The sequence below is a fragment of the Lolium perenne genome, chromosome 4 (genome assembly GCF_019359855.2).
Source record: "Lolium perenne isolate Kyuss_39 chromosome 4, Kyuss_2.0, whole genome shotgun sequence".
NCBI lineage: Eukaryota > Viridiplantae > Streptophyta > Magnoliopsida > Poales > Poaceae > Lolium > Lolium perenne.
Genome location: NC_067247.2, coordinates 283502696 through 283573976, shown reverse-complemented (window position 1 = coordinate 283573976; position 71281 = coordinate 283502696). Strand labels below are relative to the sequence as shown.

The 71281-nt window shown below is 43.1% G+C and overlaps 5 protein-coding genes, 1 long non-coding RNA gene and 1 other non-coding gene across 8 annotated transcripts; 3 read left to right on the top strand and 4 right to left on the bottom strand.

Annotated features, from left to right (window-relative positions):
* Window positions 1-12557: 12557 nt before the first annotated feature.
* LOC127295590 (uncharacterized) lies at window positions 12558-14318 on the top strand. The gene is made up of 2 exons (XM_051325554.1): window positions 12558-13074; window positions 13170-14318. The coding sequence occupies exons 1-2, from the start codon at window positions 12958-12960 to the stop codon at window positions 14190-14192; spliced, it is 1140 nt and encodes a 379-aa protein (XP_051181514.1). The 5' UTR covers window positions 12558-12957; the 3' UTR covers window positions 14193-14318.
* Window positions 14319-25766: 11448 nt separating this feature from the next.
* On the top strand, window positions 25767-25837 carry TRNAC-GCA (transfer RNA cysteine (anticodon GCA)). The gene has a single exon. It is a non-coding gene; the product is annotated as a tRNA-Cys (tRNA).
* Window positions 25838-32429: 6592 nt separating this feature from the next.
* LOC127348947 (uncharacterized) lies at window positions 32430-33146 on the top strand. Its single transcript, XM_051374795.2, has one exon. The coding sequence runs from the start codon at window positions 32481-32483 to the stop codon at window positions 32934-32936; it is 456 nt and encodes a 151-aa protein (XP_051230755.1). The 5' UTR covers window positions 32430-32480; the 3' UTR covers window positions 32937-33146.
* A 3413-nt stretch (window positions 33147-36559) lies between these two features.
* On the bottom strand, window positions 36560-41194 carry LOC127295589 (protein high chlorophyll fluorescent 107). The gene is made up of 8 exons (XM_051325553.2): window positions 40763-41194; window positions 40406-40549; window positions 39562-39867; window positions 39400-39459; window positions 38761-39006; window positions 38042-38152; window positions 37515-37691; window positions 36560-37382 (listed from the first exon to the last, which is right to left on the bottom strand). The coding sequence occupies exons 1-8, from the start codon at window positions 41099-41101 to the stop codon at window positions 36906-36908; spliced, it is 1860 nt and encodes a 619-aa protein (XP_051181513.1). The 5' UTR covers window positions 41102-41194; the 3' UTR covers window positions 36560-36905.
* A 1940-nt stretch (window positions 41195-43134) lies between these two features.
* Window positions 43135-47372, bottom strand: LOC127295588 (uncharacterized). 2 transcript variants are annotated; one of them, XR_007847949.2, is made up of 4 exons: window positions 46812-47372; window positions 45456-46385; window positions 43838-43955; window positions 43135-43762 (listed from the first exon to the last, which is right to left on the bottom strand). It is a non-coding gene; the product is annotated as an uncharacterized lncRNA (long non-coding RNA). The 2 variants fall into 2 exon arrangements; XR_007847948.2 differs by having other exon boundaries at window positions 45456-47372.
* Window positions 47373-48638: 1266 nt separating this feature from the next.
* LOC127295586 (uncharacterized) lies at window positions 48639-58283 on the bottom strand. The gene is made up of 9 exons (XM_051325550.1): window positions 57852-58283; window positions 57285-57406; window positions 56891-57017; window positions 56744-56800; window positions 56589-56675; window positions 56401-56502; window positions 56238-56320; window positions 54509-56132; window positions 48639-49590 (listed from the first exon to the last, which is right to left on the bottom strand). Exons 1-9 carry the CDS (start codon window positions 58215-58217, stop codon window positions 49042-49044), a joined length of 3117 nt encoding a protein of 1038 aa, XP_051181510.1. The 5' UTR covers window positions 58218-58283; the 3' UTR covers window positions 48639-49041.
* A 3761-nt stretch (window positions 58284-62044) lies between these two features.
* Window positions 62045-65825, bottom strand: LOC127295587 (uncharacterized). Its single transcript, XM_051325551.2, has 8 exons — window positions 65296-65825; window positions 64932-64999; window positions 64399-64465; window positions 64007-64161; window positions 63853-63923; window positions 63653-63721; window positions 63305-63405; window positions 62045-62751 (listed from the first exon to the last, which is right to left on the bottom strand). Exons 1-8 carry the CDS (start codon window positions 65797-65799, stop codon window positions 62452-62454), a joined length of 1335 nt encoding a protein of 444 aa, XP_051181511.1. The 5' UTR covers window positions 65800-65825; the 3' UTR covers window positions 62045-62451.
* Between the last annotated feature and the right edge of the window lie 5456 nt (window positions 65826-71281).

Here is a 71281-nt window from a genome sequence, read left to right as displayed (position 1 = left end):
ACCCGAAACCAAAACCTTCCATAGGAGGGGGCAAACCTAGCCCAACTAGGACTCCCACCCAAAGGTGGGATTCCCACCTCCCATGTGGGGGGTGGCCGGCCCCCTATGGTGGAGTCCACTTGGGACTCCACCCCCACTAGGGCTGGCCGGCCATGGAGGTGGAGTCCCTTGTGGACTCCACCTTCCTTGGTGGTTTCTTCCGGACTTTTCTAGAACCTTCTAGAACCTTCCATAGAACCTTCCGCGACATTTTATTTCACATAAAATGACATCCTATATATGAATCTTATTATCCGGACCATTCCTGAACTCCTCGTGATGTCCGGGATCTCATCCGGGACTCCGAACAAATATTCCAACTCCATTCCATATTCAAGAACTACCATTTCAACATCCAACTTTAAGTGTGTCACCCTACGGTTCGAGAACTATGCGGACATGGTTGAGTACTTACTCCGACCAATAACCAATAGCGGGATCTGGAGATCCATAATGGCTCCCACATATTCAACGATGACTTTAGTGATCGAATGAACCATTCACATACATTACCAATTCCCTTTGTCTCACGATATTTTACTTGTCCGAGGTTTGATCTTCGGTATCACTCTATACCTTGTTCAACCTCGTCTCCTGACAAGTACTCTTTACTCGTACCGTGGTATGTGGTCTCTTATGAACTCTTTCATATGCTTGCAAGACATTAGACGACATTCCACCGAGAGGGCCCAGAGTATATCTATCCGTCATCGGGATGGACAAATCCCACTGTTGATCCATATGCCTCAACTCATACTTTCCGGATACTTAATCCCACCTTTATAGCCACCCATTTACGCAGTGGTGTTTGGTGTAATCAAAGTACCTTTCCGGTATAAGTGATTTACATGATCTCATGGTCATAAGGACTAGGTAACTATGTATCGAAAGCTTATAGCAAATAACTTAATGACGAGATCTTATGCTACGCTTAATTGGGTGTGTCCATTATATCATTCACACAATGACATAACCTTGTTATTAATAACATCCAATGTTCATGATTATGAAACTAATCATCCATTAATCAACAAGCTAGTTTAAGAGGCATACTAGGGACTTCTTGTTTGTCTACATATCACACATGTACTAATGTTTCGGTTAATACAATTCTAGCATGATATATAAACATTTATCATAAACATAAAGATATAAATAATAACCACTTTATTATTGCCTCTAGGGCATATCTCCTTCAGTCTCCCACTTGCACTAGAGTCAATAATCTAGTTTACATTTGTAAAGATATAACATCTTGGCCTTCTGGTGCTTTATCATGTATTGCTCACGGGAGAGGTTTTTAGTCATCGGATCTGACATGCTCAGAAACGTATGTATTTTGTAATTCATTTGCGTCTCAACGCATCACTCATTTCCAAATGAGCTGGCATTAAATATGTTTGATCTTCTGGTGGAACCTTAATTCCGCTGTCTGAAATATGTCACTAATATTGTCACACACAATATAGCTTCAAAGTTCTGACTCTGTCGGAACTACACCAAGTTCTCAAAGAACCTCTTGACTTAACATCCTTTGTCATTGTCAAAACAATGACATACTCTACCTTCTTTTGTAGAATCCGTCACCATATTTAGAACCCTTCTAAATCTAGCATAGACAACTTCTAGCTCATTGTGCTACCTTTTAAACAACACTTCGTCTAATTTGAGATTGAATTTATATTTTATATGTGATAAAACCAATATCGGTGTAACACCTTACATCGATTTGTTTGTCATTTCTTCATACAAAAAAATATATATATATCCTTAGTTCTTCTAAAGTACTCAAGGATATTCTTACTGTCGTCCAATGATCATCATATGAATCATTCTGGTATATGCTCATAACACTTTATAGCACATGATATCTGATTGTGTACATATTATTCGTGATCTATAATCACTCATGTGTTTTTAATCATTGAGTGTCAGATACACTCAAGTCTTGTTAAACCTTCACATGACAAGAACATTTTCTTAATATTTCTATATTGAACTACTTCAATATCCATCATATGCACTTTGACTTAAACTTATTTATGTGTTTCAATCTATCTTCATAGATCTTGACACTAAATTTGTTTCAGTCCATATCCTTTCATTGAAGTTAATTCTCAATGAAACCTTTTAATCAAGTATATAATTACATCATTTATAACCAACTATATGTCACCTACATAAAGTATTATAAATGTGTCTTAGCGCTCCCACTTAATTTCTTGCAAATGCAAGCCTCTTCATTGTTTACGATGAAATCAAAAACTCTTTGACTATTTCATCTAGTGAAGATTCAAACTCCGCTATACTTACTTCATCAAATTGAAGTTTGTATACCTATCTAGTATTCCACGGATCAGCAAAACTCTTGGTTGTATCTTGTATACACCTTTAATACACACTTCGATAAGTAATGTATTTTGCCATCCTACTAACATATCTCATAAAGGAAATATGTAGTGATTACTAGAATAATCCATATAGACTTTAAGCATTGCTACGGAAGATCTAATCTTGTCGTAGTCAACTCTTTGAACTTTGTCGTAAACAACTTTTCGACAAGTTAAGCTTCTTCAAGGATATTTCATCCAAGTCCATCAATTTTATAGATCTATTTTCTTTCAAAAAGTATTCATCTATCTTGGATTTCATGGCGTATGGCCATTTTAACGGAGTCGTGGCCCATCATAACTTCTTTGTTTTGTAGTTGGTTTATCATTGTTCAAAATCAATCCTTTGTCCACAAATCATTTATTTGATCACAAAGTAAACCATACCTACAAGGTTCAATATGTACTTCGATCTCCATGGCTAAAACACTTTGTAGTCATGGGAGCCATGATCGTTGTGGCCGCTTTCGAAACCAATTCCGATGCGCGCTACTCGATTATTATGCTCAGGTTCATAAACCTTATCAAAATATATTGTCCTCCCACTCAAATACTTCACTAGAAACAATTTCTCGGAAATAAGAAACATTGACAAACACTTTTTTCTTTGTCTCGTGGGAAGAATTCCCAATCAAATCTCTGGGATAACCAACAAAGACATTCATCCGATTTTGGTTGACTATTAGGGTTTATACCCATGCCATAACTTGTATGGTGTCATTTCAACGGATCATGATGATGCTCTATTCAAAGTGTAAAAGCGGTAGTCACTAAAGCATAATCCACAAAAATATAATGGCATCAATATTTTATCTCATCATTGATCCAACAAAGTTTGGATATATCTCTTGGATACTTCATCATCACTATGATACTCCAAGAAACGTAAGTTGTAGAACAATTTCATAACTCTCTTAGATGTTCGCTAAAACTCGTAATTCAAATATTTCCACCATGATCCAATCATAGATATTTGATTTCTATTACGATGATTTCCACTTCATGCTGAAATTTATTTGAATCCTATTCAAATGTTTCAAACTTTTCCTTATTGAATATATCCACATATATACTCAATTCATTGTTTGAAAGTTTTCATGAAGTAGAAGAATCTTCCTCACACAACTATGACAAGTGAACCACATATATCATTATGTATGTTTTCACTAAGTTAGTTGCCCGTTCAACTCTTCGGCCTATGAACGGTATTTCAGTCATTACCTTTTAGAAAAGATTTTGCAAGTGCCAAACGATTCAACAAATCGAATGACTCCAAAAATCCATTTGCATGGAGTTCCTTCATGCGATCCTTTCTAACATGACCTAAATTGCGGTTCCACAAATAAGTGGAATTCAAATCATTTGCCTTATGGCATTTTTAGCGTCGATGTTATGTATGTGTGTTTCACCATTTAAGATTTATAATAACTTATCCATCATACATGGAGTAATGTCATAATTTGAACAACTCATTGTTTTCATTTGACCAGAGCAAAATAACAATTTATTAAGCTCTTTATTATAAATTCTAAGGGCTAGATAGAATGCCAACGACGAACATAATAACACTTTATTTTTGTTCCAGTAACATTCTTATCATATTCCTTGTCGAGTCACTTAGGCCATTGTATTCTTGAATTGCGTTGTTTTGTATGACACTTCATACCAACCAATATGGTATTAATACCCAAGAATTTCATTGTGTGACTTAACTAGGAATACAACCATAACATGTATATCATTTATATACACCTGAGCTAGACTTTCTAGTCTTTTCTTTTCTGTTGCCAAAATATCTTTTGCAGCTTTCTCTTTTAGCTTTCCTCATTATTCAGAAAAACATTTCAACATCAATAACTTCTAGGTTTGTTGGTCAAATACCAATAACCTTGAGGTTCTTACTTTGAAGTTGATCATCATATGACAAGTGTTCTAGATTTCACATATTAGTAACTATGATGAACAATTTCACTCATAATTTTATCCATCAATTCATGACAACTTTTTGAGACCATGTCTGTACATGCTAGGCTCATAAAGTTTAACCTTAGTATTCGCATGTGCAAATCAGGCTTGCACCCATTGTAAGCACACGTAGAATCTATAACACCCGATCATCACGTGATGCTTCGAAACGACGAGTCTTAGCAACGGTGCATACTAAGGATGATAACTTCATGGATATGCGAATATCATTAGTGCCCCAATAGCTGGAGGATTGTGACGTCTTGCGTCTTCAACCTTCATACATTCCCATAAAACTTATGAGTTTATGTAGTCTCACCAAATTATATTCTATCATCTTGCAATAAGGTCTTAGATATCACATATATCTCATACCTTGATTATTTCTGAAAACTAAATTTTCAGCTCCTTATTTTTCAAACATATTTGAACTTTCAAGTTTCATGGAGACAAGATAACTTTAGGTACTAATTGAAACCATAGCTCTTTGAATCAACAATGTGAGGTTTACTAAAAGTTTGCAATAGGACTTAATCAATTCTTGATTCTTTAACAATACGGTACCAATCCGTAAAGTTTCTTGTCGATTTTAACAAGATTTCTATCTCAATAACAAGACTAGCGCATAGTAGTAAACGGATGCCAATACTACAAAATTAATTCAAAATACTACTCAGACTATGTTTATGATAATTAGTTCATGTTTTAATCTAATTACTAATGAACTCCCACTTAATACAACATCCCTCATAGTTGTTAAGTGGTACACGATCCAAATCCACTACACCAAAACCGATCATCACGTGAGATGATGTAGCTTCAATGGTGAACATCAACATGTTGATCATATCATCCATATGACTCGTGGTCAACCTTTCGGTTTCCGTTGTCCCGAGGCCATGTCTGTACATGCTAGTCTCGACAAGCACACCCAAGTATTCAGCGTGTGCAACATGGCTTACACCCGTTGTATGTCAAGTTTATCACACCCGATCATCACGAGATGCTTCAAAACGTCGAACAATGCAACGGTGCATACGAGGGAAGAACACTTTATTATCTTGATATTAATGTGAGGGATCATCTTATAATGCTACCGTCGCGATCTAAGCAAAATAAGATGCATAAAAGGATTAACATCACATGCAGTTCATATGTGATATGATATGGCCCTTTTGTCTTTGCGCCTTTGATCTTCATCTCCAAAGCACGGATATGATCTCCATCATCTTCGGGCATGATCTCCATCATCGTCGGTGTAGCGTCAAGGTTCATGGCGCCGTCTTCATGGTTGTTCACCTCATGTAGCAACTATAACAACTACTTTGAAATACTACTCAACATGAAAATTAAAGACAACCATAAGGCTCCCGCCGGTTGCCACAATACAATAATGATCATCTCATACATATTCATCATCATATCATGGCCATATCACATCACCAAACCCTGCAAAAACAAGTTAGACGTCTCTAATTTGGTTTGCATATTTTACGTGGTTTAGGGTTTTCGAGAGAGATCTAATCTACCTACGAACATGAACCACAACGTTGATACTAATGTTTTCAATAGAAGAGTAAATTGAATCTTCACTATAGTAGGAGAGACAGACACCCGCAAAGCCTCTTATGCAATACAAGTTGCATGTCAAACGAGGAACAAGTCTCATGAACGCGGTCATGTAAAGTTAGTCCGAGCCGCTTCATCCCACTATGCCACAAAGATGCAAAGTACTCAAACTAAAGATAACAAGAGCATCAACGCCCACAAACCATTGTGTTCTACTCGTGCAACCATCTATGCATAGATACGGCTCTGATACCACTGTAGGATAACGTTGCATAGAAAACAAAAATTTTCCTACCGCGAACACGCAATCCAAGCCAAGATGCAATCTAGAAGACGGTAGCAACGAGGGGGTATCGAGTCTCACCCTTGAAGAGATTCCAAAGCCTACAAGATGAGGCTCTTGTTGCTGCGGTAGACGTTCACTTGCCGCTTGCAAAAGCGCGTAGAAGATCTTGATCACGATCGCTTCCGGCGCCACGAACGGGCAGCACCTCCGTACTCGGTCACACGTTCGGTTGTTGATGAAGACGACGTCCACCTCCCCGTTCCAGCGGGCAGCGGAAGTAGTAGCTCCTCTTGAATCCGACAGCACGACGGCGTGGTGTCGGTGGCGGTGTAGAAGTCCGGCGGAGCTTCGCTAAGCTATGCGGGCAATATGGAGGAGAGGAGCTTGGCTAGGGTTTGGGAGGGGTGGCCGGCCACTCTATGGGGGGCGGCCAGCTTATGGTCTTGGGGTGGCCGGCCCCCTCCCTTGGCCCCTCATTATATAGGTGGATCCCAAGTATTGGTGTCCAAGTCTTCGAATAAGACCCGAAACCAAAACCTTCCATAGGAGGGGGCAAACCTAGCCCAACTAGGACTCCCACCCAAAGGTGGGATTCCCACCTCCCATGTGGGGGGTGGCCGGCCCCCTATGGTGGAGTCCACTTGGGACTCCACCCCCACTAGGGCTGGCCGGCCATGGAGGTGGAGTCCCTTGTGGACTCCACCTTCCTTGGTGGTTTCTTCCGGACTTTTCTAGAACCTTCTAGAACCTTCCATAGAACCTTCCGCGACATTTTATTTCACATAAAATGACATCCTATATATGAATCTTATTCTCCGGACCATTCCGGAACTCCTCGTGATGTCCGGGATCTCATCCGGGACTCCGAACAAATATTCCAACTCCATTCCATATTCAAGAACTACCATTTCAACATCCAACTTTAAGTGTGTCACCCTACGGTTCGAGAACTATGCGGACATGGTTGAGTACTTACTCCGACCAATAACCAATAGCGGGATCTGGAGATCCATAATGGCTCCCACATATTCAACGATGACTTTAGTGATCGAATGAACCATTCACATACATTACCAATTCCCTTTGTCTCACGATATTTTACTTGTCCGAGGTTTGATCTTCGGTATCACTCTATACCTTGTTCAACCTCGTCTCCTGACAAGTACTCTTTACTCGTACCGTGGTATGTGGTCTCTTATGAACTCTTTCATATGCTTGCAAGACATTAGACGACATTCCACCGAGAGGGCCCAGAGTATATCTATCCGTCATCGGGATGGACAAATCCCACTGTTGATCCATATGCCTCAACTCATACTTTCCGGATACTTAATCCCACCTTTATAGCCACCCATTTACGCAGTGGTGTTTGGTGTAATCAAAGTACCTTTCCGGTATAAGTGATTTACATGATCTCATGGTCATAAGGACTAGGTAACTATGTATCGAAAGCTTATAGCAAATAACTTAATGACGAGATCTTATGCTACGCTTAATTGGGTGTGTCCATTATATCATTCACACAATGACATAACCTTGTTATTAATAACATCCAATGTTCATGATTATGAAACTAATCATCCATTAATCAACAAGCTAGTTTAAGAGGCATACTAGGGACTTCTTGTTTGTCTACATATCACACATGTACTAATGTTTCGGTTAATACAATTCTAGCATGATATATAAACATTTATCATAAACATAAAGATATAAATAATAACCACTTTATTATTGCCTCTAGGGCATATCTCCTTCAAATAATATATCCAGATCGAGCACAACAGCATCCAGAGCACAACAGCATGCAGCACAATAGCATCCAGATCGAGCACAACAACATCCAGAGCACAACAGCAACACATCCAGAGCAGGGCCGAGTAGAGGAAGAGGGAGGGGAGGGGAGAGGTGGAGCTCACCGACGATAGGGGTGGAGGAGGAGGTTGACGATGACGGCAGGGGTGGAGGAGGAGGAAGACGCGGTGGCTCCTCCTCCTTGACGCGGAGCCGGCCCCTCCTCCTCCATGCGGTGGCCCCTCCTCCTCCACGCCGCAGCGGCTTGTGCTGCTGGTGGCGGGGATGGGTGGAGCGTGGCGGCATGCGGCCCTCGCGGAGGAAGGAGGCGGCAGCGGCAACGACGACGGCGATGCTCACCATGGAAGGCGGCGGCGCGCGGCGGTAGGGAGAGGAAGAGGGGTGGAGGAGGAAGAAGAAGTACGGGCGGGGGAGGGGGTACGGTTTGATATTAAAGGCGCTATTTCTGTGGCGCAACACCACAAGTGCGCTACAGAATCAACTACTTCTGTGGCGCACCAGAATGAGTGCGCCACAGGAACACTTATTTCTGTGGCGCACCACGCCCTGTGCGCCACAAAAATACCTACACAAATAATTGGTGGTGGCAGGATGTGGGCCCCACATAATTTCTGTGGCGCACTGTTCAGTAGTGCGCCACAAAAATAAGCTATTTTTGTGGCGCACTCTCTCTGGTGCGCCACAAAAAAACTTTCTGTGGCGCATTTTTGCTAGTGCGCCACAGAACTAAGCTCCACCTAAAAGCGTTTTCCTACTAGTGGCAGCCTCCGATGCTCCCAGCGGCGGGGGGAGTTGCTACAAGCGGCGGCCGGCGTTGCTCCGAAGGGCCGCCGCCTCTGCTACACCGGCTGCTGGCTCTGCTGCCATCGGGCCGCCGGCCTTGCTACAACCGTCCGCCGCCTTTGCTACAAACGACCGCCGGCCTTGCTACAAGCAACCGCTGCCGCTACAGAAGGCAGCCTCCTCTTCTACAATCACCTGCCGTCGCTGCTACAAATGGCCGCCGCCGCTGCTACAAACGGTGGTTGGCTATGCTGCAGGCCGTCCACCTCCATCGCTCATGGTGTGGACCGGAGACGACGGTGCTACGACCGATGAAGATGCTGCTGCAAATGGCGACGAGGTGGTGCTGCTGTGAAGAGCGGCGCCGACGACAGGAGCTTCGCTCATGCGAACGGGGGCGGCGATTCTGCCGGCGGGGTGGAGGTGCTGCAATCTCCGGCGGGGCGGAGGTGCTGCAATCTCCGGCGGGGGTGGAGGTGCTACCGGCGGGGACAGCGATTCTGCCGGCGAAGGCGAGGCGGGCGCTGCCCAGATACCATCTGTACGGAAGGGTTGGGGAGGAGGACGATGTCCTGTTTTTTTTTCTCTGCGTAAAGAGACCAACTGACGGTCAGATTGTTTTCCATCGAACGGCTGCGGACCCGGGGTATCGGGGATTTGATCCCCGGGGGACGCTCAGCGCTGCCCACGAATTATTAATCAGAGAGCATCATACGGCATGCTCCATGAACATCACCACGTTACACATTTAAATATAAGTGGCACGCCTATTGCTGAAAACATGGCATGTATGCAACACATGGTCATATAGCGGTATGAGGGGGTTGCCCCTATTTGGAAGAAAAATATCATGGCATGAAAGGTGAACCTTGTTATTTACACATATCCATGCAAAATACCCAAAGGACGACATGGTACTTCACTCCTACCTACATGTAACACATGGTCATGTCTATTGGGCCATGCCCTTTACATGGAGGTGTGCTGGCAGCCAAACATTAGCCCATAATTTCAACACTTATCAATTATTGATTGACATTCGTATCCAATGGTTGAGCTGCCTCATTGAGAGGTAGAAAGGAGAAAAACCCTAGCCACCTTTGATGGTGTGTGTGAGAGCAAGCAAGAAGCATGCCTGAGCTGCCGTGAGAGGGTGAGGGAACACACTAGAACAATACAACCAAGTGAGAAGAGAGGAAGAAAAAGGAGGGGTGATTTATGTTCAGATTGTCTAGCAGGCAAGCAACACAAAGTTGCATTCAATAGTTAGCCTTCTAACAAGAAGCCCGAGATGTTGAACTTGGTACATTCCAATATTTGTAAAATGTCGGTGATGTCATCGGTGGGTGATACAAAGAACTTTGTCACATTTATTGATGACTTTTCCAGTAAGATTCGGGTCTATGTTTTGAAGATCAAATATCAAGTACTAAGTGTATTCGAGCAATTCCAAATCTCGATTGAGAGTGAAACTGCGAAGAAGATCAAGTGCCTTCGCACTGATAATGGGGGAGAGTAGATTGGCCCATTTGATGCATATTGCAAGGAGCAGGAAATTAGGCACCACCGAAGACACCATAGTTGAATGGTCTTGCTAAGTGGATGAACGGAACAATTGTTGAGAGAGTTAGATGACTGATGTCAAGTGCAAAGCTACCTAAATATTATTTGGGTGAAGCTTTGTCGAGTGCAGTTTATCTTATCACTCTTATTGTTATGTTGTTGTTGTTTACGATTTAGGGCCAATGGACAACGAGCTGAAGTGTGTTGTAATCTCTAGATGTTCTAGAGAAGACACGGTACCGAGGTTGCTCATAGTGAATCTTGTGAGGACAGGTTGGTCAACATCGTAGTTTTTCCCTCCTCGCGTTGATGATGTTTTCTACGTAAATCCTTGTGTCACTTGTGCGTGTGCTTGTGTTTGTTTTTTCGTTCCATAACTATTGGTTGAAGCTATCAATAAAAGTTTATTTTACACGTAGATTGGTGTGTTGTGAGGTCATGTATCTCCTCTCCGTGCCCCCAACATTATCAACATATGAAATGTGAATCTAGTCCTTTAAACATCAATGTAATACTCTCGGGGATGGCATGACTTTATACCTACATTTACTGTTGAGTAAAATACATCTACGGTTATCGTACATTTCATATATATTCAGAAAGGTCACTAGAGTTAGGAAAGTTGAATTTGTCGTCACTAAATACTTTTTTTTAACATGCGGCACTAAATATTTCTGTTTTGCCATCTACGTATGGTCACCGAAGCTAGTATCCTACATTTTCTGTAAATGTGGTTGTGTCAATGAATTCTTTCTCGGAGAACATATATGAAGGGAGCCACGTAAACCACAGTGTTACACTTCCGAAAAAATGAGTGGCATGTTTACGTACTACTACCTCTTTCATAAAATGATGTTGCAAGTTTGTCTAAATTTGGATGTATTTATACACTTTTTCGACATCATTTTATGGAAGGAGGGAGTATATGAAAAGGTGAATATTGTCCTTTACTTCTTGTCCATTTAATCTCTCGAGGATGGCATGATACTTCACACTCCTACCTTTAACATTCATGTTAACATGACATATCGCATGTATGTGACCATCTAAACCTCATTGCTAAGTATGACAAGATCAGTGAATTCAAGCGCACCCCAATTCCCCCTTCCACATATATTGGTACAATGACAAGCGCCGAAGCTAAATCACCACAACATGAGGTGCATCTATGCCTTAGGTCTTGTCCACTTTATTAGACCACAGATAGTATGCTGCACAAGATAGTATGCTGCACAGTGGGACCATGTATGCGCTTAAGTATGAAGAAGTGGAGAAATGAGAAGGAACAAGATATTGATTCACTCCAAAGACAGAAGCATGTAGGTGGAGTAAGAACAAGTTCTTTTAACTCTACCTCCACCTCAAACCTCCGGATGAGACCCACTTCGTATCGCTAAACAAAGGGCATCCATTACTTTCCAGAGCACTCACCCTAGCAATGCATGCGGGAGCGCATGCAGCCCACCCGGGTTCGAGCCTTGTGCTCAGAAAGGGTGCATAGGAGTTTTCTTCTATAAAAATGCCAACGAATGCTAGTGTCTGGATTGGTCTCGTTTTTTTAAGGTTGATCTCTATGATGATGAACATTCGTTTATGAATCAGTTAGCTCCTTTGATGATAAATGGACCAAAGGTATACTAGGAGAAGATAAAAGTGATGCCAACGGTATTGTGGCTCCTAATAAGATTTATCTTTTCAGATTGCTAGTATTTGATAATGGTTTAAATGATGGCCTAGTTTAGCTTCATGGTCCTTCATTTATAACAATGGTGACTAGTTTATTGGGGAAGAAAAAATATATTTATTGGAATATTGGTTGTGACGATTTAAGAGAGTTCACTTTATTCTTGACCTCTCCTACCTTTACAATGGAGGATAAATATAGTTGTGTTCAGAATTATTTGCGTAGATTGTAAATATTTTATGCTAATAATGAATCTTGTTGCAAGCATAATGTTGAGGTTTATTAATTTTTGCAATTATTTTGAGAGATGAAATAATGGGTTTGATGTTTTAACACCTCTCTAGCACTTTTACCTGCTGCAACATCGTGCCCCTGGTTTTGTCTTGTTGCTCAGGCTAGGGGAAAGACTGCAGCTGGGTCCCACGACCGGAGCAGGTAACGTACCCGCCACCACCGCGCGTACGTATTGTTTGCGCTCCAACTTCATCCCTCATGTTTGTTCCCGTATCATGGATCACGCTCTCCAATCGAATCGAATCGAAACTCTGAGGTCGCAGTTCGTTTCCTGTTTTTTACTTCACTGAATCTGTTCGTCTTTCATTTTTCGTACAGTAGTTAAATCTGTCCCTCTTTCAGTCCTTTTCTTACTAAATCTGTCCATTCTTCTTTCAGTCTTAACCAAATCTGTTCTCGGATTTCGTATATGGAATATGATGTGTTTGTTGTGCTCGTTCGATTCTGCTATTTACGGCCGCTGTTCGTTCCTGTTTTTACATTGCTGACTTTGTTCGTCCTCTTTTTGCTGACTAAATCTGTTCTACCACCATTTTTACTAAATCTGTTGCTTCTGCTTGCACTTTGATATGAATATAAATCTGTTTCGGGATTTCATGTATGCTGCGCGTTTGATTCTGCTATGTACGGCCCGCTCGCAGATCATCTCCGTGCATGGCTTCACCAAGCTCCACCGCTTCACCAAGGTTTTCTTCCATTTACCTTCAGTTTCTTCACCGTCTGGCTTCCGCCGCTGTTTGCGTGACGGGATGGAGTTCGCGTTGTTGTTGCGAGGGAGCAGAGGCGAATCATGGAGCACCTGGTGGGGCAGGTGGACCTGCAGCCGCCGCGCCGCTCCACGCTGCACACCGCGGCCCGGCTCTCCGCCGCGAGCGTCGTCGCCGCGCAGGCCGTGGCCGACGTCGCCGCGATCGGCTGGACGGAGTGCCCCATCGGCTCCGTGGCAGGCTTCGCCGGCTTCGGGGAGGACCCGCCGGAGCCGCTGGAGCCCATGCCCCGGCCCGCCGACCACGTGCTCTCGCTGGCGGTGCGCCGCGCGCGGTCCAAGCGGACGCGCGGCTCTGCCTACCCGCGCCGTGCCGCGTCCGAGAAGGGGAAGGTGAAGGACGAGGAGGAGGAGGAGAAGGGGGAGATTTGGCGGCCGCCACCGTCAACTCCACCGCTGCGTGTGCGCTCCCCGACTCCGCCGCCTTCGGCCCCATCGTCCCCGCGGCCACAGACCATGGTGCCTGCTCCGCCTTCGTCGCCGTGCCGTCGCCAGCCTAAGTTGGAGCCGATCCTCTCGTCGCCACCACCACCAGGCATCGACTCGCCCCCGCCACCAGGCTCCGGCTCGCCACCACCACCAGACTCCAGCTCGTCTCTGCCACCGCGCTGGAGCCGGCCTACATTGGCGCCGCTCTCTGCGCCACCGGCACGCTTCGTCTCGCCGCTGCTCCCTACCCCACCAGTAGGCTTCGGTTCGTCCCAGGTGCCACCGCCGCCAGGCCCTGGAGCGCCGCCTACGTTCAAGCATCATCTTCAGCCTGCAGGACCGCGACCACTCTGGCGACCGACGGTGCCGCTGTCCAATCCTGCACCGTGCCCGGGCGCGCCCTCAGTGCTGCCGCGACAGCAAGCGCCATGGCGCTGGCCGCTTGCACCGCCGCGACGGGCACCGCCACATATGCAGCACTACCAGCGGCCGCCGCCACCCTGGGGCTGGATGAGGCGGTCGGCACCTCCCCCTGTGCCGCCACAACACCCGCCGCGTTTTGAGGAGCAACAGCATACGCCGCAGCCCAGGCAGGTGATTTACTTTTAGCCCAACAGTAAAAAGTTTTAGGGACTGTGTTGTCTGCATTGTCTTTGCCAGCTTGAGAGTTTACTACACGATGACAGTAAAGTAGAGAATTGAGAACTGTAATTTACTAGCTTCTGTTTTCCTGCATCTCCATCGTCTAGTATTTGCCATTCTGTGCCCGCGAAAAAAAAAAGTATTTGCCATTCTTGTGTTCAGAAACATGATCCGGGAATATTGGAATGAATTATGCCCCATCACGATCTTATGCACACCACTTCCTTTTTCTTGCTGGCAAAATGTCAACATTTTGTTGCATAATGTCAACATTTTGTTGCATAATGTCAACACTTTCTTTTTATCCGCCCAAACTGTATACTGTCAAGTATGCATCAAATCTGTTGCAAATTACTGGATCAGTAGGCAAACATCGACCTTGTTCAGTATGCAAATGCTTGAATCTTCTACTCGGTCGAGTGTACAGATCCTAAGCGTATCCAGATCATCAATTTGGCCAACGTACTCTTTCCCGTACCATAATGCTTGTCGTGGATTGGTATGTATCTATAAAACAAATGTGTCTAGATATATCCAAATCCAGACAAAAAATTATGGAACGGAGGAGTACAAGTTATATATTTCAAACAACAAAAACGAAATAAAAACTTTAAATGCTATACTTTCTATTACTATAATTTCTATCTTATACAATTTATATTACATTTATCAAATTGATGACTTATGGATACGCGTGGAACACTGGGATAGAGGTTGTACTTTGGATCCTGGATTTCATTTTCCGAAGTTCAGTTAAACATTTGACTACACTAACGTTAATTCCCTCTTCAACATTGGAAACAAGGGTGACACACCACAAACACCAAGCCATCAAAAGAAAGACGATCACAATGGTTGCAGCGGATGAATTGCTTCTTGGGACGCGAAAGAAAACCGCGCTCGCGTTTCTCCTCGGGGCTGCTCCAGCGAACCCTAACGTCACCGCCCCTAACCCCCCTCCCCCCTTGCCGCCCCCGGAGGACGCCGTCGGGTGAAGCCCAATCGTGCGGTACAACCTCTTCCTCACGTGGTGCTACTCTCGGTGTGGAAGGCTTGGCCTCCTGGCGCGGCGCAACAGCCCCGGGGTCGTTCCTCATGGTAGAAGGCGACGCCCTAAGGCTTGGCCTCCGAGAAGGGGGGCTTTGACTTTTGGCGCTTGGGGCTACGGTGGCTCCCTTCCAAGTTGACGTAGCAGCGGTTGTTCTAGATGAAACAAGGTCTCAACGGCAAATGTGTGATGATGGATGCGTACAACATGGTGACGCTATCTGGCGGTATCAATAGCTGGCCTGACAAAGTCAATGTAATGATCTCGTTCCTGAAGATGGGCCGATGGAAGATGGTGGCGGTAGCTTCTGTAGCGTGTGCATGCAGTGCGCGTTGAGAGCTGATGTCTACGCACTCTTCTATTCTTGTAGACAGTGTTGGGCCTCCAAGTGCCAGAGGTTTGTAGAACAGCAGCAAGTTTCCCTTAAGTGGATCACCCAAGGTTTATCGAACTCAGGGAGGTAGAGGTCAAAGATATCCCTCTCAAGCAACCCTGCAATTACGATACAAGAAGTCTCTTGTGTCCCCAACACACCCAATACACTTGTCAGGTGTATAGATGCACTAGTTCGGCGAAGAGATAGTGCAATACAAGTAATATGAATGATTATGAGTAGTAATTGCAATCTGAAATAAAAATAGCAGCAAGCAAACATGTAGCAGAATTGATTGTAAATTGTGTTTTCATGCTTGAAAACAAGGCCTAGGGATCATACTTTCACTAGTGGACACTCTCAACAATGATGTCATAATTGAATACATAGAAATTATCTCTTCACTATGTTACCTGAACCACTCACCGGTTTGATAATAAACACAAATTCACTGTGTAGGACTGCATAAGCATTCCTTAAAGTTCGCATTCCCAATCTATGGACGCCCTACGTTGTCACGTTGAGCATACAAAGATGGTACTAACTAGACACCACAATTCATAAGTATTTCTATAAATTAAGCTTAAAAAACAAACACGGTGTGCACACTGTCACCTTCACACCGTTGGACAAGGTGACCCCGGAGATCACATAATAAAACCACTTGAGTAGCACAATAGTTGAAGAATAACATCTACTTATTCAACTAGATTACAAAGCTCATGATCACATAAAGATCATACATGGAGAGATAGATAGACCACATAGCTACCGGTAAAGCCCTCAACCTTGGGGGAGAACTACTCACTCCTCATCGTGGGAGTCAGCAACAACGATGGAGATGGCGGTGGAGTCGATGGAGATGGCTCCAGAGGCAATTCTCGTCCCGGCAGGGTGTCGGAACAGAGACTTCTGTCCCCCGAATCTTGTCTGCGATGGCGGCGGAGCTACGGAACTTTTCGTGGACGGAGTCTCCATTTTGATGCTCCATGCTTGTTTTACACCAATTCATATATGTTTTGCTCACACTTCGTTGCACTTTTATACATTTTCCGGCACTAACCTATTGACAAGATGCCACAATGCCAGTTCTCTATTTTCAGTTGTTTTGTATTTTAGAAAAGTTGTATAGGAAATATTATTGGAATCGGACGAAACAAAAGCCGAAGATCTTATTTTACCGTAACGAAGACGAAGTCCAGAGGAGAGACGAGGAGGCGCCACAGGGTGGCCAGACCAGGCCTAGGCGCGGCCCTGGCCGCGCCTAGGGGTGGTCTGGGCCCCCCTGGCCTCCACCGACCTCTTCCTTCCGCCTATAAGAAGCCTCCCGACGCGTGAACCCTAATTAAATTAGGCCTCCATCCACGAAAAGTTCCGTAGCTTCGCCGCCATCGTAGACAAAATTCGGGGGACAAAACTCTCTGTTCCGGCACCCTGCCGGGACAGGGAATTGCCCCCGGAGCCATCTCCATCAAATCCACCGCCATCTCCATCGCCGTTGCTGACTCCCATGATGAGGAGTGAGTAGTTCTCCCCTGAGGTTGAGGGCTTTACCCTTAACTATGTGGTCTATCTATCTCTCCATGTATGATCTTTATGTGATCGTGAGATTTGTAATCTAGTTGAATAAGTAGATGTTACTCTTCAACTATTGTGCTACTCAAGTGGTTTTATTATGTGACCTCCGGGGACACCTTGTCCAACGGTGTTAAGGTAATAGTGTGCACACCGTGTTTGTTTCTTATGCTTAATTTATAGAAATACTTATGAATTGTCATGACTAGTTAGTACCATATTTGTATGCTCAAAATGACAACGTGGGGTATCCATAGATTGGGAATGCGAACTTCAAGAAATGCTTATGCAGACCTATGCAATGAATTTGTGTTTATTATCAAACATGGGAGTGGTTCAGAGTAGCATAGTGAAGTGATAATATCTATGTATTCAATTATGGTATCATTGTTGAGAGTGTCCACTAGTGAAAGTATGATCCCTAGGCCTTGTTTCCAAACAGTGAAACATCGTTTACAACCAGTTCTGCTAGATGTCTGCTTGCTGCCATTTTTATTTCAGATTGCGATTACTACTCATAATCATCCATATTACTTGTATTTCACTATCTCTTCACCGAACTAGTGCACCTATACACCTGACAAGTGTATTGAGTGTGTTGGGGACACAAGAGACTTCTTTTATCGTAATTGCATGGTTGCTTGAGAGGGATATCTTTGACCTCTACCTCCGTGAGTTCGATAAACCTTGGGTGATCCACTTAAGGAAAACTTGTTGTTGTTCTACAAACCTCTGCACTTGGAGGCCTAACATTTCCTACAAGAATAGAAGCGTGCGTAGACATCCAGCTCTTTTCTGACGCCGTTGCCGGGGAGATAAGGTAAAAGGTACTCACACTCTGGCTACTAAGTTATTTAGTTGCTGGTGAATGCTCGAAGTTATTTCCTTTAGATTCTGCAATTATATCTTTTTGTTTATTATTTTTATTTCCACTAGTTAGGATTAATGGAAAACAACAACAAAATTAGAGAGCTTTATAGTATTTATCTTGAGTTAAGATATGAGGTGTTTGAAGAGAAAATTAGACAACCTATGGAACTTTACTTGCATGCTAGTAGCAATGTTATTAGTCTAAATTCTTTAAACACCATTATTTCCAATGCTATGAAAAATTCTAAGCTTAGGGAAGCTAATTTTTATGAAAATGATCTTTTTAGTTCCCCAGCTTTAGAGGAGGAAATTTGCTATGATGATACTATGCTTCCAATATATGATGATTACAATGATGATTATGTTATTTTCAATCCACCTACTATTGAGGAGAAAATTAATTATGATTACAATATGCCTCCTATATTTGATGATTATGGTGATGAGAATAATAATGATAGCTATTTTGTTGAATTTTCTCCCACTACAATAATAAGAATGACTATGCTTATGTTGGGAGTACTAATTATTTTATGCATGTGACTCATGATAAAAATGCTTTATGTGATGGTTATATTGTTGAGTTTATTCATGATACTACTGAAAGTTATTATGAGAGAGGGAAATATGGCTTTAGAAGTTTTCATGTTAGTAAAACACCTCTCTATATGTTGAAAGTTTTGAAGTTGCTCTTGTTTTATCTTCTTATGCTTGCCACTTTGTTCTTTGTGAATTTATTTATGTACAAGATTCCTATGCATAGGAAGTGGGTTAGACTTAAATGTGTTTCATATTTACTCCTTGATGCTCTCTTTTGATTTAATTCTTGAGCATCTTCTCAAATTACTGCGCCTAGCTGAAAGGCGTTAAAGAAAAACATTCTTGGGAGATAACCCATATTTTATTACTGTAATTTTTATTTTGTTGAATCTTGGAAGTTATTACCTCTGTAATAACCTCTTCTTATCATTTTTATTCCATTTTTGTGCCAAGAATAACCTCTAATAGTAAGAAAGTAAGATTTGGGAAAGTTGATAGCTGTCCTAAAAATAGATTTTGTGCTCTCACCGTAAAAATTCGTATTCACAGCCAGAGCGAAATTTAGAGCTGCCAAATTTTGTGCATATGCCCTAGGTTATTATCTAACTTTCGTTAGTTGAACACTTTTCGAGCAGAGCAACTTAAGATTTTCGGAAATATTGATCTTTATCTGCTGTTCTGTTTTGGCAGATTTCTGCCACTATTTGCATTTGCTTCTTAATCTTTTACTTTTTTAGTTATTTTGATCAAAAGGCTTTTTGAAGGGGTTGATACAGTAGCTAATACTTTAATAGATGTTTGATATATGTTAGAACTAAACCTCAGTGTATTTGTTATTTTGATTGTAATAATGATGCTAATAAAAAATTGTGTGAAGTTTTGTATGAAGGAAGTTTTCAAGTGTAGAGAGAGAGAATGATGTGATGAGATGAAGAATAGACAAAAGCTCAAGCTTGGGATACCCATATCACCCCAAGAAATATCCAAGAGGTACAAGCCTCAAAGCTTGGGGATGTCCGAGACATCCCCTCTTCATCAACAAAGCAACAACTCATCTTTCTATGCGCTATATTTGTATTGCTTCATACGCTATATTTCAGTTTAATTTTATTCGCTGTATCATATGGTTGGATCCCGGCATATTTGTTGGAGAGAGGCACGCTCCGTTTCAATTGCATAGAACACTCTAATTTTCGTTCTTATTATTCTACGAGTGTTATAGTTTTCTAGTACTGTGTTTAGCTCTTGTTCTTTCACTCGAATTATGTTCAGAGCCCGTTAGTATTCTTTATTTATGTATGATTATCTCTCTGGTCCATATTATTTTTCATCTTTGAGAGCTATTTCAAATAAGTTGATTGGTGTTGGATAGGAGTAAAATGTTTCATGACTATAGTGATGCAACAAGAAGTTTGCCTAGATTGTAGCATAGACTTTGGCATGTCATGTTGGATGTTATTCTTGTCATATGAATAGTATTTATTGTTGTAGCATGACTTGTCTCAAATAGCTGAGAGTGCATAATGTGTCATTGAAAGAATCATGTGTTGTTTCCATCATACAAAGCATAATATTGTGGTATTCTCCTTTGATGCTTTATTGGGTTGACTTGGCACATGCTTATACCATGTTATGACTACAACCAGTCAACTAAAGTCTCTATGATCATTTAGTTTTTTACATGTAATATCACTTGATGCTTTGATTGATAATGTTTTGTCGCTATGCATTATTATGACCATTATTGCTCTCTTAGTTGGTCGCTTCCAGTCTTTTGCTAGCCTCTGCATGTACTGAGTATGAGCTCTACTCGTGCATCCAACCACCAATAACCAAAGTTTGTCAATTGTGTCCACCATATCTACTTACTAGCATTATTGCTATTCCAAGTATGTTCATCATGTTTTTATTTATCTTCCAAATTAAATTTTCGCATGAGAAAATTAGTCAGTAAATCTCTCACGAACTTGATGGCACATTTACTTTCTTGCACTTAATAAACTTGATCATTGTGACTATCTTATGAAGTTTATATGTTTGCAAATTGCGAGTAGGGAGTTAGCAAAACCATGATTTCATGGGGAACGCTTTTAACATTGCACTTATTCATATTTAGTTGATGTCATGTTCTTTTGTTTATGGATGCCTAGAGGTGCGAAATAAAATGGAAACTTGTAAGTCCATGAAGTTTGTATATGTGTTAGAGAAACGTCTGGGCCGCTAATCTAAGTCATGCATCATTCATGGTGGAAATTTACAGCGAACCATAGTGAGCATTCTATGAAGCATTTTCAATAAAAAGCTATACTCATAGTAAATAAAAAGATTGCTGAGATGCTCATTGTCCATCCACGAAAAGTTTCGTAGCTCCGCCGCCGTCGCAGACAAGATTCGGGGGACAAAAGTCTCTGTTCCGGCACCCTGCCAGGACGGGGAATTGCCCCCGGAGCCATCTCCATCGACTCCACAGCCATCTCCGTTGCTGTTGCTGACTCTCATGATAAGGAGTGAGTAGTTCTCCCCCGAGACCGAGGGCTTTACTGGTAGCTATATGGTCTATCTATCTCTCCATGTATGATCTTTATGTGATCATGAGCTTTGTAATCTAGTTGAATAAGTAGATGTTATTCTTCAACTATTGTGTTCTCAAGTGGTTTTATTATGTGATCTCTGGGGACACCTTGTCCAACGGTGTGAAGGTGACCGTGTGCACACCATGTTTATTTCTTATGCTTAAATTATAGAAATACTTAGGAATCATGCTGACTAGTTACTACCATCTTTGTATGCTCAACGTGACAGCGTGGGGTGTCCATAGATTGGGAATGCGAACTTTAAGGAATGCTTATGCAGACCTACGCAATGAATTTGTGTTTATTATCAAATCGGAGAGTGGTTCAGAGTAGCATAGTGAAGTGATAATATCTATGTATTCAATTATGGTATCATCGTTGAGAGTGTCCACTAGTGAAAGTAGGATCCCTAGGCCTTGTTTTCAAGCATTAAAACACCGTTTACAACCAGTTCTGTTACATGTTTGCTTGCTGCCATTTTTATTTAAGATTGCAATTACTACGCATAATCATTCATACTACTTGTATTTCACTATCTCTTCGCCGAACTGGTGCACCTATACACCTGACAAGTGTATTGGGTGTGTTGGGGGCACAAGAGACTTGTTGTATCGTAATTTGCAGGGTGGCTTGAGAGGGATATCTTTGACCTCTACCTCCCTGAGTTCGATAAACCTTGGGTGATCCACTTAAGTGAAACTTGTTGTTCTACAAACCTCTGCACTTGGAGGCCCAACACTATCTACAAGAATAGAAGCGTGCGTAGACATCATATACATGTATCATCGAGAACGCCAACGGGGTACCTCCTGCCCCGTGATATGGAAGTATTCCTGCATAGAAGCAATCCCATGCAAAAATGACAAGACAAACAAATAATGAGCATCTCAGCCATCCTTTTCTTCACTATGGGCATAACTTTTTATTGATGATGCTTCATAGAATGCTCACTATGGTTCGTTGTAAATTTCCACCATGAATGATGCATGGCTTAGATTAGCGGCCCAGGAGTTTCTCTAACACATATACAACTCCATGGACTTACAAGTTTTCATTTTATTTCGCACCGCTAGGCATTCATAAACAAAATAACATGACATCAATTAAATAGGAATAAGTGGAATGTTGAAAGCATTCCCCATGAAAGCATGGTTGTGCTAACTCCCAACTCGCAATTTCCAAACATATAAACTTCATCAGATAGTCACAATGGCTCAAGTTTATTAAGTGCAAGAAAGTAAATGTGCCATCAAGTTCATGAGAGCTTTACTAACTAATTTTCTCATGCCAAAATTTAATTTGGAAGATAAATAAAAGCATGATGAATATACTTGGAATAGCAATAATGCTAGTATGTAGATATGGTGGACACAATTGGCAAACTTTGCTTATTGGTGGTTGGATGCATGAGTAGAGTTCATACTCAGTACAGGCGAAGGCTAGCAAAAGACTGGGAGCGACCAACTAAGAGAGCAATAATGGCCATAATCATGTATAGCGACAAAAAATTATTAATCAAAGCATAAAGTGATATTACAAGTCAAAAAATAAATGATCATAGAGGCTTTAGGTGACTGGTTTGTAGTCAAAACATGATGTAAACATGTGCCAAGTCAATCAAATAACAAAGCATCAAAGGAGAATACGACAATATTATGCTTTTTATGATGGAAACAAAACATGATTCTTTCAATGGCACATTAAGCACTCTCAGCTATTTGAAACAAGTTATGCTACAACAATAAATACTAAGCATATAATAAGAATAACATCCAACATGACATGCCAAAGTCTATGCCACAGTCTAAACAAGCTTCCTTTTGCATCACTATAAGCATGAAACATTTTACTCGTCTCCAACACCAATCAATGTATTTGAAATAACTCTCATAGATAAAAATCAATATGGACCATAGAGCTAATCATACATAAATAAAGAAAACTAACAAGTTCTGAACAAAATGAGAATGGAAGAATAACAGCTAAACGCAGTAGTAGCAATCTAGAACACTCGCAGAACAATAAAAGCGAAAACTAGAGTGTTCTATGCAATTAAAACGGAGTGTGTCATTCCCCAAAACAAATATGCTGTGATCCAACCATATTCTATAGAAAATAAAATAAAACTAAACTAAAAACAAAAATAAAGACGCTCCAAGAACAACACATAGCATATGAAGCAATAAAAATATAGCATCTAGAAAGATGACCTAATGCTTTGTTGATGAATAGGGGATGCCTTGGGCATTCCCAAGATTTGACTCTTGTACCTCTTGGATATTTCTTGGGGTGACATGGGCATCCCCAAGCTTGAGCTTTTGTCCATACTTCATCTCATCGCATCATTCTTCTTTTGCTACACTTGAAAACTTCCTTCATACAAAACTTCACACAATTCTTATTAGCAGCATTGCATCAAAATAACAAATCCACTTGGGTTTAGTTCTAACATACATCAAACATCTATTAAAGCATTAGATACTGTAGCAACTTCTTCAAAAAGCTCTTTCTGTCAAAAGAACTCAAAAAGAAAAAGATTAAGAGGCAAATGCAAATAGTGGCAGAAATCTGTCAAAACAGAACAACAGATAAAGATCGAAAAGTTTTCAACTATCGAAAGTTAGATAATAACCTAGGGCATATGCTCAAAAATTGGCAGCTCAAATTACGTTCTGCCTGGGAATACGAATTTTTATGGTGACAGCGCATAATCTGTTTCAGGAAAACAACTTCCCCAAATCTTACTTTCTTCCTATTAGAGATTATTATTGGCACAAAAACGAAATAAAAATGACAAGGAGAGATTATTACAGGGGTAACAACTTCCAATACTCAACATAAAAGAAAAATTGCATAAATAAAACAATGGGTTGTCTCCCATAAGCGCTTTTGTTTAACGCATTTCAGCTAGGCTCAGTAATTTGAGAAGATGCTCACATAAGAAATATGAATTGAAGTAAAAGAGAGAATCAAGAAGCTAATATAAAACACATTTAAGTCTAACCCACTTCCTATTCATAGGAATCTTGTACACCAATAAATTCACAAAGAACAAAGTGACAAGCATAGGAAGATAAAACAAGAGTAACTTCAAAACTTTCAGCATATAGAGAGGTGTTTTAGTACCATGAAAACTTCTACAACCATATTTTACTCTCTCATAATAATTTTCAGTAGCATCATGAATAAACTCAACAATATAACTATCACATAAAACATCCTTATCATGAGCCACATGCATAAAATAATAATTACTCCCCACATAAGCATAGTCATTCTTATTAATTGTAGTTGAAATCCATAAAATTGAGTAAGCTTGCAGGACTCAAATAAGGGAATGCCTGATTTCAGATCTTCTTGCTTGCTGATGTGAGACCAATCTGCCCATCTGTGCTGAACCAGTTTCTTGTTGGAGTAGACTGAATGATAAGTATGGAATTGCAACATATCATGGAAACGTGGGCATATTCATTTTCACCGGGCTCCGCGCACCTTTGGTACTTCTGGAGGGCAAGCAGTTTTATAGTGACTTCTTTCTTAGGGTAGGGCAGCAACAACGCTAGAGGTGGCTTACGCCACAACATGGGTATTGACATCATTCGACATAATCCCGAAACAAAAAAAGATACAAAGGGTGTAGTGTAGTAAAGGACGTGGGCTTAGAGCCAGCAAGCAAAGTAAGGCAAAGCTTTATCGCGAAGAGGCGTCCCAGGCAGTGGTTCATTCAATGAGAAAGAAAGACATGAGGGCAGGATTCGTCGTGTCGGGCGAATTCATTCTGGGAAAAAAGGGGGAAGGGAGTCACCTGAGCTATGCGAAGGGAAGGAAGTCGTGGGCTGAGCCGGAGGTAACTTTTCCCGATCCATCCCGAAGGTTTTTTCCCTCTCTCGCCCCTCTTTCTCTTTTTTCGTTTTTCGCCACCTCCTGTGTCTTTCCATTTAAGGTCTTTAATTCGGCATTAGCTTCGTTAGAGAAAGCCATGCGTGAACTACAAAGCATGGGATCCTGAACACCACGAAAGAAAGCGTACTACTTTTCAATAAGGTCCGACTTCAGAGAGGAGAGACATGAACTTGTTTTAGGCGTAGAAAAGCCACATGAGAGGATATATAGGAAAGGAATCCAAATCTGCCGAATCGCTCATGTTATGATCTTCTACATCCTAGGTCTCCGCGTTCCGTCATCTGGCTTATGTTCTTCATGTAGCATTCAGATCGAATGACTCTATGAAATCGACGAGACACGGAAATACTGCGCGCAACGACGACCGGAGCAGCCCCCAATCAACCCGACGACCGCAAATGGGTCGGTCGATCCGGCGGCACGAACCAATTCATCTTAAGTAGTCCCTAGTAGGAAGTAGTAAAGCAGTTGGCAATGACTCATTGGAAACTTCTATTGGATCTGGGATCAGAAGAAATCCAATCAATGGGTAGGTAGTCAATTTCTGGCGAAAGCACAAACCTTTTCTCTTACTTAAGGCGAATTCAAAATAAAAGGGTTTTTCGTAAGAAAACGTGGATGAATACTTCCTCTTTTCTTGATTTTCCCTCGGATTTTTTGGCGGCATGGCCAAGCGGTAAGGCAGGGGACTGCAAATCCTTTATCCCCAGTTCAAATCTGGGTGCCGCCTCATCAATATACTACTTAAGTTTAATAAAATACTTAGGTTTTATAGTACTGATCGAACTCGATAAATTCGTACTCTGCATAAGTTCGGGGAAGAGAGTAACTAGGCCTGCTGATACTGGGTTTTGAGAATCCATACCATAGTTCTATCCTCAAACTAGGGTTTGTTTTGGGGATAGTGGCCAAAATGGTTATCAATAGGGATATTGGTTCGATTTGAGAATTGAAAACGACGAGGCTAAGATCCCAAAAATCTTGGTATCCAAAGAAATGCCCCGCCGAGGTGTCGTGACTGTGGGGAAAGGGCCGTACCCTTCTATGCATGTGGGGATTCCAATTCCTAATCCTAGGCCTCGCTCGTCCCTCGTTGTAATCGTCATATATTGGAGGCATAGTATCATCATAGCAAATTTCCTCCTCAAAAGCTGGGGAACTAAAAAGATCATTTTTTATAAAAACTAGCTTCCCCAAGCTTAGATTTTCCATACCATTAGCAATAATGGTGTTCAAAGAATTCATACTAATAACATTGCTACTAGCATGCAAGTAAAGTTCCATAGGCGTTTTAATTTTCTCTTCAAACACCTCATGTCCGAACTCAAGATAAATACTATAAAGCTCTCTAATTTTGTTGTTGTTTTCCATTAAGTCTAACTAGTGAAAATAAAAACAAGAAACAAAAAAATATAATTGAAGAATCTAAAGGAAATAACTTCGAGCACTCACCAGCAACTAAAAGACTTAGTAGCCAGAGGATGTGAGTACCTTTTACCTTACCTCGCCGGTAACAGTGCCAGAAAAGAGCTTGATGTCTACGCACTCTTATACTCTTGTAGACAGTGTTGGGCCTCCAAGTGCGGAGGTTTGTAGAATAACAGCAAGTTTCCTTTAAGTGGATCACCCAAGATTTATCGAAATCAGTGAGGTAGAGGTCAAAGACATCCCTCTCAAGCAACCCTGCAATTACGATACAAGAAGTCTTTTGTGTCCCCAACACACCCAATAAACTTGTCAGGTGTATAAGTGCACTAATTCGATGAACAGATAGTGAAATACAAGTAATATGGATGATTATGAGTAGTAATTGCAATCTGAAATAAAAATGGCAGCAAGCAAACATGTAGCAGAACTGGTTGTAAACGGTGTTTCAATGCTTGGAAACAAGGCCTAGGAATCATACTTTCACTAGTGGACACTCTCAATAATAATGTCATAATTGAATACATAGATATTATCTCTTCACTATGCTACCCTGAACCACTCTCCGATTTGATAATAAACATAAATTCACTACGTAGGGCTGCATAAGCATTCCTTAAATTTCGCATTCCCAATCTATGGACGCCCCACGCTGTCACTTTGAGCATACAAAGATGGTACTAACTAGACACCACAATTCGTAAGTATTTCTATAAATTAAGCTTAAGAAACAAACACGGTGTGCACACTGTCACCTTCACACAGTTGGACAAGGTGTCCCCAGGGATCACATAATAAAACCACTTGAGTAGCACAATAGTTGAAGAATCACATCTACTTATTCAACTAGATTACAAAACTCATGATCACATAAAGATCATACATGGAGAGATAGATAGACCATATAGCTACCGGTAAAGCTCTCAGCCTCGGGGGAGAACTACTCACTCCTCATCGTCGGAGTCAGCAACGGCGATGGAGATGGCGGTGGAGTCGATGGAGATGGCACCGGGGGCAATTCCCCGTCCCGGCAGTGTGCCGGAACAGAGACTTCTGTCCCCCGAATCTTGTCTGCAACGGCGGTGGAACTACGGAACTTTTCGTGGATGGAGGATGATTGATTTAGGGTTCACGCGTCGGGAGGCTTCTTATAGCCGGAAGGGAGAGGTCGGTGGAGGCCAGGGTGGCCCACACCACCCCTTGGCGCGGCCACACCCATGTTGCACCATGGGGTGGTCTGGCCGCCCTGTGGCCCCTCCTCGACCCCGTTTGGACTTCGTCTTCGTTACGAAAAAATAAGATCTTCGGATTTTGTTTCGTCCAATTTCGAGAATATTTCTTGTACAACTTTTCTGAAATACAAAATAGCAGAAAACAGGGAACTGGCACTGTGGCTTCTTATCAATAGGTTAGTGCCGGAAAATGTATAAAAGTGCAACGAAGTGTAATCAAAACATATATAAATTGGTGTAAAACAACCATGGAGCATCAAAAATTATAGATACGTTTGTAATATATCAAGAGCCTGCTGGACCAATTGTGACTCCCGGCTTGTCGTCGGGTGGCTTTGTGAGGCTCCGGAGCGTTTGTGTGAGGTCTGGTTACACGATCCCGGTCATGGGCACCCCTTCATCAAGCTTGTAACTGTATAAACAGTTGTTTCCATGAAGGTTGCTTCAGGTTGTTCGATATATTACTTTTTTGGAGGCCGGGAGTTTTAATCTCCTTTTCGAAAAGATGGTATGAATTGATGCTCAAATAACATAACTTGGCATTTGATGTAAGCGGCATCCGTATTGGTCAACACATAATTACATGTGAAAAATAAATCTTATCCTTTACGACATCTCCATCTAATCTCTCGAGGATGGCATGACACTTCCTACCCTTAACATTCATGTTAACATGGCGGATCACTTGTATGTGACCATATAAAGCTAATTGCCAAGTCTATCGAGATTAGTGACCAATTGCACATTCCTCACACATTGGTCAAACAAGCACTCCTGATAAATCGCTAAAACATGAGGTATATATATCCTTAAATCTTGTCCACTTTATTGCACGAAGGATAGGAAGCATGGAGGAGAAGGAACAATTAATTGATTGACTCCAAGAGAGAAGCATGAAAGCGGATTAAGAACAAAAGTTCCTTCAACTGTCCCACCACCTGGAACATCTATAAGAGATCAACTCGCTATCTCCACACAAGTGGCGTCCTGTACTTCTGAGAACAATTACCTCGGAACATGACATGCTATCGCATGGACAACATGAATCTTTGTAGAATCTACATGAGAATGATAAATTTTTAGTGAAATTCATGTACAAGGCATTAGTCCTTTTTGACGTGTCAGTCATCAATGATAAACAGATTTGGAAGATCCTCTGAAGACTAAAATCTTTAAGTGGTATATTCGCCAAGGTGTTATCCTAGCCAAAGAGAACCTTGTAAAGCTCAAGTGGCAAGGAAGTGTAAAGTGTTGCTTCTGTCGCCGTGATAAGAATATAATTTTTTTGTTCTTTCAATGCAAGTTTAGGCGCTCTATATGACCAATCATCTGAGTGACCTCAACCATGTATCCGCCACACTTAGTTGCCCATATTTTTGAGTAACTGGATGCACGTCATAGATCACAGGGATAGGATCCTCATATGGGTGGGAGCGGTTGAAACAATGAGTTTTTTAATGCTAAAAGTTCTTCTGTTGTGCATGTTATTTCTAGTATGCTCACTATCTCTGGTCATGGTTTATTCTTTAGAAACCAAAACATAGCACCATGTTTTATGAAGGTTTGCTCGTGGTTGGAGCAAGTGGCGAAGGATATTTTACCCGCATAGTTGCGGATATATTGGTCCACCTTCACCATAGGTTTTTTCGTTGTCATTCTAAGTTATGTAATTTGTCTAATGAGCCCCCGTTCTTCCCTTTACTTACGCATTATCCTTCCTTTGTGACTTTGTGCTCCGTTGTTATGTAGAGGCCACGTGTGGGCTCTCAGATGTTATTGATTCTACTAGGTAGGATTCGATCAGATGTAGACATGTAAGTGGCAATGAGACATGGCCAGTGTTGCGGTGTACGCCTAGTGACTATGTAGACTAGCTTTTTTTTTTGCGATAAACTATGTAGACTAGCTAGGACTGAGGTGTGCACGTATGCATGTTGCAAGTGCACGGCAGCACCCATCCTCGCATGAGTCGAGCCCTTCGGTGTCGTTAAAAAGAGTGCTAATAAGACAACAGAAGTTCTGAAGCGACTCCAAGAATTACTCATTAAAGAGATGGTAGTGAAGTCTATAGCAACATAGAAGATGCTTATATTGTAAAAATGATCATGACATTGCGTCTTGATTTCCCTCGTTTTGTTATCATTTCATCTGTATCTAAGATTGTGATGTCGTTTGTTGTGCAAATTGACATCTTCCAACAATGCTTCTCAACAACCATTTCTCCAGTTGAGTAAACATGTTCTCACATCCATCCATAGCATACCTAGAGTTGGTTTCAGCTCATACGCTGGCAGAAATACTCTCAAGTCCTTCAATAATTCACCAAGGACATTGTTTAGAGTCCGGCTTTGCTAGATTGAGACTTAGATATTGCAAGGAGAAAGGGCTGGCTTACGAGTAGACTTTAACTTGTGCACGTTTTCACTTCAAATTTCTTTATGCAGTGCTCACTCAAAAGAACATAACTTTCCCGTACGAAATTCCTTTTCAACGTATGATCGCTCAAATTTTTGAAAAAAAATGTTTCTACAAAAATTCAAGGTACCTTGTCCAATTGGGATCTTTTCCCTTTGTTCCATCATAGCTTGGATTGATTCCATAGTACCGAGAAAATCAAAGTAGCATGCAAAGGAAAATCAAAAGAAAGCATAACTAAGTAGCAGAAAAAAGGGTATGTCAACCACCCTGGGCATACTGACTGGATGTAGGCATACATCTACCGCCGTTAGGTTTCTATCGGCTGGCAGAAACGGCGACGCCACATAGCAGGCTGATGTGCTGATGACCTTCTGTTTTGCCGATGGATACCCTTGGCATATCAACCTATATGCCCCATGTTTTGCCAAATGCTAGATATGTACATGCCAACAGCCATTTTTGCTCGCTCGGCGTATCATCCTCTATGCCAAGGGCCCTAATTAACAACTGTCAAGACCTCGCGTCCCATCTCCTCGCGTCGCCTTCTCCTGGCGACCGAGTGGGCGGAACCCTAACCGCCGCCACACCAACTCACCCCTCCCATCTCCTCCTCCTCGTCGCCCCCCGAGGCGTCGGCGGCCAAGCTCGCGACGCCGGTGAAGGGGGCGACGGGGTTCTTGGCTCTCGGCCCTCCGGCGTGGAGATCGGGGGAGGACCACGCGCGGAGATTGTCTCTACCGGCGCAGGAGCTCGGCCGGCGCCTCCTGCTCCGTTCTTCTCCGGCTGGAGCGGACGCGGGCTAGGGTGGTGTTCGGCGGGTCCCTGTTCCGGTGGGAGCCTGCGATCTGAGGCGGCAGCCTCGAGGGTTGAGGGCGGCGCCGCCGATGGCAGGGCGCCGGCCGGTGTTGTGGGCTGCTCCTCTTGGCTGCGCGGGCGGCGAGGGAGCGGAGGCTGTTGCTCGTGGGACGGAGAACCCCGTCCCCCACCTCAGATTTGAAGACGGTGATTCCCTGCAGTGCGGTTCCCAACCTGGTGTGGCCGGTGCCTAGCGAGCTCGCCGAGTCTGCAACGTCAGGGTGTTGGGATTGGAAGCGCTGGGCCAGGGGAAACCCTTGACCGACGGGGCAGTCACGTCGGCGACGACGCTCTGCACCGTTCCCCTCCCTGGAGGCGTCGACGAGGTTCATCTTCCTTCCCCCCTCCTCCACCCGGATGAAACCCCAATTCTTTCGGAATGGGCAGCGGCGGCGCGGTGACGTCGTTCCCTTGCTGAAGGCGCCGCCTTGGTTGGTGGAGGGGTGACGAGCTGCGTGTTCCGGGGGTTGCCAGTGGCGGCTCTGCCGTGTCTTCGGTCGGCGGCTGCAGTTCTAAAGCTTGCGTCTTGTTGGTTGGTCTATGCGGCGGTTGTAGATGTTGTTCGTGGGTTCGCACGCGAAGGTGCGCCTGTTGCTTCTCCTGATCTGGGCTACCGTCTAGTATGACCTCCGTGCTCTGGGGAGCTTTTCCCCCTCGCGACGGTGCGGCATCCGCGATCCTGGGCGAGAAGGAAGGGTCCTTCTTTAGAGGCGGGAGCGGGTGCTCTTACTTCGACGGCTCGCCAAGTGATGACGAAGACTGGTGCTTTCCAATGGCGGTCCTTTCCAGCGTGTCTCCTCCTATGTTGATCAAGCGGTTGGACGAGGGTCTCGACCACTATGTTGTGTTTCTTGTTGTTGCTTTCTTGTGGTGTGAGTTGCCTGTAAGCTGATCTTCAGCACTATGTACTTTGCCGATGGGGCGTTATTAATTTAACGCAGGGCCTAGGCCTAATGTTTAAAAATTAAAAACTGTCGACATACATAATATCGTCGACAACATCTCGATAAATCGAACCGGTGTAGTCATAATACATAGTTGAGAGACCAGTTTATCACACTTTGGGACTTCATTGACTCAACTACTTATCATGTAAGAGTTCAGTGACTAATGGTACGTTCCGTCCAAAAGTTCATTGTTCAACAACGGATGCACGATGCGTCACAGCACACACAATACGATTTTTTTGAATCCCAATTTGCTGCATAAGCAAAGACCATATATTCGTCGATGAAAGTAAACCTTAGAAGCAACGACTTGTGTAGCGCCTACACTCACGAAAAGCTCCTAGAGAAAACCTTACAAGGAACAACCATCCACGACTACGCCTCCCCGTGATTGCACTCCAAGCAAACAACCAAACTACTCGCGTACATCATTAACTATGCCGACAGACTATTTTCTACACATTTTGTTTGAGGCTAGCAGTCCGCTCGCGCATGCATGGCACTTGCTGCGCTCGTTAGACTAGCTCTATGGTTTTTCGGCTCGTTCCTGGAGCTCGCCATCTTGGTGCTCTTCCGTGGTCTGGCCCTCCTCCTCGTCGCCTCCGTAGACCTGGTCAGGCTGCCGGGGCAGGCGGCCGACGCGGCGCTCGAGGCCACCAAGGGCGCCATCGAAGCGGCGGCCGAGTTCGCCTTCGGCCTAGTCTGGGAGGTGGCGGTGGCCGTCGTGTCGGCGTTTCTTGAGTCCCTATGGAGCGTCGTGGCCGGCGCAGCGGAGCTCGCGTCGTCAGCAGTCGGGGAGCTCATGGAAGCAGCGCGGGACGGCAGCGAGGAGGCGGCGAAGGCTCTGGCGGAGGCGCTTGAGGGCGCGGCGGATGCAGTGGCCGGCACGCTGGTGAAGCTAGGGGAAAACTACATGGATTCTCTCGTGCACGTCTTGCAAAATCTCATCTGATGCAACATGATGCATCATATGTATATGCAATTAATCATGTTCTTTTTATTTGTTTTAAGGTAAAGACGGTTGTATATATCCGCCATCGGATTAGATAGAAGAGAGTGATCCAGGTTATAAGGAAAACCGGGTCCAAAAACCAAACTAACATTGCCCGATTTATGAGAAAAAAGGCATATGCAAGAAGACTCATCGTCCATACTACCTAACGCAACAAACAAACACTTCTAGCTCCGGGTCCACCATCCCAACTTACACCACTCGACATCAAAGCCGCATACGAGCCAAATGGCGCACGACCAAGTCGTCTCATAGCCCTCGCTATGATAGTACTATTGTAATAGGTAGAATCTAAGATTTTATGATTTAAGATCCTATAGTTTACGATCCTGTCATAAAAATTATGATCCGATTTGAAATCACGATTCTGACAACTTTTCTTCATCTATACTGATCTCTAAGTCGTCATCCAAGCTCCATGCGAGGTCACGGCCAAGCCTCATATGACCTTCGCTGCATAGAGGTTCGAGTCCGCCGCCCCTCACCACGGAACCGCCCTGACCGGTTGTCAAGAACTAGACGCGCTGCAAGGGCCAAGAGCGTCCAAGGCCCGCTCCCGCTTCCGATGGAGTTTAGGTTCTTTTAGGAAATAAGCAATCATGTCTTAGAAAAAGTATATTTTCAAAAGGCAAATAATAGGAATCTAGGATCTCAGATTCTCACGGAAATAGTCGGCCGCTTGGGGATGTCTCCCCATAAGGTCTTTTTTTTTTTGGAAACAAGGTGCACTAGAATGGTGATATGGCAATGGACAGGACTGACAAATATGAAAGGGTGGAACATCGTGACTTTAGGACACCAAAAACAAGTTTTTCCAATCGTAGATATGATAGATAGCAACGCTGTGACTTTAAATCCTTATTACTCCCTCCATCCCAAAATATAAAACCACCACACATTTTGAGGTAGAACTTTGACTAACACTTCTACCAACAAATATGAGTTATATATGTATCATTAAAACTATATACTATTGGATTCATATTTGAGAGATAATACTAATATAATTTTAGTGTCATATAACTTATATTCTATTGCTCAAATTACTGGCCAAAGTTCTGCCTTAAAATCATGAAGTTTCGTTACATTTAAAAACAGAGGATGTAGAATTATAGGTAGATAGACCACCGAAGTAGACATGGGACGGTAGTTGTTAACGAGGTTCAAAGATCAATGTCTACATTCCGGGACATGACTAAGTGAAATATTGTTTCAACTGAGTTTTGTTGATTCAAGTTCCATACCCAAAGGTTAGTACATTGGTATTCGTTGTTAGAATCCACCCCGTTAAGATCGGGCCACCCCTGTATCATTGCACCCCAACCTTGCCGGCCATTTCCATGGAAACACACGCATTCCTGCGGTGTCATATATTCTCTAAGAGCATCTCCACCGGCGCCTCTCATAGCAGCCTCGATAGCGTTTTGGGGGTCGGCAGCGAAAATGGGCTCGCATCGGTGCATCCCAAACGGCGTCGGCTATTTTTTGAGCTCAATAGAATCGCCGGCATCCCCGTGCCAGCCACTTGACGAAGGGCGCGAATCGGGCGCGCCGGCGCCTCACGGCACGTCTGAAAACGAGCGTGGGCTCCGCCTGGTAGCCAGACACACTGATTTCCCACCTCCTACCCACGCCCGAGCCAACTCCAACCCCTCTAGATCGCCACCGTCGCCGTCGCCGCCGCGCCCCTGCTTACAATAGACACCGCCGTCTGTCTAGGAACCGCCGTCCATCGACACGGCCGCCACCCCCTCGGCCGACGGCCGCTGTTTCGCCCGGAACAGAGCTCGCCGCCACCACGGCACAACCGCCCCGCCTGCAAGGTGTTCGTCCGATTGCCGTGATAGACAGCGACGGCGAGATGATGGTGCAGCTGTTCACGGAGGAGCAGAACGCTCAGGCTGTTCGGCGGCAACAACAGCAGTTGATTCTTACGACCATGTTGCGCGTTCGCCAGCCTTTCTTCGTCGTGCCTCGGCGCGGCGGCTCAAAGCCAGGCAAGAGGAGGAACGTCAACCGGCATCGTTAAGCCGACGCAATGCTGCTTGACGCCGACTACTTCAACGATGACGCGACTCATTCGCCGAAGAAATTTTGGCGCCGATTTAGGATGTACAAGGAGCTGTTCTTGAAGATTGTCCATGGCATCAGGGAGTACGACAAGTACTTTATGGCCAAGCAAGATTGCACAGGTTTGTGGGGCTTCACCTCAATTCAGAATATAGAGCTGCAATGCGTTGTCTTGCATACGGAGCTCCTCCAGATACAGCCACTGACTACCTACGGATGGCAGAGTCAACATGTACAGAGACTCTCTACAGTTTTGCCGAGTCGTCATAGCAGTGTTTGCTAAAGACTATTTGAGAGCACCAAGAGAAGATGATACAGCTCGGATCCTGCAAAAGAATGCAGCAAGAGGGTTTCATGGGATGCTCGAAAGTATTGACTGTATGCATTGGGGCTGGAAGAATTGCCCTTTTACTTGGCAGGGGATCTACAAGGGGCATACTGGTGAGTGCAGTGTCATTCTTGAGGCGGTGGCAGACCATGAGCTTTAGATTTGGCATGCATTTTTTGGTATGGCAGAACAAACAATGATATCAACGTGTTGCAGCGCTCTCCGGTGTTTGCTAGGCTAGCTGAGGGACAAGCTCCTGCCGTGAACTTTGAGGTAAACGGTCACGCATACAACAAGGGGTACTATCTAGCTGATGGTATCTACCCGATGTATGCTACATTTCTGAAGACAATTCCCTCTCCGGTAAACGAGATGGAAGCTTATTTTGCAACATGCCAGGAAGTAGCACGCAAGGATGTTGAGCGTGCTTTCGGGGTGTTTCAGCAGCGTTTCGCCATTATCAGGTACCCTGCTCTCACTTGGTCTGAGTCTATGTGGGAGGTGATGAACGTTTGTGTGATCGTGCACAACATGATCATTGAGAGCGAGCGCGACGCACCTGTGCAGGATGATCAACCATTTTATTATCAAGAGCCACTCGCTGAGGTAGAGCACGTACCCCAAGAATTGTCGCTTTTCTTCATATGCACAATGAAATTCGAGATGCAGATGTACATGCACAACTGAAGGCGGATCTAGCTGCACATTTGTGGGCGAGGAGAGGAGCCGCCAACAATGCATGATTTTATTTCTATTTGTTTGGTTGTATGAATAATTTAAGTACTATTTGTTTGTTAGGTTGTATGAATAATCTAAGTAGTATTTGCTTGTTTGATTGTATGAATAATTTAAGTACTATTTGTTTGATTGATTGTATGGATAATTTAATTCTATTTATGTGATTGTATGAATAAAATGTGATTGATATGTTGTTTCAAAATATTATAAAAAAAAAATGGGGGCCGCCGTTTGGGAGGCGCCGGTGTGGGAACAACGTCCTCAAATGGAGGATGCACTGCCGGCGCCCCCATACAGCAGTGCCGGCGTCCCTGCCGGCGACTATTTAGGGGCCGCCGGTGGAGATGCTCTAAGTAATGCTCCATCTGTTCCACAATTTTTGTCGTGATTTTAGTTTAAATTTGAAGTAAAATCACGACAAGTAATATGGTTCGGAGTGAGTAAATAATAATAGCTTAAAATGTGTATACAATGCGTCAATGCTGCAACAATAGAACATATAGAAACAGAGATGCTAGGCTTCTGTACACAACTACACTGCTTCTCAAAGCCTCTGGTAGAATTACATACACGGACAAATAATACACCTAACAATCAATGCGCAGGTAACTGCTAATGGCAGCACCGGCGTTCTTCTTATTACAGATATACACAGAAATGTACGTCGTCCTACTTACTACTATCTCTCAGGTCACGATACCTGTTAGTGATAATCGACGATTGTGCACGGTGGAAATGGCAACTGCTCATGCTGAACTGAACTGAAGAAAGAACTACGGGACGGGTAGAAGAGGGAGAGGTTTCCTGGTAAGCCCCCGCGTCCTCCTCTGAGAAATAACTCCCCTAGGATCAGAGCCCTCCAGCACCGCATCTAGCTCCGCCGGATCGAGGCCCAGCCTTCTCCTGATGAAGCCGTCCACGTCGAGATCGCTATCCGGCTGTCGAGTGTATGGAGCACGGGGGTCGACGATGCCGTCGAGGTCGGAAGTACTTAAGCCTTCAGCTGATCTGATACTGTCGAGGTTTGCTGTACTTGAACCTTGAGGTGTGGAACTTCCGGGGAGCTCTCCGGCTGCAGCAGGAGTCATCGTGGTGGTGCCGTCTTGCTCTGCCGTGCTCGTCGCATTTCCTTGCCTCGCTGGCCCCGAAGGTCGGTCTATGTTTAGGAGCTTCTTCACACTGTCAAGAGCAGGATCGATGATATCCAGGAAGCCCATGACCCAGGAGGCATCATCCACCACCTCGATACGCTGTCAGGATGGACAATAATCAGTTATGTTTATCACAGTGAAGGTTCACCAATTACTCTTAGCCTTCTACTGTGTTGCTCATGGAAATGTAGGCAGAAAACATGAACAGCAAACAAATTAGTCCATACTAACCTGCTGAAAATAAAGGTCCCGTATTTCTTCAGCACGAACTGGATCCCCCTGTTCCTCCTCCAGTGCCGCCCATGTCAGCCATGTCACCTCGCTCTGAGAATTTATGTTCAACGAAGCCCGCAACAATCTTCTGGCAGCGGTGTAGTTACCAACACGCTGTTCTAGGACTCCCCAAGCCTACAAAAGTAAGGGCACCAAATCTTATGATAGGATATAGCATATTGACATTAGGATCTTATCTTCAGATTGAATTTTATGACAGGAGATAGCAAATTGACATTTAGGATCTAATCTGCAGATTGCTGGGCAATTTGAGCCTTCATAATTCAGATCATGGTTGCCAGAAAAATTTATCTCCGTAAGTGTGTATTACTATAGTAGTAAAGCAGATGCTTCACACGCAAGCATTCATCTTGGAAAACCAGGATAGACTAACCCATCAAATGATTTTTCGCGAGAATGTGGGGTGAAAGACTATAACTAACATTCTAACAAAGTATCAGATTGTATTTCATGATATTCTTTACCTGAAGACAGCGAGCAGCACATTCATTCGTTGAATTAACTGACAAGGCTCTTTGATAGAGTGACCTTGCAGTTCTCTCATTTCCTTCTTTCCACTCCATCCACCCCCAAGCCTATAACACAAAATTCGAAGTTTCAAACATAACTAAATAAAACAAACTTTCTGTAAGCGATCAACCATGGCAATTAGCTGGAAACAACAAGGCACGTGTAAATGTTGAATGCAGATTTGTGCTTTAGTGGTATAACTTCATCCCTTGTTTTGATGGAAACATCTGTCCTTCTAGCTGTTTATATCAAACATGTTTACTTCATTGTGTTCAGCAACATGTAATACCTGAGGACAGGCATGTGACCTAAACACCTAGTGGTGAGAGCGGGGGTGTCCATTCCGTACACCCGATTTGATCCTCAGGCGCACAGGTGGGTGTTATGCATTAAGTGGGATAGCATGTGTGAGCGGTATTGGCATGAGTGTGGTGTGTGTGAGTTTGTACTCTGTCAAAAAAAAAGAGAACACACAAGACCTTCCATATAGAAGCTCTAGTACAAGAGGTACTACTCCTAGATCGAAGCAATGTCGGACACCGACAAACTTGTATCTCCATACAAAGAGAATCTAACAGAAGGCATACACACTAACTGTAGAAGAAGTTAAACAAACCACATTGAAGATTGAATTTATAAGATTAACAGCAGAGTTAAGTGCAGAAATTCTTACTATCCAAACTGGCTGATGTCTTGGATCAATCTGGGAAGCTTTTCTAAATAACACACGGGCCACATTTGGAGATGCGCAGTTGTATTCCAGCAATGCAAGGGATTGAAGAATTACAGGGTCCCTGGGGTTCACTGCGTGGCCAATCTTAAATAACTTCCTTGCTTTGTCAATATTACCTTGATTGGCCTCAAAGAGTGCCCAGACATGCCACGAAAATCTGTTCTTAGGACTAGCCTGGACCGCTTTCTGCACAGAAAACCGAAGTTAATTTATGCAACGAAACTTGGAATTTCCAATGAATGTCATAAATAATACAATGAACCATCTAATGCAGATTTGAACCAAGAGAATCGCAGATTTACCGAGCAATGTATTATAGTGGGGTAACTGAATCTCACCATTAAACAGATACATGGTTGCTAGTAGAGCAGATCTCCTAACAATACCAGACGAAAATAGACTGAATCTACAATAATTCCATCTATAAATATTGGAAATTCTTTCTACTTTGCATTACCTCTAAAAGAACATGAGAATGAGAAAATTTATGAATATCTCAGAAATTTGCAAGTATGAGAAGAAAATCAGCAAAAATATCAGTGAGAAATATGATTATGGAAGGGGTAAATAAAGTATTACCTCAAAGAGCTTCCTTGCCAGCACATTGTTCTCTACACGCATTTCGACCTGAGCCCAAGACTACTAGAAAATTGCCGTATATAAGTTTACAATATCAACAAGCAATTCAGCTTGCAACTTCTTTTAATGTAGTAAACAGATAACTCCTAATTAAATGCTTACTAGCCAGCTTGCACAACTTTTTGGATTGCATTGAGTAGCTTGCTGGAACAAAGTCCGTGCTTGCTCAAAGCGCTCTGCTCTAGCTTCAAGCAAAGCAAGAGTTTGGTATATGTACTCATTCCCTCCACAATACTTGAGACCTTTTGCAAGCAGGTTTCGAGCCTTTTTTATGTTTCCTTGCTTGATTTCCAAAATGGCCCACCCATGCCAAGCCGCGATGTGCTTTGCATCAGCCACGGTAGCAGCATCAAATAGCTCCCGTGCTCTTCGGATACTCCCGCCCTTGCTTTCTAACACTGCCCAGCACTGTAATTCAAAGCAAAAGACTTGTAAAGGCTTTATTGGATTTCTCATTACATTAATGAATTTCCAGACATGTGGAACATACACATTCTGGTGAATGTGCAGGTTAATTCCGTCAGGGCACATCCTGGAGAATTCAATCATAAGTCTCGGATGACTTCCTACAATTTTTAGTGGATTGTGACAGGTTTGGGAAATTATGCTTTCAGAAAGATGTGCAAGTGAAAACTATCGGGAAAAACTACCCTTACGGAGGCTGTCGCTGTATTCTAGCCAATAACTTCTATCAACAGCTCACTGATGTTGCCCAAACAAAGTACAGTGCAGTATCTTTTACTGACCACATCCTCAGAATAATGGTTGAACGTTGGCAAACCCAGCGCATGTCATATTAACATGTTAAGAATTTAAGATAGCCTCATGTGTATTATGTGGACATGTCAAGAATCAGGAGGACGAACCAGATGTCCTGCATTGTTCATTCTGTATAATTTTCCTACTAGCTAGTGAATGTACCGAAATGAAGTGATGCTGTGCAAACCTGCCAGATGTATGGATTCTCTCCTTGTGTCGCTTGGCAGCCCCTTTCATAAACCGCTCTAGCTTTGTCGAACCTCGACTGCTTACTGTATAGCTTCCCAAGCGCGACATATGGGCGCCCGTCTTCAGGCCAATACAACATGCACTGCATCAGAATCGGATCGTCAGATCCATCAGAATCAGATTGTCAACAATCAAATGTTAGCACACGATGTTAACTTCACTGTCTCTTATCTGGTGTTGTGATAAGAGGGAACATGTCATTTTGGATGCATGCAGCAGTAGTTATATGTCGAACTCCACTACTACTGCGTAATCAACGGGCGTTTGCCGATTGTGTATGCGCGCGCGGGCGCACCTTGTCGAGGAGCTTCTCGGCGTGGGCGAACTCGTACTTCCTGGTGTGCACCTTGGCGCGGTGGAGCCAGAGCTCGAGGTTGATGGGCAGCGGGCGGGCGGCCGTGGCGGCGGGCTCGCCCACCCCGGCCGGCTCGAAGAGCGGGACCTTCTTGGCGATCTCCTCCATCCTCCTGTCGAACGGCCCCGCGCCTGCCGCCTCGTCTTCCCGCCCCGCGGCGGCAGGCCGCGCGCGGCGGAGGCGGAGGGAGGAGAGCGCGGCGGGGGAGGAGATCTTGGTGGCGGGGCTGGAGAGGAGCGGGGGAGGCGGGGAGGAGGAGGAGAAGAGCCGCATCGCCATGGAGCTGGAGCCTGGAGGTGGAGGGCGCTGCTCTGGTGGGAGCAGCGGGCACGAGTGGAGCTGCAGGGGATGGGGGGGAAGCCGGTGGAGAGGCTCGCGGCGCGCCACGTCGCCTCGGGAGGCGCCAGTTCGAATATGTTCGAGTTTTACTGAACCTGCGAAAACGTTCTCGGGAGCTGGGACGAGTGGCGTGTTTCTGTTCCTTTCTCCCGTGCGCGGTCGTTTGCGGGGAGACGAGGCCGAATGTCCATCTCGTGTTTTCTAGTAGAAACTAGTTAAAATGCTCGTGCGTTGCCACGGGAAAATAAAATATGGAGAAGGATGATATATTTTTAACTTAGTTTTTGGATATCTTATACTATACATGGCATTTTTATCTTTCTTATTACTAACCCTTCGAGGACCAACATTTGTTCTTTCTGTCTTTTTTACCCATTTCAACCCATCATGTATCTTATCTAGCGATCTTCCACCATAAAACTATGAGTTAAACCTAGCGGCATTTTCTCCAGGCAGGCGGCGTGTTTTTATTGGTCACTGAAAGCATGACCACGTGAGTGTGCAGAACTCTTTTTTAATAATAAACAACAAATACAAAAATGAATACTACGTTTACATAAGGCATGATCATCATTTATGAGAGAGAAATTTAGCACGAACAGATCTTGAGGCCCGGTCTCTTCTCTTCTCCCTATTGGCAGCGCGTGATCTTCAATAGGCAACGACGCGACACTCTCTCTCCCATTTTTTTCTCAGCGATGGCTTGACTCCTCGATCAGGCGACTCCTCAATCTCTATAGGTGAGTAGCGGAAGTGGCAGTGCCCCGAACTCGGTAAGCGGCGGAGGCTAGGAATGGCGCGGAAGCGCTGCTCAAATCTATGCACGGGGCGGGTACTGGTTTTCCCTGTCTGAAATGCTACCTGCGCACCCATATGTGTCATCGTGTCGTCTCCTTCTTGGATAGATGCCCGCAGTAATCATAGCCCTAGCATCCCCTCCTTGACCATTATTGTGCATTTGTGTTGTACATAGTGGAGCGGCCAGAAATTCCCCCAAAGATCTGCAAGATACGTTGCTCCTAGTCGGTCTCGAGATGACTCTGCGGCGCTATGTGGGTGGCCTTTTCACCCCATTTCGCCATGAACCGCTGAAGCTCCTGCAAGACCGCCGCACATGCTAGAGCATTGTGACATATACCAACGGCGGATGATGAGCAAGGACAACGGTGAACGCCGCGGTGGAGATTGCTCCTAAATCTGCTCCTGTTTGAATCTCCCATAGCTTCGACATGGAAAATGTTGGCTAGCGGTGGAGACTGCTCCTTAGTCTGCTTCTTCTCCAGACGCAGCTGCAGTTGCGTGCTAGGTGAACCTAGTGATCTGGTTTAGAGGTTGTCTTGTAGTCTTGTAGAGGCCGCGTCACGACACAACGCATGCACTCAAGCAGTGCTCGTCTGCGGGCGCATCATTGTATTCTCCGCGACGGCGGCCTACTCTGACCTAGCAACAGGGTGGCGGAGGCATGCGGAATGTGCGCTGCATAACTGACATAGACCTCGCTGCATATTTGATGCAGATGTCCATACTGGCGCCGCTGCCATCTCTCGCATCTCTGGAACCCCGCGGTCGGCCTGCGTTCATCACCGTCTATGTATTCTCTCACCTACGATGCACTGAGCCGCAGCAACATCCATGGTACATGGAGAACCGCGAAGCTTCTTCCCCGTCCACCTTCAGCATCCAGCGAGAAGAAACATATATACCCATTTATTACTTTCTCTCTCTCCCCACAAAATGGGACCCACACACATGTATTCAGCTCTCATTACTTCCATGGTATACAGAAAATCGACCTTCAGACGTGGATCCCACACATGTTTCTGCACCGATCACATGAGGACTTGGCGCCGGATCATATGCCGTTGGTTTCAACTCATTCACTCCCTCTTTCAGCATGTTAGCCATCTTTGCATAACACAAATAGGGACACTTTCATTTTGTAAGTGTGTCAATAACAAGAAAAACTTTCCTGATCCCAACGAATGCAAATAAAAGAATAAAATATACTGCCTCTGTTTTTTATACATTGACAACTATTTTTAATTAGAAAATATTATGAGTAGCATAGGTACACAAAACTACATTATAACAATTTCCTGCAATGCATACAACCGTTTGCTCTAAAACCTATCATACGCTTGCTCTAAAACCTATCATTATTCCTTGTATTTTTTTCTTCCACAAGTTGCTTTTGTATTGCAACAGTTACTTTCTTGCACTACAAAACTGAAAGCACATGCTCAGTAAGTCTGGCACACTTACATACATAAAATGCTTAAAAATTAACACAAAAAGTAACAAATAAGATATACCCACAAAGTTATGATCAGCTCTCGCAACTATGGAGGCAACTAAAAATTGTTTTTTTGCTGGTCAAGTTAGTAGATTTTGAATGCGTAGCTATGTTACTCTTACCAGTGTTTGTGTCATACAAACATCAAAGTGTTGAAGGTCAAAATGGAAAGAAAAGATCATCGAAGCTGGATGCTAGAACACTTGCCTGGTCGGATAGCTGACACCTGCCAAGGTCAAGGCCATTCCTCATGTTAAGACTCCTCCCCATCATAGAGTCCACACATAGGAATGTCCGACCATTAAAACCTGGAAAGGATAGCAAACCATTATAATAATCGAGGAATATTTCATATATGCCTCACACAGCTTCTAGTCACATACCTTAGGCATCTATCAGGCCATGGGATAATTTAAGTCAACCATCTAGGATGGTATACAAAACACATTGAATATCTCCATCATGTCTCTGTAGTGAAACTATAAAACCATTGCCAGTAATCTAAAATCAGGAAGCGAAGAATCATAAGGTCTCAGATACAATCAATTAGATGCTTTGATATGTGCTTTATAAAAAATAAAATTACAAGAGACATTACATAACTGAGGTGAATATATGTGTGCCATTTTTTAGCGGCATAACATTTAGTTATTGATGCATCAAGATGGAAACAGTAAGCAATAAACATTTCTTGAAGTGCCCGCACATCATTATGGTTGTCCATTTAAGAAATGGGAGCACGGTTCTAAAATCCCAATAACATCTAGTTAGAAAATCAGTTCACACCTTGACCTTCCAAATTAGTAGCCAGCTAGTAAAAAACAATTAACTTGCAGGTTGGATCCATGCACATAAAATGATTTTAGTTCAGGTTCCCATAATCATTTAGTTGGTCCAGGTTCTTACACAGATAATACAATTATAGCGGGTTATTTTTCATAAATAGTATGATTCTTTAACATAAATGTGTTGTAAACTTGTAATACTTTTATCAGAAATGCATCTATTCTTTCAATCCTCCTATGCAAAGGTGCAGGGAAATACAAAGGCCACAAATGGTACGTCATTCTTTTGAATTCTTACCCGCGCCCAACTTGGCAGTATGGGCTACCTCAGACATCAGACATTAAAGATTAAAAGAAAAACAATGGTGTGGCCCATTTCTGTACCAGGCATGATACATATAACTATTGAAACATATTAGAAGTTATTATCGCATTTAGCAGTCAATAGAAACCAACTGATTGCCGAAGCTGAAAATGATGTGCAGTTTATGCTTCTAGGAGTGCCAAATCTTCTGCTTGTAGAGCAGTGTTAGCCATCAATACCATAAGGTTATATTTTAAAACAACAATTCAACAACAAGGTTAACAAACACATACATATATATTACAGAACATAGCATATTCTAAGAATTTAAATTTGAAATGGGCCTGTGAATTAGCATATATCAACTATGAACTATGAAATACTTACAACTTAGAACAGTGCTAGCCAAAGCCTATTTTACAAAAAAAAGGTGTGTCAAACATATGCTAACTTTAGACAGCTCACTTAATTAATTCATCGTGAAATAAGGTTCACCAACATAGCATTGATTTATACTCATAATAGTTGCCAAATATGAACTGTATGGAAGAGGACAAACTATGTTACTAATTTAGTCAGGTTGCATCAGAACTATCATAAGAAAAAAAGAACGTCTGGCGTGACATAATAGGAAAGCTACATGTGAAGAACACTACAAAAACCACAGTAAATTGCTGGACCACACAGTTTGCATCAAAAGAAATAAAGACATATAATAAGATTTTGGGAAACACCTTTGAAATGATCGAGTTATCATGTCTCAGTTTAAGATGGCAATGTCTTCCGCCAATTCAATTATATATTCAACTGGATTAGATTACATTTAAGTTATCGATCTTTTGCCAATTAAGTGAATTATGCAGAAAGTTACAAAACAAATAACTTTTGTATGTATATGTAAAGAAAATGTACCTTACTCATGTTCATGTCGTAGAATGGCATCCGGTAACTCATCCATAAATAACATCTTACACCCTATGCGAAAGTATCTTCCCTGGCATGTTAAGTTCCTCAGATCCTCGTGAACAACATTCCTGATAAGAGAAGGGGTTAGAATCAGTGATCAGTAAATGCAATTACATAGTTTGAGCCAGGTTTCATATGAGAGGCAACCTCTTAGGCACAATATAATCATCCCAGTCGTAGTCTATTTCACGCTATCTTTAGAGACATAATATATTATGCTCAAAAGTTAATGCTCTCTATGAAAAGTAAAGTGGCAATTATAAGATCATGTGAAGTCCTACTTGCACAAAGCAAATATATTGGTCAGCGTTCCATATAATATAAAGGCTACTACAAGCAGCTTTCATGCTTATAAATAGGCAAGAGTTCCTCAAATCCAACCTTAGCATAACTATCGTATATGATACAATTTTACACACGGTCGAGTGGTGTTTAATTTTCAATCATAGTGAAGTATCGCAATCTATTCATGGCTCAGGCTGGCGTTTTTTGAGCGAATCTCAGTTCTTGGCCTACAAGGGTAAGAAGCAACAATATAATGAATGATTGAGGTTCAGTGTGCAGAATCTCTCACCTAAGAACCCACCACGCTCGGTTATCCATGAAGTATCCACATGTCTCTTGATGTGTTCATTATGCACTAACAAAGTGGGCCATTATAGCTCTGTCAAAATGTACAATATCTAGTGGCCTATGTTAGGCATGACTAACGGACAACATCAGGCAATATTGGCATGTCAATATTCAGTGTAATAATTCTCAAAAAAAATCAGTGTAATATGATGAGCATATCTTAATTTCTCCAGTATTTCAAAATTTGACTGAAAACACTCCTTATCAAAGAGATCTGAAGTTGCATAACCGTAAGTCCATAACCTTGCAACAGAATAAAGCAGTAAATCATTTGTCTGAAGTTGCGCAAAAGAAGTACAGATATCAGGAATGGGTATCGTACTAAGAGGTAGAGCGGTACAAAATGGTATCAACTTAACATTGCAATATACATCATGGATTTAAGGAAGTTATATACAACCCAATTTTTGTGCAACGACCAAGGAATAAGAACATGGATTTAAGTATTGAAAGAAGGATGTTCTGATCTGCATCACGAAGAAACAATGAACCACTGTACAGATGACATGAATTTCAGAGTAAAAAATTGAGAGCACAATATACCACTTTAATACATCCAGACGCAAAAGATTCATATCAAAGAGACATGAAGAACCAGGTTTAGTCCTAATCCACCCTAAATACTGAGCAAAACCAGATGCTTCAACCTTCATTAAGAAAGGAAAATACCTTGTGGCTGATGGCACGCTTGTGGCAGACGTTGTAGGTACCTTGAAGCTGGTGGCTTCTCCCCCCAGCGCTCCTGTCGGTGTCAGTGAGGACGCACCGTCGCCATGGTTGGACGCAGGTGGAGGGCGACCGTGCCACTTTGGGGGCCCGCGAGGTCGGAGGGCGTCGAACGCATCGCCGGGGCAGAGGTTGAAGGCGGCGTCGGATGGACCAGCAAAGCCTGGGATGGGGGAGCCGTGTCGTCCCTCATGCCACGCGAGGTCGACTTCCGTGTGGAGATGGCTCTGGTTCGTGTTCTTGCAGACAGTGCACCACGTGCGATCTAAAAAACAAACAAGACAACAAAAATTCAGATCCGTGCAGTTTTTGCTGTGGAAAAAAGATGGTGAGAGATCTGGGGCGGGAGGGTCGGGGGGAAGCACGGCTCCTCCTCGCCATGGATGGATTGGTGGAGAAGCTGGACAGCGGTGTGCCATGGTTGGACGAGGCCAAGGGGAGGAGGAGGGCACTGGACACAGAGGAGGAAGGCAGAGACGGCGCGTGAGAGAGATAGGGAGGTTTCAGAGAGATGCCGTAGTAGAGATTTGTTGGGCTTGGCCCATTTGGACGCGAGCAATGCGCGATGAAGGACGGTGGACGACGAAAGGGTTTGACGTATTGCGGTCGTAGTGTGGTCGTTGGCAGAATAAGGAACGTCTTCGTCCTTTTTAAGTAGTGTAGATAATTTGACAATGAAAAGAGGAGCATTCGTATCTACTTACTCCGATCGTTATTAATTGACACGAGAGTATAGCGGAAACAGTGCAACTTTGCATACACTTTGCGTCGATTAAATTCCTCACTACCTGTGACTATCAACATCTAATGCATGTCACAAGACTCACAACTCCTCCCCAGGTAGCCTGGTCGTCTCGCCGGTCTCTGGATCTGGTGAGAATTGTGTCCGGTGGTAGCGCTCTCGCGGGTGTTGGTCGCGCCGACTACTGCAGTTGTGCGTGGCGTCTTGCAGTTGGGCGCGTGGATGACGGCAGACGACGGCGTTTCTTTTCTTCGACTATGTCGGGTGAAGTTGACGGTGTTAGGATTTGATGACCACGGGGAAGATCCCCAGCCTACGTGCCACAAAGTCTCGGGTTCATCGTTTGCAGCGGTCCGGTTCATCGGCTCAAAAAGCATCCTTGAATGCGATGTTGCTCTCCCAGATTTAGGTATAGCGGCTATTCGCCTCTTTTTTCGGTGCTACCATGGTGGCGGCGAAGGACGACGGATGATGTTTCAGCGAAGCACAGATTTTCCTATGGGTGAAATTGTAATTTTACTTCTTGTGGTGTTCCTTGTGCAAAGTTGCTTGACATGCATATTTGTCTCGTGTCCTGACCATATGTGTAATTTATGTAAAAAGATTGTCCAATGAAATATATATGGTTATTTAAAAAAAACGAGATATTTATTAGATTAAAGATGCACAGTGGAAAATATAGATGATACTCATTCGCAAAAAAAAAAGATGATGATACTTTTTAACGCTAAGTGAACACTGCAATGCTACAGAGCAATTCACAAGAAACAACAGCATAACACTCACTTCTGTAATTCTGCTGTCATTACTGCTTAAGCATACCATGATGGAAGAAAAGTACAGACCAATTTTCGGTGTGTTTTACATGTGATACACCCTCGGTTGCATAATGTGCTGAATGCATTTCTGCACAAGATAAGAATATCGTTCCTACAACAACAAAAAAAAGCTCCAAAACTGAAAATGCACTCAACATGTAAAGGAGTGCAGCTGCACAACTGTGCAAGCAGCAGTTATTTCATAGTACGTAGAGAACACAGAAATGTTCTTTCGAAGAAGCGCGGTATCAGAATTACCAAGCAGTATAAGTTATTCTCCCCACACGAGAGTATAATCCATAACAACTACGTGCAGGCACTCAGTCTGCTGCCATTGCCAATCTTATTAGCCTATATCAATCTGACAAAAATGTGCCACATAATGTAGAATCTATAGAGGTCAGCTACAAAGGCATCATGTGAATGCTTTGTACATTTTTTGTCCTATTCCAATCATCAAAAAATTTATGAAATCTACAGTGTCTCAAACTTGAATCCCTAGGCAATGGCCCGCATACACCTTTACCTGACATTTTGATACCTCCGAATTACTGCTATGATAATATAAGATCAAGTATTGTCTAGCTCAAGGCGAGTTCAAGGCTTCAAGCATCTAACCATTACCACCCCAACGACGTTTCCTGGCAGGTCGCTGATTCTTCGCATCTTCTGCAGCACACGCAACAGCTAGCTGTTCGGACTTCCCATTGTCTTCCTCCTTTTGGGCAACAACAGGCTCTTTGAACCTATCCCTTCTCTTTTGCATCTTTTCCATCACCGCAAGTATACGTTTCTCGTCACATTCCTTTGTAGCTCCAACATCTTTTGGCATTCCACTGGCACTCTCTAACTGAGCTGCTGAGCTTGCTTCGACCACTGATCTCAATACTGCCTTCCTTGGTTTGCTAAGCTGAACAGTATCCTCATGGTCCTCTTCAATCAGTTCACCCTCCTCAATCTCATCTGCATCGGTATTTTGGCGTTTTTGGCATCTTTTCTTCTCCAAATCCTGATAGACTGACTGTTGATAGCTTCCATTCAGTTTCTTCACCTTCTGGCGTACATCCTGGTGTTTGCTACCGTCCAAATTCTTGTCTGCAGCAAGACATCCCCCACTTTCGCTTTCAATTTCACACCTTGTCTCATTGCCTTGGCGCTTAAACTGCAACAAGATGATAATACAAAATTGAGGAACAAAAATCCAGCAAATGGTGAGGCAGTGATAATATAAATCTGAGGGACAAAAGTCCAGCAGATGGTGAGGCGCATGCATGAAAAATAGTGGTACAAAGGTACACCTCCTCTTTTACTGAAATGCCAAATACAAAGAAATAGTCTGAACAATTAAGATATTTGTGTTTCACTGAAACTATTCCTAAAGCTTGGAAAGATAGTCCTTGTCGTTGATACACAAAGGTGTTATAGAAGCGAAGGGCTTTGACACAAGAAAAAACTACGATATACTGTCTTGATCAGCAATTTCCTGTTGGGAGTTGTGATTTTAGTCATTTTACTAGGGTGGTCGGCTTGACAAAGCACATAGGCATACAAAGAGAACGAAAAAGGTCCATTGCAAATCCTTAAGTTTGATGTGTGCTCTAAGTCAAACCCTGTAATTCCAATCCTTGAATTGGGGACCCTGAACTTCCTAATCCTAAGCCATCCCAGGACCTAAGCTCTTTTGGCATAGAGAAATAGGGGAGGGATGTTGACCATGTCCCCTTCTTTCATTATCGAAAAAATGTCCCCTTCTTTCGAGTTGAACAGTAGGCCTGTCCGTGCCACCCAACACTAAAGCCGGCCCAGGTCTCCATGGCCAGGCTCAAGATCCAGGAGAACCTCGACGACCTACCAAAGATGACGATGCTACCGAGCACAACCCCCATGTCATCGATGCTACCTTCTCCCATTCTCCACTTTGACCGACGTATGCCCCTTAATCTCCTTGGGCAGAGAGGGTGTATTTGGTTTGAGCCCAAACTAACCCAGCCAAAATTTTGGCGAAGGATTTGTGCGCCCTCAGCACGCCCAGGCCCTGGCAAGATTTACAAAGCAGAATAGTGGGGGGGGGGGGGGGGGGGGGGGGGTTGGGCGCACCAATATTTTGGCGGCGTTCCAAATGGAAGACAAATCTAGCGGGTGTGCCAAAAAAATTGGTAGGGTCAACATCGCCAGTAAACCAAACATGCCCTGAGTGTCCCCCGAACATTTGCTTGTGACTACATTATCCCCTTCCCTTGCCAGTAGGTAGTCTCATACAATCAATTGCACGATTATGCCCTGGTGCCACTGCCACCTCAGTGTAAGACCCACTCCACGGCCGCCGGTTGCAGGTCTCTCCATACTAACCCCATCTCCCTTCAGCTGGTGGCATGAGAAGAAAAAAGAGAAAACTAGAAAGTGTTGGTGTTGTGAGAAGAAGAATCAAGGAGGTAAGTAGGGCTAGTATTGTATTTTTCTCTTAAAAAGAACTGAAATGTAGGGCTGATCAAATCCTGTAGTAGCGAATGATCCCAATACAGTCAAACACCCAAATGGGAAGTAATGGCTGGGTTGGCCAGGTTCAATGCAGATGTGCAATTTGAATTTCGGGGTTTATTTCAAACTGAATAAACAAACTTTAGAGCTGAAAATGGACCTTTTCCTAAGGAACAATTATTGTCAATTTTGTAGTAGTAATCTGATGCTATAAGATTGTAAAATAGTACATGAGTTACAGACAAAAGTTGGTAAACCAACAACCAGGCCCAAAGGAAAATATCATAAGCATGTTCTTAAGCAACAAGTATATAATAATTTAGAGGGTATTAGCTGCTACAAAAAAAAAGTCACAGCACTGCTAAAAATATGTTAACCAAAATGTTCCTCTAAGTATATTAATAAACCATGCAGGCAAGTAAGGATTAATACTTAAGAGTAATTGCATGTGTCAAGTACCAGCTGGATATAACCAGTTGTGAACATTTTTGTTGGACATGAACATGTTGTTGATCTGCACTAAGGATAAAAAGTATGAACCTGACCGTAAATGTACCAAACCGTGAGTATTTAGATGATATGATAAGTCAGAAATAGAAATAGATAGTAACTTGAGACATCTCCTGTTGCTTTCGTTTTCTTATCGATCATGCCATCTATCTATCTTTTCACTATCAGGGAAGAATAATTGAACTGAATGTGGTATTGTGGTTACTTCCCATTGACACCTAATCAATCTACCACATTTCTACTAGGGATTCAGAAGGAATATGTACACTTCACCAACAGTTGGAAACTGAAAAATATTTCCAAAAAGTAATAAGTAATAAATATAAATAAATCGTGTAGTAGAAAGGCAAGTATTCCAATTGAAGGAAAACAGCAAACATTATTAGAATACAAAAGTGAATTATGCAAGACGAAATAGAGCCTGGGATTGAGCTAAACTTGGGATTGAGCAGCAATCATGGGGTATTTCTGAAAACTAATTAGCCACCCCATTGGGTATTTGATTTTAACCTATGAGCTATAACATTTTAAAAGGAAGAGTAAAAGAAACTTTAGTAACAAAAAACTGCAAAGAAACACCCCTTTTCTCAGCATGCCAAATGCTAAAACTTAAATCCAAGCTTTCTCACACATCAGCACGTAATTCAGACACTTCTGTGTTATTGGTTTTCCAACAATAAACTCGACTAATTTGACTGCAATCTGGTTCAATCAAAATATCAAAGCACATTACAAGATTTTCCTGTCAGTGAAAGTGTGCATCACCTGTCATCGGTTGATGATATGCAGCATGACCCTTTGAATGTTGTTAAATTCCGAATTTCAGAATCTAGCAAGCAAAATCTAATATATTCTCAGGTTATTAATTAACTCCAGAAATAAGACCAAAGGCATTATACAAATACAGAATCTGCGTTAGTTTAAACATTATTGAGTTACAGATTTACAGTACATTTTGTTTGTTTAGAAGTAAGGGTACAATCAAGTGTAATTAAGCATTATTACTTCCTCCATATCACAAATACATGACGCACCGGACATGCCTTTAATCGAACTTTTAAAACCTTAACTACGGATATATCATTTTAAATATTAAGACCGGAAATAGTAAAATCATACATATAATTTGTCTCAAAAAGTATTTCTACAATACTTATTTGGTTAGAGGGAGTATATATATATATAATACACTCAAGAAAATAAAACCATGTGGAATAAAACCAAAATACCACTGAAAGCACGTGTAAGAGCACATTAATTACAAGTGGATAAGGGCAGTGGGCATTGTACTGACACCGTGACACCTAGTCAATCTCCTCTAGAAGGATAGTAAGCATCAGGAAATGCTATTTGCCAAACAAATCAATAAAAGAAAAATTAGCAGCGGATATGTTATGTCATGGTACAGGGATAAAGCCAAATGTAAAGTACAATAAGTTCAAAATGCTAGCCAGCTCAAGTTCTTGAATATTGTAAGTGCAGTCAGCAGAGAGCAAGGCAAACTTAATTGTACGAGTAGAACAATTTCTCACCACTCACACCTCAAGAGTTGAAAAGGAATTTCATCATTATTATGTATTTTTCTAGAAAAGAACACATTTTCCTTGGAAGTTGATCCATTTGAAGAAGCGAATCGTAACTTAATTGGAAATGCTCAAATAGAAGTTCTGTTCTAGTACGTTTTACTGAGTTCCTATGGCCAGATATACAAAGCAGATACAATATGCTCACGAGGAAAGTAAGTGAAATGGAGCTATAATGTGTGATTTCCTGAACTTGGATCTACTCAATTATTACCATTTATCAAGGAACAGCACATCTACATCGTGAAGAAGAGCTTGACATGAACATGCCAGTATTTAGTCTATGGTCAGACATACAAACCAGACACAATATGCTCACGAGGAAAGTAACACGGAGGTATAATGTTGATTTCCTGAACTTGGATCTACTCAATTATTACCATTTATCAAGAAACAGCACATCTACATCGTGAAGAAGAGCTTGACATGAACAAGCCTATTACCATTTATCAATTATTCATGTCCTGCTATATATGCAAGTATTTAGTCTGATTATTATCAAGAATCAGGGCATTCCTGGCTTCATACATGTTCAACATACTAAAATCATAGAGGATTTAACATTTCACTGACCACATATGAGTGAATAATGGTGCAGAAAAATTTAATCACACATCAAAGATTGAACAGAAGTATGCAAATGCCGAAACAGGAGCACGGTATAGTCTCAAGGGTGGAAAAGAAGCTAACAAAGTTGTGACAGTGCATTAAAGTGGGACAAGAGTACTAAACAACAATACAATAAGATCAGATATTGTTATGAACGTGCCAACAACTATCCCCTCCAGACAGTAGTTATCCCGGTATAAACCATAGGTCATACCAGAAATACAAAAGCAAGTGTCTAGGGATGCAAGTGGGTCACCATTAGGGTACCATTTACCCTCTTTAGTTCAAAGAAAACTAACTTTTGCAATGGCATTATCATTTTAGAAAAGCTGGTTCTTTTTATTCGAACTAAAGAGGGTACAGGGTACCCTAGTAGTGATCCGCTTGCATCTCAACAAGGGACAGTTCAAAATGTGGATAACAGGACTAACATGGGCAAAAGCTAACCCATAACCCATAAAAATCTAGAATTGTGTTGCAGAGTTATTCCAGACCTTGCTTACGGACATGGAGTGAGACTATATCTGACCAATATCCAAGTTGGATTAAAAATGACAGAAAAAGATTGTAGGATCTCAACAGTATCAGATCATCTAAAAACAGCTTAGACAAGAAGCACATGCCTTTTTTGGCAAGTGCTTAAATGCCCATCCAAACAATAGTAACTGAAATTTCAGAGAAACTGCGGACTTGCAACTATCCACTACTGGACTGAGCTATGTGCAATTCAGTTTCGAGCAGAGCATAAAGCACCACAACTATTTCCCCCTTTCTATGTGCATGTGTGTGTTGACTGAACTCACCATCTTGCCACAAAAAGAACTTAACATGTAAAGGAAAAGATCTATTGAAACTTATATGTGTGTACAACATTGCTGATTTTGTCTTCTCAAAGTTTACCTTTCTTTTCCTATTATTCAAGTGGATGCTATCTGCGTCCTTGAGCTGAAAATTCAAGCGCTCATGCCTTCTCTCAATGTTTGAAATGGTTTTATTATTTCTCATAACGCTGAAACTACAAATGGCTTCTCTAACGAAATCATTCGGCGAATTGTGCACTTCTGCAGCATATGGCTTCTGATCACTGATCATGGATTGGTGATGTGTCAATCTTCTCCCTTTTGGAAACGCTAAGCCGCCAAAATCTTTATGGTTAATGGAGCCCATATCAGCATGGAGCCTCCTCTTGACTGGCAGAATACAGCAACCAGTCTCAGCGGCTGCAGCAGATCGCTGAATGTTGCCGACGTGAACTGACGAACTATGCTGCTTGCTATCTTGATCATATCCATCATGATCATATCTCATCATTTCAGCCTGCCGGATTCTTTCGTTATCAATGCATCTGTTTCTTGAGCTCAAGGAGGTTAAACCAGGAGAAGGCCAGTTCCTCTCAGAGTTTTTGGGGTAGTCATTTGCCTGAGGAGACAAAACAAGGTGGTAGGGATGCCCCAAATGCTCATAATTGCTTTCTGCAGATCTTCTGCTTCGGTATTCTCCTCTAACCTCAGGACCTCGCAACTCACGAGATCTGTAGCCATTGTAATGGAAAAATTCATCATCTTCACTGTGGTCATGTGTCTCATGTCGGACTCTTCTTGTCTCCTGGTAGTAACTTTCTCTGTATACCCTCCCATCAACGTCATCAGAAACTTCAGCTTTTAGCATTGACTTGTACCCATATCTATAATCATGACGTTGCTGCCACCCCTTGGCTGAAGAGAAATTTTCCACAGCATCTTCATCATCATTGAATTCATGCCAAGAACGGCTTCGCTGATGGTTAGAGACGCGGCTAAAGTGCTGCACATCATTTCTCAAAGCTGCTCTCTCAATAGGTGAATAATCACGCTTTTCATACACCTTATTGCGAACAGCATTGCGACAATCATTGCTGAGGAAAGTGGAGTCAGATCTTTTCCCCTCATACTCTCTAGCATATCTACTAGGGTACCTATCTGCTATTGTTTCTTCCTTGTTAAACACATCATGCCTATCATGCCTTACACGAGCAGAACTTTTCCTCTTCTGTTCTTTTTCCCCTTCACGTCCAGGTTTAAGGATACGGTAGCCATTTTGTCGGTTCGCGTATACTCCACTGGACTTGAAATCAGGTTCATGTGTCCTCAGAAATTTAGTTGCCTTGTGATATCTATCATCAGAAGGTGAGGGGGTAGAGCTATGGCTGTCTCCCTTGTTACTTTCTTGGTCTGATTTACTTGACTGGCGGCACAAAACAGATCTGACATTTGCATCCTTAAATTTGGTGTCTGAATGAAGATCTTTGGAATTTGAATGTCTATTGGCTCTCTTAAAATAGCGATCATCTGTTGATTCTTCAGAAAGCATGTCTGAATAATCAGGACTAGAAGAATGGCCCCTTGTACAGGCTGAATCTCTTAAATCCAGTTTGCCCCCAGTACATTCTGAGGAACTTGCACTAAGCACTTCCTTATCAACCACCCTATCCACCACAAGGCTGGTTTCTTTCAAACATTTGACACCGGGACTGTTAGCCAATATTCTGCATTTATTGTGATTGAGGACACGATCAGTTCAATAAACATTTTGTGTAATACAGGATGACATCCTCAAAAAAACAGGAACATGTAGTTTCAGCTATGCTTACCTTTCAGTAGTCATGCACTTGTCATTTACTGTTGAGTTGTCATATGAATTGGAGTGATTTGAGGGTGAACGTGTCATGTTTACCTGTACAATCAGATTACTAGTTAGAAGACATAATCCAGAAGATATAGCTACGGCATATTAGAGACCTTGAAGAAACATACATGTATCACAACATCAGAATCCCTTTGCCTCGGACGCCACAAATCTGCTGACGGAAGACGTTCAAGCCCACCACCTTCAACATGGATTGCTCTACCCTTTGGCTAGATGTATGGTATTATGTTAGCTCTGACAAAGTGAGCAAAAGGCATGTATTGATTACACTGCACCAAAGTTAACTTCAGATTACCTTGTCAAGGTCATCACTTGCATTGAATTCAGAATAAGTTGCTGACTTTGGCATTGACTTACAAGATTCAAGATTGTGATATGATTCCTGTATGCAGAGATATGTAAGAGAATACTTAATAAGCACAATGGTAAACCTTCAAGGCCATGCCTCACCTGATCCATTCCTAACGACTTTCCTGCAAGACATCTGTCTTTCTGTGTGAACTCTTTCTGCAGGAAAAAACAGTAAAGTTGTTCTATTATAGTTTCCAAACGAACCATGTCCCAGCATCATGGACAAAAAAGGGTCGTGGAACCTACCATGCCAAAACAATATTTTCTCCAGCCTTCTTCACCCAGACCAAAATTGAAGTAGTCGGTAAGATCCACACCACGTTGTCTCCAAGGCTTCTTTTGAAATGCTTCAATGTTTACATCAAAGACTGTCCTGCAACGTTTTACCAGCATTGAGTAAGCAACCAAATGCAACTACATATCCGAATTATGATAGAAAGGCACATAGACAGACATGATAATTCATCGCAGCTAATTCATACCAATAAAGAAGAGAGCAAAGGTTACAAGTGATCTAATGTATAATCACCAACAAGAACAGAAATACTCGTATCCAAATAGAGCACGAGTAGCAACGTTCGGTGTTAGAGAAAATTACAGGACCATTTGCTCTTGTGCTCGGATGAAAGTTGGCTCGTACCTGTTCCTTGGCAAGAAAAAGTAATAATCCTTCTGAAATGCTTGCTGGTGACCTATATCACCTTGTCCTGTGATTGGTACTGTTGTTTTGTCAAGAGGCCCTTTGTAGTGGTGCCCGCCAAGCTGGAACAAGGCAACCAAACATAATAAATATATACAATCAACAGAGTTGATACTTGCACAATGGAACAGACAGCCACATGTACTATGTCATTCAATTAAAATTTGTTACGGAAATGAGTACATCTACAAATACAAAAATTGCAATCCCAAGCTACACTCCCCATGTATCATAAGTCAGAACAACATGAATTGGGATGTAAAGCTTCACAATCAATTTGGGCTTGCTCACTAAAGGCTTGGGTATGAATGTCAGGGGCCTGTGCAAGCTATGCATCATGGGTTGTATTGAGGCCGATGCAGAAAAAATCAGCACATTTATAGCGATTCCTAATTGCCAAGTTCCCAGCCCAACGAAAACGCCAGCAGACAAGAGTAAATTTTAGCTAACGCTTTAACGAATTTGACACTAGAAGGTGGCAATTCCTCATAAATTCGCGAAGCATACCTTGCGCGGGCCGCCGTCGCTACCAGACAGACCCTTCAAGAGGCTCGCCCGAAGCTCCCTCTCCTCACTCTCCCCGTCACACCGGCCGGCAGAAGGAGGCGGCGGCGGCGCGCAGCCGTCCTCGTTGAGCACGATGTGGAGGTCGTCCTCGCTCTCGTCTTCGCTGCTGCTGCTGTAGCCCGCGAGCCCGTCCCCCAAATCCACCGCCTCGTTCGCGTCGTCGGAGTCCTTGGCGTTGGAGCCGCCGCTCTCCCCCGCGGCGGCTAGCGCGGCGGTCACCTGGTCGTCGAGGTCGGCGTAGAGGTCGTCGACGTCGTCGTCGTTCGCCGCTGCGGAGGCGGAGGCGGCGCCCGCTGGGTCGGCCATGGAGGAGCGAGAGGGGACGCTAATGGATGCTAACCGCTAATGGTAAGCCATTGGAGAGGCGTGGCGTGAAGCAGGTTGCGCAAAAACCTTGCTGCTAAGCCTAAAACCCTAGCAACCAGATTCTCACGGGCCGGTGATGGCAACTGCAAACTGTTCATGGGCCGCACCGGCCTCCCATTTTTTCTTCTCTTTTGGGCTCAACCTTTGGAGCGTTCCCGCGAAACAAAAACATAGTGCCATTTGCATCACACACAAAATACGCAATCCCTATTCTCCGCTCAACGCGGGAGCGAGCGGTCGCTCCGCTCAGAGCGGGATCGAGTTGGGCCGGCCCATTAGCGGCCGCTCAACGCGGGAGCGAGCGGTCGCTCCGCTCAGAGCGGGATCGAGTTGGGCCGGCCCATTAGCGGCGGAATTGGTTTTCCTTCGTTTTTTTTCTTCAGTTTTCTCATTCTCAACTGTTTTTCCATTTGGTTCTGGTGTTTTTTTCTCCAGTTATTTTTTTGCCGATTGGTTTTTTCTGAACTTTCGAAAATTTGAATTTTTTCAAATTTGAACGTTTTTTAAGTTTCAACATTTTTAGATTTGATTTTTTTAAATTTGAACAATTTTTATTTCGAACACTTTTAGATATGAACATTTTTCGCGTTTGAACAATTTTCAGATTTGATATTTTTTTTAAATTTGCATACTTTTTAATTTGAATTTTTTTCAATTTGAAACTTTTTCATATTCGAACATTTTTTAGTTTGATCATTTGCTGGGATTGGAAGGAGTATTTATTTCTTCTCTTTTTATGTTTCTTTTCATCTCAAAATTTATCTACATAGTTTTAAAAATATTCGTCAGGTCTAAATTGTACAACACTAAAACATAGGTTCACGGATTTGAAGAAATGTCCACGAGGTGTAAAATTTTGTTCATGGGTTCACATAAATAAATTCATGGATTCAAAAAATGTTTCTTTCAAAAAGTTAAAAGAATAATTTATTGTTCATCAATTTGTGTTCTTCGGAAATTGTTTCACGGCCTTTTTATATTCTTCATAATTGGTTCATGGTCCTTTCCGTTCACGAAATTTTTGGCCTTCGTTTTCAGTTCATGGACTTTTTTTGTTCATGATTATTTTTTATTCTTCACAAATTTGTCCACGGAATTTTTCTGTTCTTCGTCAATTAGTTCATGGATTTTCCTGTTCATGAACTTTTTTTGTTCGTTGCGCTTTTTCAGTGCGCGGACATTTTTCTTCATGGATTTTTTTATTCTTCACAAATTGGTACACGGCTGTTCTTTTGTTCTTCATAAATTGGTTCACGACATTTTCTTGTTCAAAAATGTTTCTTATCACGGCCTCTCTTTTTTATGTTCATGGACTTTTTTGTTCATTCTTTTTTTTTGTTCTTTGCCAATCAGTTCATGGCCTTTTCCCGTTCTTCGTAAATTGGTTCACGCCCCTTTTCGTGTTCACGAATTTTTGCTATTCACGGCCACTTTTCAGTTCACGGATTTGTTTTCATGGCTTTTTTCGTTCTTCGCAAATTGGCTGACGACCTTTTTCTATTCAATAAAATTTGTTGGCAATTGTTTTTTTAGGTCACGAAATTTTGGCGGATCAACTATTAATTTTTCAATTCATTAATAATTTTTTTCGTTTTCACTGTTTTAGTCCCAAATGTTTTTGCCCTTCACGACCCTATTTTTCCATTAAAATGGTTCGCAAACTATATTTGGATTTTAGTTGACGAGCTTTTCGCGCACCCACTTCCTAATTTTTGTGTTCATTTAAATTTGTTTCATTTTTAAATATTTTTAGTGCCTACGTTTTTTGCGATAAAAAATAAATAAACGTTCACATATTAAAAATATTGTTCACGGGATTCCTTCAGATTTTTTGAGGATAAAAAGACTTTTCACATATTTTGCTGAAGTTCTGAACTTCAAGACGTAGTACTGTATATTTTAGTCTCCGGAGATCAACAGAGTTGTTCTCGTTTTGGTCCAATTCAAATATATGTGTCAAGAAGATTCTTTACGTTCTCTCTTCGTGAAGAAAGATGAACCTAACAAGTAAAAAGTACGCGGGAAAAAGAAGAGCTGCAGCAGTCGAGAGAAATCCACACGAAAATAATTGATAAACGTTCGAACAAACAATGCAGACTCGCTCGCACGCCCGAAAACCACTCCTGGGCCCAGCCCATTTGTTGATAGGGGGTATGCGGAGCCGACCGGAAGGTCCGCTTAAAGCGGAGAATAGGGGCACCCCACAAAATATGACGGATAAGCAGTTTTATTAACTCGGATTCAGTAACATGGGACACAGCAGCCCTGGAGAATTATTTCTTGCCCATGGATGTTGAACAGATTAGCCGGATCCCTTTGAGCACGCGCCGACAAAATGATGTTTGGGCATGGCACTATGATCGTTCGGGTATTTTTACCGTTCGCTCAGTTCCCATCCAAAATCCGTGTCTTTCTATGGAGACTGTCCCATCAATCACTCCCTACTGGAGATGTTCGACACCACCATCACATGCGTGTGCTCAGTATGTGGGTCGGAAGACTCCTTGAGGCATTCTCTACTGGTATGCAATATGTCGAGGTGTGTTTGGCCTTTGGTGAATGAAGACATAACTCAACACATGAGCTTGACAGAAGAGCCATCGGCCAAGCAATGGTTGTTTACCATGATGGACTCCTTGAGTCATGATGAGTTCATCGAGATGGCTGTTACGATGTGGGCAATTTGGTATGCTCGATGACGGCTAATACATGAAGGCGAACAACAGAGCCCTTTATCTACCTTCATGTTTGTCAGAAATTTCATGACGGATGTTGCTCTAGCTCCTAAACCTCCCTCCCAGGGAAAGGCTACAGCTGGACACCGACGAGATGGCAGGCTCCGCCTCCGGGTCTGGCAAAGATAAACGTAGACTCTGCTACGTCGAAGATAGGTTCGGAAGGTGTCATTGTTGTTGTCTGTAGAGATGACACGGACTTATATTTGGGGGCTTCGTCCCTGACGATCTCGGGAGGTTTTAGCCCTGCTACTCTTGAAGCCATGGCCTGCCGCGAGGCTTTAGCCTTGGCCCAGGATCTGGGGCTGACAAGTATTTGTGTTGCATCAAACTGTCTGAGCATGATTATGAATCTGCATAAGCCCTATTCTGGAGAGTATAGTATGGTCACCACAGAGATTACGAAGACGGCATCATCCTTTGTGATGTCAGTGTTTAGACATGAAAGTAGATCCTCTAATGGAGAGGCCCATCAACTTGCTCGTAATAGCGTCAGTCAAGGAATAGGACGCCAGTTGTGGCTCCTAAACCCACCTGATGGCTTATGTATTCATTTAAACCTTAGCTTCAATGAATAAAGAGTGCTTATGTATTCATTTAAACCTTTGCTTCAATGAATAAAGAGTGGTCGATTCTCCAAAAAAAATGATGGATTCCCCGGAAAAAAAGTGGATCTCTCAGAGCAAGTACAATAAGGTCTAGTCAGCTGGCTACAAGGATTAAAATAATATATTTATGTCTAGTTGGAGGAGAGAGAAGAGAGAGAATGTGAGTGGGCTCTTATGCAAGAGCTAGCTCTAGCACGTGCTCCTAGGCAAGGTGTGTGAATGAAAGGTGGACCATCCATTGAAAAAGTAGTACATTCTTATAGCCAACTATTGTACTTGTTGGCTACATGTTAACTATATATGACATGACATCCTGCTTATAGCCAACAACCGGCTATACTATTGGAGTTGCTCTCAAACAAAATGCTGGAATTCCAGAAACCAAGAACTTTTAATGGAGTGGCCCATTTCACACACAAAGAAATAATGCAGATCCTGATAACTGTATCTTTATTCCAAACAGACTGTAGAAAAAAAAATCCTAGACTCTGTCCTCCAAAGTCCAAACTTCCTGTGATATATATTCCTTCTACTATTACAAAGGCCCCTACTAAATCCTACCGGCAACAGCCATCACATTTGCACCAAATCTAGCTATAACGACTTGCGTATCAAATGTACATGAGCTGGTGTCAAAGTGACAGCATGAACTGACATACAACATTTACATAAAATGTACCTTGAAGTAACAATCAAAATCTGCCGTGTGTAGCATGTATTTTCTGTGCCCTACACTAGATTCCAAATGCAACCCAGGAATCGCTCTTCTCCAAAGGATGAAAGGGACTTACACACAGATGAAATACTAAACGGATTATTTCCTCCACCAAACTAGATCTCCTCAAGTTGTGTAAACTGGATGCTGCTCTTGTTCTTCGAAGCTGAGTAGCCCACAAAAACTGACACGCAAACAGCCACTACTGAAAGGAGTAAGGCGAAGGCAGTTGCGGCATCCCACGAACGATTAGGAGCTGGGTGGTACTGAGAAGTTTCCAATGAAGGTTGTATATCCAGAGTCAACCAGTCGCAGCTGGCTGAATAATGTTGTGAGTTGCTCCATGGTTTGCCATCGGTTGGGTACCAGAAAGCTACAGCCATTTTGCTGGGCTCACCTATTGTGAACTGTGCATCCTGCATACCCAAAGACCCAAAGAAACATTTAGGTGCCAAACATATTTAGTAATCAAAAGTATGTAAATGATTTGAAATTTATTGTACTATATAAATATGAAGCATGCAACTCAGGCGCATTAATTCTTGAGTATTACAAACTGACCGACCATAAGAGGAGATATGCTTGAACTTGTGTTGCTGAAGAGACAGTACATAGTACAGACAATGTCCAAGGATCTGAACAGTCTCCGTTCGGAAAATTAGCACAGTATACATGTTTTAGTATGTTATCGTCCTAAGAGTACTGTGGCACTAACTCTGCCATAAGGTGCATGAATCTTATAGTATAAAAACAGTATAATTAAGAAAAATCACCCAACTACGGGTAATGTTGCTTACATGCAGTTACCCTTGAACAGCTAGCAAATTACAAATCTAGTTGTCAAAGGAACAGAAATATGATGGTATGGATGTATCTAACCATAAAACTTCATTTGTGCACATGTTCCTGGGTATGCTGGTTTTCATGTAGTAGAGTGGAAAAGAATGAAACAAGGTAATAGATAAGCACCTGCTGAAACTGGTCCATTGTTCTTAGGGGCCTTGAGAATTCAAAGTAATATGTGCCCTTGTCATCTTGTTTTCCATAAGGGCTGTCATCATCGACAAAACCTGAAGAGTTCACATGATATTAAGATGATGAAGTTCTACACTTTTAATTGGGTGCATTTGCCTTTTAATCAAGTCTAATATATAAGAACCAAAAATAGTTGAATGTTCCAAAGAGAATCACTTATTTGTTTCTGCGGAGATATGTATTTTTCAGCTTGTCTGAACACTATTGTGGTGTAAATGCAGGACTGGGTATCATGAGATCAATGACAAAATGTGAATCTGCTGATGATGCTCAATAACTTACCTGAATGGAATGTCAGGGAATTGTGCCACCAAGCCCCATGCCAATCGTTCTGAGCATTTGAATTGTTTTCTGAAATGCAAACCATCATGCAGGGTTTATGCACAAAATAATGAAAAATCATACAGTATAATATTCTAATCCAACAATGAAAATGTTAAATAAAAAAGATGATATTTCTTTGTTTCAAATAGCATGAGTACCTTTAGGGCCTATACCATCAAGGTAGCGGCAATGGGGATTCCATGCATAGGTATCAACAAGATGGCCAAATCTATATAAAATAAGTATTTCAACGTCCAAGTTTTCATATGATATACAACTATACAACCAACATGAGAGATAGAACAGAATTACCTATCACCTCCGTTTCCAGCTGCATTATCTATGTGATTGCCACCATAAAGACGCCCAGGAATAGCACTTCCAACTGAAAAGTGCATAATGTCAACCTCGTGATCTCTGCAACTTTTGCTCGTGCAAGAACCAGGCAAATCTTTGCACCCTCCCATCTAAAAAAGCAAACAGCTCCAAGTTTAAGATAAATTTAGTAACAGTAGAACAAACAGACTAAATGACATTATCCATATGTATAATGACCAATAGGCACTCAGTACAAACTACACGAAGAAATAAAGCTAACTACTTAGTAATATTCAGCAGTACTGTAATAAACTGTCACATATAATGGCTAGCATGTATCACCTTGACTTGAGAGTTAGGAATAATCAGGGATAAATCAAACTTACATTGTAATATGTGGCTTTTTCTCCAACTTGGAACATCAGAGCAACAGATGGGCATTTCTTACTATCGCTGCAATGTGCAGCAAGTCAGTCAAAAGCACAGGTTACTTGCTAGAAAACTGTATAGCTGAAAAGTAACGCTGCAAAGCTAACATGAAACACAAGGCACTATCAACTAAATCAAACCATCATTAGGCCTTTGGGAAGAAAAAGGATAAAAGAAAATGACATGCAATAACCACAACTCACGTGGCTACAATTGAACGACTTAGCAAGAAATAAATGTCTAAATAAAAGGAATGAACGAGATGATCTTAGCAGCCTACTGGGTGAGTTTCTACAGCAAACTGCAAAACAATATAGCTGACCGATGTCTCCAATTAAATGCAACACCTCTGAACTAAAAAAAGAAAGTGACCATGAAGAGCACTACAACTTCCACTAACTGTATCGTGCAGACCACTAACTGTATCATGCAGCCCAATAGCGTATATACACACTAACATAGAGCTGTACCACAGGAAAGTTAAAAGTACCCTTTAGTGTAAGCATAATCCCCATCAACTTGCAGCATGAAGAAAACATTGACGCCATCATGCACAGCCTGCACACACAGACACAGTCCATTCCAAAAGTTAAACAGAGCCACCACCACTTAGGAGACATCACACATACGAAATGGCTCTTCCACTGCAAACCCACAACACGACTAATTCGGACGGCTACTATAAATGACACTAGACATTTATGCGAGACAATGGGCCAAGCTCTGCGGTATAGCATCGGAGTTCAGGTATTCACAGGTCACCTTTCAGCAACTGGGGCAGCTACATCTTACGATCTACCCAGCAGTTCCACGGGATCCACAAGTTTCTGAAGTTCATAGAGAGGGGCGCGAACCTTGACGGTGACTTTGCCGCCGGTGTAGGCCTTGTCCTCGTCGGGGTCCAGCGCCGGTAGCAACGGGAACTCCGAGGCCTCCACGGCTTCCCAGTCGGTGGGGTGCCCGTCCAGGGTCACCTCCCCGGGGCGGAACTCCGCGAGCACGCGCCCGCCGGCGCCGGCACCGGCGCAGGTGGGCGCCTCGCCGTGGTGCTCGTGCGCGGCGGCGAGGGCCGCCGCGGCCAGGAGGAGCGCGAGCAACCTCATCGGGGCCGGCAGGCGGGAGAACGCGGATCGAGGCGCGGTCCGGCGGCGAGAACCTCGATGCTGGTCTACTCGGGCTGGCCCGCGCGGCGGCGTGGAGGAGAAGGCGTCTGCCGTCTCGCCGGCTTGGTTGGGAGCGTGGAATTTTGCGTCGCCGGCCCCGTGAACGGAGTGCTGACTTGACCGGAATGTCCCTGGGCAGCTGCCTTTGGCGTGTGGAGACCGGCGGAAGATGGGAGGGTGATTAGGGGATTTCATGGCGTCCAACGGAGACGCCAGATCTGACCATTCGACTGGTGGAATTTTGGGAAGGTGAAACCTGACTGGTCTCCTACGCTGATTTGGGAGGGTAAAATTGTTAAATCTCTGCAATTCTCGTCCATGCTTCGTATGGAGCTGTTGAAATGCCCGATTTGCTAGTCTCTCCGGTTCAAAATAATTACGGAGTACTACCAAAAGAATGGATGTAGTATTAAACCTGCTGAAAGTTACAAGTTCATCCAGTTCGATACTATTGCGTTAAGATTTGTACCCACAAATATTGTTCCCAAATTTAAGTATGCAAATTCGCAAAACCAGTTATGACCAGCAAACTACAAAATATGCAACCACCAAACTTCGGCTAGACGGAGAACTTAAGTTCATGACGGTCTAATATATTAAACAAGAAGATCTCTCAAGAACAGACACTTAGAGATCGTTTGGTATCCATCATTTGGGTGTGGAATTCTGGAATTTATTTTGGCATTCCATAGGTGGGCTGTTTGGTTGCCATAAAATTGGGCCGTCATTTCATTTAGAAAATCCAGCAAAATGACTCCATGGGTAAACACAATTCCAAGCTGAAACCTGTCATTTGCGTTTCTATGGAAGTCATTTACAAATTCAATATTGAATTCTGTTGTCATTTGCAATTCCTGTGGCAATCAAACAAGTGTCCATTTCTGGAATTACAATGTAAATGAAATGAATACATGTATTTATTTCAAAATGCTACAAACGAAATGAAAGCCTGGCTTCCAAACGACTTTTCATTTGGGTCTGGAATCTTGGAATTCATTTTGGAATTTCATAGGTGGGCTGTTTGGTTGCCACAGAATTGGACCTTCATTTCATTTAGGAAATCCAGCAAAATGATGCCATGCGTAAACACAATTCCGAGCTGAGACCTGTCATTTGCGTTTCTCTATAGAAGCCATTTACAAATTCAATATTAAATTATGTTGTCATTTGCAATTCCTATGGCAACCAAACAAGTGTCTTTTTCTGAAATTACAATGTAAATGAAAGTATTCATTTCAAAATGCCAAACGAAATGAAAGTCTGGCTTCCAAACGACTTCTTACATAAACCCTGACTCCATTGTTTTGCTCGTAGAAAGCGAACCGAAGGTGACGCCTATCCGTGGTTGACGTTCTCCTAGCTCACGCCCCCACATCTCCGTCGATGCCGCTCACCCATGTTGCGGTGACGATTGACCTAGTCTCTCGAAGGGAGTAGGGGGCTCGCGCAGTACTCCTTGCGCAGAAAAACCGCGAATCTAAGGTGGCAGTCCCAGAGCTCGCGGCAAAGCGTCTAAAGGTGTTGCTCTTCAACTTGGGATTGAGGTCTCAACGTGTGGTCTCCAGCCGGCGCACTATCTCCGCGGTGGCGGTTGCGTAGATCTGCGATTTGCCGCGACATGGCTGCGGGTCAGATATGGCGTGCATTACCACGACTATGGCCCTGATATGTAGGGATGTAAAAGTATCTGATATTGCTAGTTCCATACCACCATATCTTTTTCGGGGATTGAGATCGGAACGGATAATGGTTGGATGCAGATAATATTGGACGGATATGGAGTGCACTCGGATCAAAAACAGATAATTTAAGAAATACACACATAAAAATATAAGTTTGTTTCTTTTATGTAAAAAAGAGTGAGGAGAAACTAAACTATACTCAAAGATGCACACTTATTCTTGCAACACAACAATTTGCATGTTGACACCACATCATGATAATCCAAGGTAGTCTAACATATTAATGATGAGAAATAATAGACCGTGCAATACTGATAATAGCATGACATAACAAGGAGAGGTAGCATGCATAGTTGAGCCGATGGACTAACTAGGGTGTTTGGGCATGGTGTGGCGACCTCGGCGCCCTCCTCCGTCTCTGCTTTGGACTCCGTCTTCGTGTTGGGAAAAGTAGGAGGTTTGGCTTTTGTTTGTCCAATTCCGAGAATACTTCATGTACAACTTTTCTGAAAAATACAAAAATAGCAGAAAACAGGAACTGACACTGTGGTATCTTGTTAATAGGTTAGTTCCAGAAAATGCATCAAAATACCACGAAGTGTAAACAAAACATATAGGATTGGTGTAAGGGCATCTCCAGCGGCGCGACGCAAACGGATGATGAGCGACCATTTGTGTCCGCCGTGACCGGAAATGCGTCTGGCACCACCTCCAGCGGGGCGACGCAAAGTGACCGGGCCGTCCGCGGAGACGCAAACCTGGCCCAAATATGCGCCAGGTTTGCGTCTCCGCGGACGCTCGGCGGTCGCGCGGAGCGTCCTCCATTTCTTACCCGGTCCCGCATGTCAAGGACAGCAAAATCGACCGCTTCGATTTGCTTCTTGTTCCCCTTCTTTCCTGCCCTAGTGCGACGCCATCACCCCAACCCCACCCGCCGCCGTCCGGCCGCAGCGCCGCAGTAGTCGCCGTCGGCTCCGTTCTTGCCGCGCGGGAGAGCAGGAGCGTACTCGGGCTTGGCTCCGCCGCGTACATGCCGGCTGTTTTCGGGCGAAACGCTCCCGGTTGCACCGCCCTTCCGCGCCGCCCACGACCTGTTCGGTCAATTGCGTCGGTAAGTTTCTTACTCGTGTTTTCGGCGCTATTGTGCGCGGCCATTGATCCGCAGTTTGTACCCACGCAGATGGACATGTGGCAGATGTTGGACAAGTTCCGCGCGGAGGTCGTCGACTCCTCTTCCGACGAGGAGTCCGATCAGTCGACGCAGACTTTGGCAACTATTGCGGCCTCCATGATCCACGAGTTCACCTCTAACCCGGGGCCGCAGCACCGGGGCTCTGTGAAGGGGCGCTCCAAAAACCTGTCGCGCAACAGAGTGGAAGGGCAGGCCCGCCTCCACAAGGACTACCTCCACCTCACCAATCCGATCTTCCCGGAAAAAATGTTCCGCCGCCGATACTGGATGTCAAGGGACCTGTTCTTGGTCATTCTACGGGGCGTTAGAAACTACGACCCCTACTTCCAATGCAGGCGCGATGCAACAGGTGCGTTAGGCTTCACCTCCGACCAAAAATGCTCCGCGGCTATTCGCATGCTCTCATATGGAATGGTTGCGGATATATTCGATGAGTATCTTCGAATGGGTGAGAGCACCTGTCTTGAGGCCATGTACAGGTTTTGTCGAGCCGTGATTGCCGTGTTCGGAGAGTATTACTGTAGGGAGCCAACTGTTGAGGATACAAGGCGGCTCCTGTCTATCAACGAGTCTAGAGGCTTCCCAGGAATGATTGGCAGCATAGATTGCATGCACTGGCAGTGGAAAAACTGTCCATCTGGATGGCAGGGTGCGTACAGCGGGCATGAGGAGGGAAAAACTGTCATTCTTGAAGCTGTCATATCTCAATATTTATGGATTTGGCATTCATTCTTTTGCATGGCCGGTTCCAACAATGACATCAATGTGTTGCACCGATCACCGGTTTTCAACCGGCTCATGCAAGGCAAAGCTCCCGGGTGAGCTATGAGATCAATGGAAATGCATATGACAAGCCATATTATCTTGCTGATGGCATCTACCTTGACTGGGCCACATTGGTGAAGATTGTCCGTAATCCAAACTCCGAGAAGACGAGGAGGTTTGCCAAGATGCAAGAGGCTTGCAGGAAAGATGTGGAGCGCGGATTTGGTGTGCTCCAAGCTCGGTGGGCAATTGTCCGTCACCCGGCAAGAACATGGTCGCTGAAGACCATGCATGAGGTGATGACATGCTGCGTGATCATGCACAACATGATCGTTGAGAACGAGCGTCCTGATGGCCGCAATGAGAACCACTGGGATTTCCAAGGTGAGTTGGTTGCGCCACTTCCTGGAGCTTCATCTTGGCAGGACTATCTACATAGGAATGTAGAAGACACTGACGAGAACATCTCCAAACAGCTGCAAACAGATCTAATTGAGCATCAGTGGACATTGGCTGGCCATGAAGATCATGCCTAGAGAAATACTATCTTATTTTCATGTCGACTTTTAAAAATTTAAATGTAATAACTATGACTTTGTTGATTTCCTTATTTTGTTGTTTGAAAACTTCATAAATTGATGCAAACGTGGAAATGCGTCGGCCCGCTGGAGCCACCCCTAGGTGCAAACGGACGCGCGGACAAAAACGGTCTGTCGAGCATCCGCCGCGCGACGCAAACGGACATTTCGGACGTCCGAAATGCGTCGCGCCGCTGGAGTTGCCCTAAAACAAGCATGGAGTATCAAAAAATTATAGATATGCTTGTAACGTATCAGCATCCCCAAGCTTAACTCATGGTCGTCTTCGAGTAGGTAAGTGATAACAAAAATAATTTTTGAGGTGACATGCATCCAACACAATCTTGATCAAGTTATTGTAAAAGCATTATGAGCTGGGATCAAAGTACTCTAAACATAAGCACGATAGATATAATTCTAACAATAGAACTTAGCAACTATGTTACAACATGAGAAGTAACTCAAACGAAAGATCATGAATAATAGTGCACTAAAAGCTACTATTTGTTTTTAAGCATAGAGAAAATATAGCAAAGTCAGCTTGTCCTTTATGGAATAGCAAAACATAAATGCCAGGACACATTTAGAGTTCAAAGGGTGACTATATACAAGTAGTTTAAGAACAAGCAATAACATAATCATGAATCAATCAATAATAAATTTTGGAACTACACACATTATACTCGAAATGATAATTATGCTCTCTTAATTGGTGCATAAAGGTAGAAGATGAAGACTCAACATAAAAGTAAAAGAAATGCCCTGCGCAGAGGGAAGCAAGATTACTCATGTGCTAGAGCTTTTTATTTTGAATGCAATAGACGTGTTGAAAATATATTTTGAGAGGTATGTACGTCTATGTCAATGAATGGCATCAAATGATCTATCATCCTTTAATGTTTAATGACTTCAAGAGCGGCTCCCATAGATAGAACAATAAAGTTCCTCTTCTCCTTTGTTTGACCAAGCTAAGTTCATGATTTCTCAAGTACATATTGTTATGAGATTTTGATTATTGGTTTATTTTATACTTTAGTGGGATGGGTACCCGTTTGCCTGCTCTTTTTGCAATATTAAGGACTAGCACATTATGCATGCTAGTCAAAGTGTGAATCCAAAATAAACATGAAAGAGATAATAAGTCATTCAACACTTCCTCATGAGCTAAAACATGAACACAAAACTGGTAATAAGTTTTGAAGGTTTAAAGGTAGCACACAAGCAATTTACTTTGGAGTGGCGGTGAAATAACACATATAGGTAGGTATGGTGGACACAATTGTCAAACTTTGGTTTTTGGTAGTTGGATGCACGAGTAGAGCTCATACTCAGTACAGGCGAAGGCTAGCAAAAGACTGGGAGCGACCAACTAAGAGAGCAATAATGCCATAATCATACATAGCGACAATACATTATTAATCAAAGCATAAAGTGATATTACAAGTCAAAAACTAAATGAT

Coding starts and splice junctions, on each gene's coding strand:
- LOC127295586 (XM_051325550.1), bottom strand. CDS start 58,217: ATGGCCGACCCAGCGGGCGCCGCCTCCGCCTCCGCAGCGGCGAACGAC. Junction 57,018..57,284: donor TTTTTCTTGCCAAGGAACAG/GTACGAGCCAAC, acceptor AAAACGTTGCAG/GACAGTCTTTGATGTAAACA. Junction 56,801..56,890: donor GAAAATATTGTTTTGGCATG/GTAGGTTCCACG, acceptor TTTTTCCTGCAG/AAAGAGTTCACACAGAAAGA.
- LOC127295590 (XM_051325554.1), top strand. CDS start 12,958: ATGAATATAAATCTGTTTCGGGATTTCATGTATGCTGCGCGTTTGATT. Junction 13,075..13,169: donor AGCTCCACCGCTTCACCAAG/GTTTTCTTCCAT, acceptor GCGAGGGAGCAG/AGGCGAATCATGGAGCACCT.
- LOC127348947 (XM_051374795.2), top strand. CDS start 32,481: ATGGCACTTGCTGCGCTCGTTAGACTAGCTCTATGGTTTTTCGGCTCG.
- LOC127295587 (XM_051325551.2), bottom strand. CDS start 65,799: ATGAAATCCCCTAATCACCCTCCCATCTTCCGCCGGTCTCCACACGCC. Junction 65,000..65,295: donor GCGGCAAAGTCACCGTCAAG/GTTCGCGCCCCT, acceptor CTGTGTGTGCAG/GCTGTGCATGATGGCGTCAA. Junction 63,722..63,852: donor TGATGGTATAGGCCCTAAAG/GTACTCATGCTA, acceptor TTTGCATTTCAG/AAAACAATTCAAATGCTCAG.
- LOC127295589 (XM_051325553.2), bottom strand. CDS start 41,101: ATGGCGATGCGGCTCTTCTCCTCCTCCTCCCCGCCTCCCCCGCTCCTC. Junction 39,460..39,561: donor AAAGTTGTGCAAGCTGGCTA/GTAAGCATTTAA, acceptor ATTTTCTAGTAG/TCTTGGGCTCAGGTCGAAAT. Junction 39,007..39,399: donor TGGCAAGGAAGCTCTTTGAG/GTAATACTTTAT, acceptor TTTTCTGTGCAG/AAAGCGGTCCAGGCTAGTCC.